This window comes from Gnatocerus cornutus, chromosome 6 (genome assembly GCF_029298725.1).
Source record: "Gnatocerus cornutus isolate USDA-ARS CGAHR chromosome 6, icGnaCorn1.1, whole genome shotgun sequence".
Lineage (NCBI taxonomy): Eukaryota > Metazoa > Arthropoda > Insecta > Coleoptera > Tenebrionidae > Gnatocerus > Gnatocerus cornutus.
This window is the reverse complement of record NC_142238.1, coordinates 3,794,287-3,866,375: the sequence shown is the minus strand read 5'-3', so window position 1 is coordinate 3,866,375 and position 72,089 is coordinate 3,794,287.

Sequence of the window (72,089 nt, the reverse complement as noted above, 5' to 3'; positions counted from 1 at the left end):
TTGCATCGAAATATGCGGTTTTCTGTAAGAATTTTGATGATTTCGTGCAGAATTCTGCTGTTTTCTTGCAATTCAGCCGTTGAATCTTGGTAAAAAGTCATGATTTTGTAGATTTCGTGCTCTTCTTTGCGAATTCAAGCCAGAAAACAACGAAAATCGGCGAGAAATAATCGTTTTGCATCGAAATATGCGGTTTTCTGTAAGAATTTTGATGATTTCGTGCAGAATTCTGCTGTTTTCTTGCAATTCAGCCGTTGTATCTTGGTAAAAAGTCATGATTTTGTAGATTTCGTGCTGTTCTTTGCGAATTCAAGCCAGAAAACCACGAAAATCGGCGAGAAATCGTCGTTTTGCATCGAAATATGCGGTTTTCTCTAAGAATTTTGATGATTTCGTGCAGAATTCTGCTGTTTTCTTGCAATTCAGCCGTTGAATCTTGGTAAAAAGTGATGATTTTGTAGATTTCGTGCTCTTCTTTGCGAATTCAAGCCAGAAAACAACGAAAATCGGCGAGAAATCGTCGTTTTGCATCGAAATTTGCGGTTTTCTCTAAGAATTTTGACGATTTCGTGCAGAATTCTGCTGTTTTCTTGCAATTCAGCCGTTGAATCTTGGTAAAAAGTCATGATTTTGTAGATTTCGTGCTCTTCTTGGCGAATTCAAGATAGAAAACAACGAAAATCGGCGAGAAATCGTTGTTTTGCATCGAAATATGCAGTTTTCTCTAAGAATTTTGATGATTTCGTGCAGAATTCTGCTGTTTTCTTGCAATTCAGCCGTTGAATCTTGGTAAAAAGTCATGATTTTGTAGATTTCGTGCTCTTCTTTGGGAATTCAAGCCAGAAAACAACGAAAATCGGCGAGAAATCGTCGTTTTGCATCGAAATATGCGGTTTTCTGTAAGAATTTTGATGATTTCGTGCAGAATTCTGCTGTTTTCTTGCAATTCAGCCGTAGAATTTTGGTAAAAAGTAATGATTTTGTAGATTTCGTGCTCTTCTTTGCGAATTCAAGCCAGAAAACAACGAAAATCGGCGAGAAATCGTTGTTATGCATCGAAATATGCGGTTTTCTGTAAGAATTTTGATGATTTCGTGCAGAATTCTGCTGTTTTCTTGCAATTCAGCCGTAGAATCTTGGTAAAAAGTGATGATTTTGTAGATTTCGTGCTCTTCTTTGCAAATTCAAGCCAGAAAACAACGAAAATCGGCGAGAAATCGTCGTTTTGCATCGAAATATGCGGTTTTCTGTAAGAATTTTGAAGATTTCGTGCAGAATTCTGCTGTTTTCTTACAATTCAGCCGTAGAATCTTGGTAAAAAGTGATGATTTTGTAGATTTCGTGCTCTTCTTTGCGAATTCAAGCCAGAAAACAACGAAAATCGGCGAGAAATCGTCGTTTTGCATCGAAAAATGCGGTTTTCTGTAAGAATTTTGATGATTTCGTGCAGAATTCTGCTGTTTTCTTGCAATTCAGCCGTAGAATCTTGGTAAAAAGTGATGATTTTGTAGATTTCGTGCTCTTCTTTGCAAATTCAAGCCAGAAAACAACGAAAATCGGCGAGAAATCGTCGTTTTGCATCGAAATATGCGGTTTTCTGTAAGAATTTTGAAGATTTCGTGCAGAATTCTGCTGTTTTCTTGCAATTCAGCCGTAGAATCTTGGTAAAAAGTGATGAATTTGTAGATTTCGTGCTCTTCTTTGCAAATTCAAGCCAGAAAACAACGAAAATCGGCGAGAAATCGTCGTTTTGCATCGAAATATGCGGTTTTCTGTAAGAATTTTGATGATTTCGTGCAGAATTCTGCTGTTTTCTTGCAATTCAGCCGTTGAATCTTGGTAAAAAGTCATGATTTTGTAGATTTCGTGCTCTTCTTTGCGAATTCAAGCCAGAAAACAACGAAAATCGGCGAGAAATCGTCGTTTTGCATCGAAATATGCGGTTTTCTGTAAGAATTTTGATGACTTCGTGCAGAATTCTGCTGTTTTCTTGCAATTCAGCCGTTGAATCTAGGTAAAAAGTCATAATTTCATAGATTTCGTGCTCTTCTTGGCGAATTCAAGATAGAAAACAACGAAAATCGGCGAGAAATCGTTGTTTTGCATCGAAATATGCGGTTTTCTGTAAGAATTTTGATGATTTCGTGCAGAATCCTGCTGTTTTCTTGCAATTCAGCCGTTGAATCTAGGTAAAAAGTCATGATTTTGTAGATTTCGTGCTCTTCTTGGCGAATTCAAGATAGAAAACAACGAAAATCGGCGAGAAATCGTTGTTTTGCATCGAAATATGCAGTTTTCTCTAAGAATTTTGATGATTTCGTGCAGAATTCTGCTGTTTTCTTGCAATTCAGCCGTTGAATCTTGGTAAAAAGTCATGATTTTGTAGATTTCGTGCTCTTCTTTGCGAATTCAAGCCAGAAAACAACGTAAATCGTCGAGAAATCGTCGTTTTGCATCGAAATATGCGGTTTTCTGTGAGAATTTTGATGATTTCCTGCAGAATTCTGCTGTTTTCTTGCAATTCAGCCGTAGAATTTTGGTAAAAAGTAATGATTTTGTAGATTTCGTGCTCTTCTTTGCGAATTCAAGCCAGAAAACAACGAAAATCGGCGAGAAATCGTTGTTATGCATCGAAATATGCGGTTTTCTGTAAGAATTTTGATGATTTCGTGCAGAATTCTGCTGTTTTCTTGCAATTCAGCCGTAGAATCTTGGTAAAAAGTGATGATTTTGTAGATTTCGTGCTCTTCTTTGCAAATTCAAGCCAGAAAACAACGAAAATCGGCGAGAAATCGTCGTTTTGCATCGAAATATGCGGTTTTCTGTAAGAATTTTGAAGATTTCGTGCAGAATTCTGCTGTTTTCTTACAATTCAGCCGTAGAATCTTGGTAAAAAGTGATGATTTTGTAGATTTCGTGCTCTTCTTTGCGAATTCAAGCCAGAAAACAACGAAAATCGGCGAGAAATCGTCGTTTTGCATCGAAAAATGCGGTTTTCTGTAAGAATTTTGATGATTTCGTGCAGAATTCTGCTGTTTTCTTGCAATTCAGCCGTAGAATCTTGGTAAAAAGTGATGATTTTGTAGATTTCGTGCTCTTCTTTGCAAATTCAAGCCAGAAAACAACGAAAATCGGCGAGAAATCGTCGTTTTGCATCGAAATATGCGGTTTTCTGTAAGAATTTTGAAGATTTCGTGCAGAATTCTGCTGTTTTCTTGCAATTCAGCCGTAGAATCTTGGTAAAAAGTGATGAATTTGTAGATTTCGTGCTCTTCTTTGCAAATTCAAGCCAGAAAACAACGAAAATCGGCGAGAAATCGTCGTTTTGCATCGAAATATGCGGTTTTCTGTAAGAATTTTGATGATTTCGTGCAGAATTCTGCTGTTTTCTTGCAATTCAGCCGTTGAATCTTGGTAAAAAGTCATGATTTTGTAGATTTCGTGCTCTTCTTTGCGAATTCAAGCCAGAAAACAACGAAAATCGGCGAGAAATCGTCGTTTTGCATCGAAATATGCGGTTTTCTGTAAGAATTTTGATGACTTCGTGCAGAATTCTGCTGTTTTCTTGCAATTCAGCCGTTGAATCTAGGTAAAAAGTCATAATTTCATAGATTTCGTGCTCTTCTTGGCGAATTCAAGATAGAAAACAACGAAAATCGGCGAGAAATCGTTGTTTTGCATCGAAATATGCGGTTTTCTGTAAGAATTTTGATGATTTCGTGCAGAATCCTGCTGTTTTCTTGCAATTCAGCCGTTGAATCTAGGTAAAAAGTCATGATTTTGTAGATTTCGTGCTCTTCTTGGCGAATTCAAGATAGAAAACAACGAAAATCGGCGAGAAATCGTTGTTTTGCATCGAAATATGCAGTTTTCTCTAAGAATTTTGATGATTTCGTGCAGAATTCTGCTGTTTTCTTGCAATTCAGCCGTTGAATCTTGGTAAAAAGTCATGATTTTGTAGATTTCGTGCTCTTCTTTGCGAATTCAAGCCAGAAAACAACGTAAATCGTCGAGAAATCGTCGTTTTGCATCGAAATATGCGGTTTTCTGTGAGAATTTTGATGATTTCCTGCAGAATTCTGCTGTTTTCTTGCAATTCAGCCGTAGAATTTTGGTAAAAAGTAATGATTTTGTAGATTTCGTGCTCTTCTTTGCGAATTCAAGCCAGAAAACAACGAAAATCGGCGAGAAATCGTTGTTATGCATCGAAATATGCGGTTTTCTGTAAGAATTTTGATGATTTCGTGCAGAATTCTGCTGTTTTCTTGCAATTCAGCCGTAGAATCTTGGTAAAAAGTGATGATTTTGTAGATTTCGTGCTCTTCTTTGCAAATTCAAGCCAGAAAACAACGAAAATCGGCGAGAAATCGTCGTTTTGCATCGAAATATGCGGTTTTCTGTAAGAATTTTGAAGATTTCGTGCAGAATTCTGCTGTTTTCTTACAATTCAGCCGTAGAATCTTGGTAAAAAGTGATGATTTTGTAGATTTCGTGCTCTTCTTTGCGAATTCAAGCCAGAAAACAACGAAAATCGGCGAGAAATCGTCGTTTTGCATCGAAAAATGCGGTTTTCTGTAAGAATTTTGATGATTTCGTGCAGAATTCTGCTGTTTTCTTGCAATTCAGCCGTAGAATCTTGGTAAAAAGTGATGATTTTGTAGATTTCGTGCTCTTCTTTGCAAATTCAAGCCAGAAAACAACGAAAATCGGCGAGAAATCGTCGTTTTGCATCGAAATATGCGGTTTTCTGTAAGAATTTTGAAGATTTCGTGCAGAATTCTGCTGTTTTCTTGCAATTCAGCCGTAGAATCTTGGTAAAAAGTGATGAATTTGTAGATTTCGTGCTCTTCTTTGCAAATTCAAGCCAGAAAACAACGAAAATCGGCGAGAAATCGTCGTTTTGCATCGAAATATGCGGTTTTCTGTAAGAATTTTGATGATTTCGTGCAGAATTCTGCTGTTTTCTTGCAATTCAGCCGTTGAATCTTGGTAAAAAGTCATGATTTTGTAGATTTCGTGCTCTTCTTTGCGAATTCAAGCCAGAAAACAACGAAAATCGGCGAGAAATCGTCGTTTTGCATCGAAATATGCGGTTTTCTGTAAGAATTTTGATGACTTCGTGCAGAATTCTGCTGTTTTCTTGCAATTCAGCCGTTGAATCTAGGTAAAAAGTCATAATTTCATAGATTTCGTGCTCTTCTTGGCGAATTCAAGATAGAAAACAACGAAAATCGGCGAGAAATCGTTGTTTTGCATCGAAATATGCGGTTTTCTGTAAGAATTTTGATGATTTCGTGCAGAATCCTGCTGTTTTCTTGCAATTCAGCCGTTGAATCTAGGTAAAAAGTCATGATTTTGTAGATTTCGTGCTCTTCTTGGCGAATTCAAGATAGAAAACAACGAAAATCGGCGAGAAATCGTTGTTTTGCATCGAAATATGCAGTTTTCTCTAAGAATTTTGATGATTTCGTGCAGAATTCTGCTGTTTTCTTGCAATTCAGCCGTTGAATCTTGGTAAAAAGTCATGATTTTGTAGATTTCGTGCTCTTCTTTGCGAATTCAAGCCAGAAAACAACGTAAATCGTCGAGAAATCGTCGTTTTGCATCGAAATATGCGGTTTTCTGTGAGAATTTTGATGATTTCCTGCAGAATTCTGCTGTTTTCTTGCAATTCAGCCGTACAATCTTGGTAAAAGTGATGATTTTGTAGATTTCGTGCTCTTCTTTGCGAATTCAAGCCAGAAAACAACGAAAATCGGCGAGAAATCGTTGTTTTGCATCGAAATATGCGGTTTTCTGTAAGAATTTTGATGATTTCGTGCTGAATTTTGCTGTTTTCTTGCAATTCAGCCGTTGAATCTTGGTAAAAAGTCATGATTTTGTAGATTTCGTGCTCTTCTTTGCGAATTCAAGCCAGAAAACAACGAAAATCGGCGAGAAATCGTCGATTTGCATCGAAAAATGCGTTTTTCTGTAAGAATTTTGATGATTTCGTGCAGAATTCTGCGGTTTTCTTGCAATTCAGCCGTTGAATCTTGGTAAAAAGTCATGATTTTGTAGATTTCGTGCTCTTCTTTGCGAATTCAAGCCAGAAAACAACGAAAATCGGCGAGAAATCGTCGTTTTGCATCGAAATATGCGGTTTTCTGTAAGAATTTTGATGATTTCGTGCAGAATTCTGCTGTTTTCTTGCAATTCGGCCGTTGAATCTTGGTAAAAAGTCATGATTTTGTAGATTTCGTGCTCTTCTTTGCGAATTCAAGCCAGAAAACAACGAAAATCGGCGAGAAATAATCGTTTTGCATCGAAATATGCGGTTTTCTGTAAGAATTTTGATGATTTCGTGCAGAATTCTGCTGTTTTCTTGCAATTCAGCCGTTGAATCTTGGTAAAAAGTCATGATTTTGTAGATTTCGTGCTGTTCTTTGCGAATTCAAGCCAGAAAACCACGAAAATCGGCGAGAAATCGTCGTTTTGCATCGAAATATGCGGTTTTCTCTAAGAATTTTGATGATTTCGTGCAGAATTCTGCTGTTTTCTTGCAATTCAGCCGTTGAATCTTGGTAAAAAGTGATGATTTTGTAGATTTCGTGCTCTTCTTTGCGAATTCAAGCCAGAAAACAACGAAAATCGGCGAGAAATCGTCGTTTTGCATCGAAATATGCGGTTTTCTCTAAGAATTTTGACGATTTCGTGCAGAATTCTGCTGTTTTCTTGCAATTCAGCCGTTGAATCTTGGTAAAAAGTCATGATTTTGTAGATTTCGTGCTCTTCTTGGCGAATTCAAGATAGAAAACAACGAAAATCGGCGAGAAATCGTTGTTTTGCATCGAAATATGCAGTTTTCTCTAAGAATTTTGATGATTTCGTGCAGAATTCTGCTGTTTTCTTGCAATTCAGCCGTTGAATCTTGGTAAAAAGTCATGATTTTGTAGATTTCGTGCTCTTCTTTGCGAATTCAAGCCAGAAAACAACGAAAATCGGCGAGAAATCGTCGTTTTGCATCGAAATATGCGGTTTTCTGTAAGAATTTTGATGATTTCGTGCAGAATTCTGCTGTTTTCTTGCAATTCAGCCGTAGAATTTTGGTAAAAAGTAATGATTTTGTAGATTTCGTGCTCTTCTTTGCGAATTCAAGCCAGAAAACAACGAAAATCGGCGAGAAATCGTTGTTATGCATCGAAATATGCGGTTTTCTGTAAGAATTTTGATGATTTCGTGCAGAATTCTGCTGTTTTCTTGCAATTCAGCCGTAGAATCTTGGTAAAAAGTGATGATTTTGTAGATTTCGTGCTCTTCTTTGCAAATTCAAGCCAGAAAACAACGAAAATCGGCGAGAAATCGTCGTTTTGCATCGAAATATGCGGTTTTCTGTAAGAATTTTGAAGATTTCGTGCAGAATTCTGCTGTTTTCTTACAATTCAGCCGTAGAATCTTGGTAAAAAGTGATGATTTTGTAGATTTCGTGCTCTTCTTTGCGAATTCAAGCCAGAAAACAACGAAAATCGGCGAGAAATCGTCGTTTTGCATCGAAAAATGCGGTTTTCTGTAAGAATTTTGATGATTTCGTGCAGAATTCTGCTGTTTTCTTGCAATTCAGCCGTAGAATCTTGGTAAAAAGTGATGATTTTGTAGATTTCGTGCTCTTCTTTGCAAATTCAAGCCAGAAAACAACGAAAATCGGCGAGAAATCGTCGTTTTGCATCGAAATATGCGGTTTTCTGTAAGAATTTTGAAGATTTCGTGCAGAATTCTGCTGTTTTCTTGCAATTCAGCCGTAGAATCTTGGTAAAAAGTGATGATTTTGTAGATTTCGTGCTCTTCTTTGCAAATTCAAGCCAGAAAACAACGAAAATCGGCGAGAAATCGTCGTTTTGCATCGAAATATGTGGTTTTCTGTAAGAATTTTGATGATTTCGTGCAGAATTCTGCTGTTTTCTTGCAATTCAGCCGTTGAATCTTGGTAAAAAGTCATGATTTTGTAGATTTCGTGCTCTTCTTTGCGAATTCAAGCCAGAAAACAACGAAAATCGGCGAGAAATCGTCGTTTTGCATCGAAATATGCGGTTTTCTGTAAAAGAATTTTGATGATTTCGTGCAGAATTCTGCTGTTTTCTTGCAATTCAGCCGTAGAATTTTGGTAAAAAGTAATGATTTTGTAGATTTCGTGCTCTTCTTTGCGAATTCAAGCCAGAAAACAACGAAAATCGGCGAGAAATCGTTGTTATGCATCGAAATATGCGGTTTTCTGTAAGAATTTTGATGATTTCGTGCAGAATTCTGCTGTTTTCTTGCAATTCAGCAGTAGAATCTTGGTAAAAAGTGATGATTTTGTAGATTTCGTGCTCTTCTTTGCAAATTCAAGCCAGAAAACAACGAAAATCGGCGAGAAATCGTCGTTTTGCATCGAAATATGCGGTTTTCTGTAAGAATTTTGAAGATTTCGTGCAGAATTCTGCTGTTTTCTTGCAATTCAGCCGTAGAATCTTGGTAAAAAGTGATGATTTTGTAGATTTCGTGCTCTTCTTTGCGAATTCAAGCCAGAAAACAACGAAAATCGGCGAGAAATCGTTGTTTTGCATCGAAACATGCGGTTTTCTGTAAGAATTTTGATGATCTCGTGCAGAATTCTGCTGTTTTCTTGCAATTCAGCCGTTGAATCTTGGTAAAAAGTTATGATTTTGTAGATTTCGTGCTCTTCTTTGCGAATTCAAGCCAGAAAACAACGAAAATCGGCGAGAAATCGTCGTTTCGCATCGAAAAATGCGGTTTTCTGTAAGAATTTTGATGCTTTCGTGCAGAATTCTGCTGTTTTCTTGCAATTCAGCCGTTGAATCTTGGTAAAAAGTCATGATTTTGTAGATTTCGTGCTCTTCTTTGCGAATTCAAGCCAGAAAACCACGAAAATCGGCGAGAAATCGTCGTTTTGCATCGAAATATGCGGTTTTCTCTAAGAATTTTGATGATTTCGTGCAGAATTCTGCTGTTTTCTTGCAATTCAGCCGTTGAATCTTGGTAAAAAGTGATGATTTTGTAGATTTCGTGCTCTTCTTTGCGAATTCAAGCCAGAAAACAACGAAAATCGGCGAGAAATCGTCGTTTTGCATCGAAATATGCGGTTTTCTCTAAGAATTTTGACGATTTCGTGCAGAATTCTGCTGTTTTCTTGCAATTCAGCCGTTGAATCTTGGTAAAAAGTCATGATTTTGTAGATTTCGTGCTCTTCTTGGCGAATTCAAGATAGAAAACAACGAAAATCGGCGAGAAATCGTTGTTTTGCATCGAAATATGCAGTTTCCTCTAAGAATTTTGATGATTTCGTGCAGAATTCTGCTCTTTTCTTGCAATTCAGCCGTTGAATCTTGGTAAAAAGTCATGATTTTGTAGATTTCGTGCTCTTCTTTGCGAATTCAAGCCAGAAAACAACGAAAATCGGCGAGAAATCGTCGTTTTGCATCGAAATATGCGGTTTTCTGTAAGAATTTTGATGATTTCGTGCAGAATTCTGCTGTTTTCTTGCAATTCAGCCGTAGAATTTTGGTGAAAAGTAATGATTTTGTAGATTTCGTGCTCTTCTTTGCGAATTCAAGCCAGAAAACAACGAAAATCGGCGAGAAATCGTTGTTATGCATCGAAATATGCGGTTTTCTGTAAGAATTTTGATGATTTCGTGCAGAATTCTGCTGTTTTCTTGCAATTCAGCCGTAGAATCTTGGTAAAAAGTGATGATTTTGTAGATTTCGTGCTCTTCTTTGCAAATTCAAGCCAGAAAACAACGAAAATCGGCGAGAAATCGTCGTTTTGCATCGAAATATGCGGTTTTCTGTAAGAATTTTGAAGATTTCGTGCAGAATTCTGCTGTTTTCTTGCAATTCAGCCGTAGAATCTTGGTAAAAAGTGATGATTTTGTAGATTTCGTGCTCTTCTTTGCAAATTCAAGCCAGAAAACAACGAAAATCGGCGAGAAATCGTCGTTTTGCATCGAAATATGCGGTTTTCTGTAAGAATTTTGATGATTTCGTGCAGAATTCTGCTGTTTTCTTGCAATTCAGCCGTAGAATTTTGGTAAAAAGTAATGATTTTGTAGATTTCGTGCTCTTCTTTGCGAATTCAAGCCAGAAAACAACGAAAATCGGCGAGAAATCGTTGTTATGCATCGAAATATGCGGTTTTCTGTAAGAATTTTGATGATTTCGTGCAGAATTCTGCTGTTTTCTTGCAATTCAGCCGTAGAATCTTGGTAAAAAGTGATGATTTTGTAGATTTCGTGCTCTTCTTTGCAAATTCAAGCCAGAAAACAACGAAAATCGGCGAGAAATCGTCGTTTTGCATCGAAATATGCGGTTTTCTGTAAGAATTTTGAAGATTTCGTGCAGAATTCTGCTGTTTTCTTGCAATTCAGCCGTAGAATCTTGGTAAAAAGTGATGATTTTGTAGATTTCGTGCTCTTCTTTGCGAATTCAAGCCAGAAAACAACGAAAATCGGCGAGAAATCGTTGTTTTGCATCGAAATATGCGGTTTTCTGTAAGAATTTTGATGATCTCGTGCAGAATTCTGCTGTTTTCTTGCAATTCAGCCGTTGAATCTTGGTAAAAAGTTATGATTTTGTAGATTTCGTGCTCTTCTTTGCGAATTCAAGCCAGAAAACAACGAAAATCGGCGAGAAATCGTTGTTATGCATCGAAATATGCGGTTTTCTGTAAGAATTTTGATGATTTCGTGCAGAATTCTGCTGTTTTCTTGCAATTCAGCCGTAGAATCTTGGTAAAAAGTGATGATTTTGTAGATTTCGTGCTCTTCTTTGCAAATTCAAGCCAGAAAACAACGAAAATCGGCGAGAAATCGTCGTTTTGCATCGAAATATGCGGTTTTCTGTAAGAATTTTGAAGATTTCGTGCAGAATTCTGCTGTTTTCTTGCAATTCAGCCGTAGAATCATGGTAAAAAGTGATGATTTTGTAGATTTCGTGCTCTTCTTTGCGAATTCAAGCCAGAAAACAACGAAAATCGGCGAGAAATCGTCGTTTTGCATCGAAAAATGCGGTTTTCTGTAAGAATTTTGATGATTTCGTGCAGAATTCTGCTGTTTTCTTGCAATTCAGCCGTAGAATCTTGGTAAAAAGTGATGATTTTGTAGATTTCGTGCTCTTCTTTGCAAATTCAAGCCAGAAAACAACGAAAATCGGCGAGAAATCGTCGTTTTGCATCGAAATATGCGGTTTTCTGTAAGAATTTTGAAGATTTCGTGCAGAATTCTGCTGTTTTCTTGCAATTCAGCCGTAGAATCTTGGTAAAAAGTGATGATTTTGTAGATTTCGTGCTCTTCTTTGCAAATTCAAGCCAGAAAACAACGAAAATCGGCGAGAAATCGTCGTTTTGCATCGAAATATGCGGTTTTCTGTAAGAATTTTGATGATTTCGTGCAGAATTCTGCTGTTTTCTTGCAATTCAGCCGTTGAATCTTGGTAAAAAGTCATGATTTTGTAGATTTCGTGCTCTTCTTTGCGAATTCAAGCCAGAAAACAACGAAAATCGGCGAGAAATCGTCGTTTTGCATCGAAATATGCGGTTTTCTGTAAGAATTTTGATGATTTCGTGCAGAATTCTGCTGTTTTCTTGCAATTCAGCCGTAGAATTTTGGTAAAAAGTAATGATTTTGTAGATTTCTTGCTCTTCTTTGCGAATTCAAGCCAGAAAACAACGAAAATCGGCGAGAAATCGTTGTTATGCATCGAAATATGCGGTTTTCTGTAAGAATTTTGATGATTTCGTGCAGAATTCTGCTGTTTTCTTGCAATTCAGCCGTAGAATCTTGGTAAAAAGTGATGATTTTGTAGATTTCGTGCTCTTCTTTGCAAATTCAAGCCAGAAAACAACGAAAATCGGCGAGAAATCGTCGTTTTGCATCGAAATATGCGGTTTTCTGTAAGAATTTTGAAGATTTCGTGCAGAATTCTGCTGTTTTCTTGCAATTCAGCCGTAGAATCTTGGTAAAAAGTGATGATTTTGTAGATTTCGTGCTCTTCTTTGCGAATTCAAGCCAGAAAACAACGAAAATCGGCGAGAAATCGTTGTTTTGCATCGAAATATGCGGTTTTCTGTAAGAATTTTGATGATCTCGTGCAGAATTCTGCTGTTTTCTTGCAATTCAGCCGTTGAATCTTGGTAAAAAGTTATGATTTTGTAGATTTCGTGCTCTTCTTTGCGAATTCAAGCCAGAAAACAACGAAAATCGGCGAGAAATCGTCGTTTCGCATCGAAAAATGCGGTTTTCTGTAAGAATTTTGATGATTTCGTGCAGAATTCTGCTGTTTTCTTGCAATTCAGCCGTTGAATCTTGGTAAAAAGTCATGATTTTGTAGATTTCGTGCTCTTCTTTGCGAATTCAAGCCAGAAAACCACGAAAATCGGCGAGAAATCGTCGTTTTGCATCGAAATATGCGGTTTTCTCTAAGAATTTTGACGATTTCGTGCAGAATTCTGCTGTTTTCTTGCAATTCAGCCGTTGAATCTTGGTAAAAAGTCATGATTTTGTAGATTTCGTGCTCTTCTTGGCGAATTCAAGATAGAAAACAACGAAAATCGGCGAGAAATCGTTGTTTTGCATCGAAATATGCAGTTTCCTCTAAGAATTTTGATGATTTCGTGCAGAATTCTGCTGTTTTCTTGCAATTCAGCCGTTGAATCTTGGTAAAAAGTCATGATTTTGTAGATTTCGTGCTCTTCTTTGCGAATTCAAGCCAGAAAACAACGAAAATCGGCGAGAAATCGTCGTTTTGCATCGAAATATGCGGTTTTCTGTAAGAATTTTGATGATTTCGTGCAGAATTCTGCTGTTTTCTTGCAATTCAGCCGTAGAATTTTGGTAAAAAGTAATGATTTTGTAGATTTCGTGCTCTTCTTTGCGAATTCAAGCCAGAAAACAACGAAAATCGGCGAGAAATCGTTGTTATGCATCGAAATATGCGGTTTTCTGTAAGAATTTTGATGATTTCGTGCAGAATTCTGCTGTTTTCTTGCAATTCAGCCGTAGAATCTTGGTAAAAAGTGATGATTTTGTAGATTTCGTGCTCTTCTTTGCAAATTCAAGCCAGAAAACAACGAAAATCGGCGAGAAATCGTCGTTTTGCATCGAAATATGCGGTTTTCTGTAAGAATTTTGAAGATTTCGTGCAGAATTCTGCTGTTTTCTTGCAATTCAGCCGTAGAATCTTGGTAAAAAGTGATGATTTTGTAGATTTCGTGCTCTTCTTTGCGAATTCAAGCCAGAAAACAACGAAAATCGGCGAGAAATCGTTGTTTTGCATCGAAATATGCGGTTTTCTGTAAGAATTTTGATGATCTCGTGCAGAATTCTGCTGTTTTCTTGCAATTCAGCCGTTGAATCTTGGTAAAAAGTTATGATTTTGTAGATTTCGTGCTCTTCTTTGCGAATTCAAGCCAGAAAACAACGAAAATCGGCGAGAAATCGTCGTTTTGCATCGAAAAATGCGGTTTTCTGTAAGAATTTTGATGATTTCGTGCAGAATTCTGCTGTTTTCTTGCAATTCAGCCGTTGAATCTTGGTAAAAAGTCATGATTTTGTAGATTTCGTGCTCTTCTTTGCGAATTCAAGCCAGAAAACCACGAAAATCGGCGAGAAATCGTCGTTTTGCATCGAAATATGCGGTTTTCTCTAAGAATTTTGATGATTTCGTGCAGAATTCTGCTGTTTTCTTGCAATTCAGCCGTAGAATCTTGGTAAAAAGTGATGATTTTGTAGATTTCGTGCTCTTCTTTGCGAATTCAAGCCAGAAAACAACGAAAATCGGCGAGAAATCGTTGTTTTGCATCGAAATATGCGGTTTTCTGTAAGAATTTTGATGATCTCGTGCAGAATTCTGCTGTTTTCTTGCAATTCAGCCGTTGAATCTTGGTAAAAAGTTATGATTTTGTAGATTTCGTGCTCTTCTTTGCGAATTCAAGCCAGAAAACAACGAAAATCGGCGAGAAATCGTCGTTTTGCATCGAAAAATGCGGTTTTCTGTAAGAATTTTGATGATTTCGTGCAGAATTCTGCTGTTTTCTTGCAATTCAGCCGTTGAATCTTGGTAAAAAGTCATGATTTTGTAGATTTCGTGCTCTTCTTTGCGAATTCAAGCCAGAAAACCACGAAAATCGGCGAGAAATCGTCGTTTTGCATCGAAATATGCGGTTTTCTCTAAGAATTTTGACGATTTCGTGCAGAATTCTGCTGTTTTCTTGCAATTCAGCCGTTGAATCTTGGTAAAAAGTCATGATTTTGTAGATTTCGTGCTCTTCTTTGCGAATTCAAGCCAGAAAACAACGAAAATCGGCGAGAAATCGTTGTTTTGCATCGAAATATGCGGTTTTCTGTAAGAATTTTGATGATCTCGTGCAGAATTCTGCTGTTTTCTTGCAATTCAGCCGTAGAATTTTGGTAAAAAGTAATGATTTTGTAGATTTCTTGCTCTTCTTTGCGAATTCAAGCCAGAAAACAACGAAAATCGGCGAGAAATCGTTGTTATGCATCGAAATATGCGGTTTTCTGTAAGAATTTTGATGATTTCGTGCAGAATTCTGCTGTTTTCTTGCAATTCAGCCGTAGAATCTTGGTAAAAAGTGATGATTTTGTAGATTTCGTGCTCTTCTTTGCAAATTCAAGCCAGAAAACAACGAAAATCGGCGAGAAATCGTCGTTTTGCATCGAAATATGCGGTTTTCTGTAAGAATTTTGAAGATTTCGTGCAGAATTCTGCTGTTTTCTTGCAATTCAGCCGTAGAATCTTGGTAAAAAGTGATGATTTTGTAGATTTCGTGCTCTTCTTTGCGAATTCAAGCCAGAAAACAACGAAAATCGGCGAGAAATCGTTGTTTTGCATCGAAATATGCGGTTTTCTGTAAGAATTTTGATGATCTCGTGCAGAATTCTGCTGTTTTCTTGCAATTCAGCCGTTGAATCTTGGTAAAAAGTTATGATTTTGTAGATTTCGTGCTCTTCTTTGCGAATTCAAGCCAGAAAACAACGAAAATCGGCGAGAAATCGTCGTTTCGCATCGAAAAATGCGGTTTTCTGTAAGAATTTTGATGATTTCGTGCAGAATTCTGCTGTTTTCTTGCAATTCAGCCGTTGAATCTTGGTAAAAAGTCATGATTTTGTAGATTTCGTGCTCTTCTTTGCGAATTCAAGCCAGAAAACCACGAAAATCGGCGAGAAATCGTCGTTTTGCATCGAAATATGCGGTTTTCTCTAAGAATTTTGACGATTTCGTGCAGAATTCTGCTGTTTTCTTGCAATTCAGCCGTTGAATCTTGGTAAAAAGTCATGATTTTGTAGATTTCGTGCTCTTCTTGGCGAATTCAAGATAGAAAACAACGAAAATCGGCGAGAAATCGTTGTTTTGCATCGAAATATGCAGTTTCCTCTAAGAATTTTGATGATTTCGTGCAGAATTCTGCTGTTTTCTTGCAATTCAGCCGTTGAATCTTGGTAAAAAGTCATGATTTTGTAGATTTCGTGCTCTTCTTTGCGAATTCAAGCCAGAAAACAACGAAAATCGGCGAGAAATCGTCGTTTTGCATCGAAATATGCGGTTTTCTGTAAGAATTTTGATGATTTCGTGCAGAATTCTGCTGTTTTCTTGCAATTCAGCCGTAGAATTTTGGTAAAAAGTAATGATTTTGTAGATTTCGTGCTCTTCTTTGCGAATTCAAGCCAGAAAACAACGAAAATCGGCGAGAAATCGTTGTTATGCATCGAAATATGCGGTTTTCTGTAAGAATTTTGATGATTTCGTGCAGAATTCTGCTGTTTTCTTGCAATTCAGCCGTAGAATCTTGGTAAAAAGTGATGATTTTGTAGATTTCGTGCTCTTCTTTGCAAATTCAAGCCAGAAAACAACGAAAATCGGCGAGAAATCGTCGTTTTGCATCGAAATATGCGGTTTTCTGTAAGAATTTTGAAGATTTCGTGCAGAATTCTGCTGTTTTCTTGCAATTCAGCCGTAGAATCTTGGTAAAAAGTGATGATTTTGCAGATTTCGTGCTCTTCTTTGCAAATTCAAGCCAGAAAACAACGAAAATCGGCGAGAAATCGTCGTTTTGCATCGAAATATGCGTTTTTCTGTAAGAATTTTGATGATTTCGTGCAGAATTCTGCTGTTTTCTTGCAATTCAGCCGTTGAATCTTGGTAAAAAGTCATGATTTTGTAGATTTCGTGCTCTTCTTTGCGAATTCAAGCCAGAAAACAACGAAAATCGGCGAGAAATCGTCGTTTTGCATCGAAATATGCGGTTTTCTGTAAGAATTTTGATGATTTCGTGCAGAATTCTGCTGTTTTCTTGCAATTCAGCCGTAGAATTTTGGTAAAAAGTAATGATTTTGTAGATTTCGTGCTCTTCTTTGCGAATTCAAGCCAGAAAACAACGAAAATCGGCGAGAAATCGTTGTTATGCATCGAAATATGCGGTTTTCTGTAAGAATTTTGATGATTTCGTGCAGAATTCTGCTGTTTTCTTGCAATTCAGCCGTAGAATCTTGGTAAAAAGTGATGATTTTGTAGATTTCGTGCTCTTCTTTGCAAATTCAAGCCAGAAAACAACGAAAATCGGCGAGAAATCGTCGTTTTGCATCGAAATATGCGGTTTTCTGTAAGAATTTTGAAGATTTCGTGCAGAATTCTGCTGTTTTCTTGCAATTCAGCCGTAGAATCTTGGTAAAAAGTGATGATTTTGTAGATTTCGTGCTCTTCTTTGCGAATTCAAGCCAGAAAACAACGAAAATCGGCGAGAAATCGTTGTTTTGCATCGAAATATGCGGTTTTCTGTAAGAATTTTGATGATCTCGTGCAGAATTCTGCTGTTTTCTTGCAATTCAGCCGTTGAATCTTGGTAAAAAGTTATGATTTTGTAGATTTCGTGCTCTTCTTTGCGAATTCAAGCCAGAAAACAACGAAAATCGGCGAGAAATCGTCGTTTTGCATCGAAAAATGCGGTTTTCTGTAAGAATTTTGATGATTTCGTGCAGAATTCTGCTGTTTTCTTGCAATTCAGCCGTTGAATCTTGGTAAAAAGTCATGATTTTGTAGATTTCGTGCTCTTCTTTGCGAATTCAAGCCAGAAAACCACGAAAATCGGCGAGAAATCGTCGTTTTGCATCGAAATATGCGGTTTTCTCTAAGAATTTTGATGATTTCGTGCAGAATTCTGCTGTTTTCTTGCAATTCAGCCGTTGAATCTTGGTAAAAAGTGATGATTTTGTAGATTTCGTGCTCTTCTTTGCGAATTCAAGCCAGAAAACAACGAAAATCGGCGAGAAATCGTCGTTTTGCATCGAAATATGCGGTTTTCTCTAAGAATTTTGACGATTTCGTGCAGAATTCTGCTGTTTTCTTGCAATTCAGCCGTTGAATCTTGGTAAAAAGTCATGATTTTGTAGATTTCGTGCTCTTCTTGGCGAATTCAAGATAGAAAACAACGAAAATCGGCGAGAAATCGTTGTTTTGCATCGAAATATGCAGTTTCCTCTAAGAATTTTGATGATTTCGTGCAGAATTCTGCTGTTTTCTTGCAATTCAGCCGTTGAATCTTGGTAAAAAGTCATGATTTTGTAGATTTCGTGCTCTTCTTTGCGAATTCAAGCCAGAAAACAACGAAAATCGGCGAGAAATCGTCGTTTTGCATCGAAATATGCGGTTTTCTGTAAGAATTTTGATGATTTCGTGCAGAATTCTGCTGTTTTCTTGCAATTCAGGCGTAGAATTTTGGTAAAAAGTAATGATTTTGTAGATTTCGTGCTCTTCTTTGCGAATTCAAGCCAGAAAACAACGAAAATCGGCGAGAAATCGTTGTTATGCATCGAAATATGCGGTTTTCTGTAAGAATTTTGATGATTTCGTGCAGAATTCTGCTGTTTTCTTGCAATTCAGCCGTAGAATCTTGGTAAAAAGTGATGATTTTGTAGATTTCGTGCTCTTCTTTGCAAATTCAAGCCAGAAAACAACGAAAATCGGCGAGAAATCGTCGTTTTGCATCGAAATATGCGGTTTTCTGTAAGAATTTTGAAGATTTCGTGCAGAATTCTGCTGTTTTCTTGCAATTCAGCCGTAGAATCTTGGTAAAAAGTGATGATTTTGTAGATTTCGTGCTCTTCTTTGCGAATTCAAGCCAGAAAACAACGAAAATCGGCGAGAAATCGTTGTTTTGCATCGAAATATGCGGTTTTCTGTAAGAATTTTGATGATTTCGTGCAGAATTCTGCTGTTTTCTTGCAATTCAGCCGTTGAATCTTGGTAAAAAGTCATGATTTTGTAGATTTCGTGCTCTTCTTTGCGAATTCAAGCCAGAAAACAACGAAAATCGGCGAGAAATCGTCGTTTTGCATCGAAATATGCGGTTTTCTGTAAGAATTTTGCTGATTTCGTGCAGAATTCTGCTGTTTTCTTGCAATTCAGCCGTTGAATCTTGGTAAAAAGTCATGATTTTGTAGATTCCGTGCTCTTCTTTGCGAATTCAACATAGAAAACAACGAAAATCAGCGAGAAATCGTCGTTTTGCATCGAAATATGCGGTTCTCTCTAAGAATTTTGATGATTTCGTGCAGAATTCTGCTGTTTTCTTGCAATTCAGCCGTTGAATCTTGGTAAAAAGTGATGATTTTGTAGATTTCGTGCTCTTCTTTGCGAATTCAAGCCAGAAAACAACGAAAATCGGCGAGAAATCGTCGTTTTGCATCGAAATATGCGGTTTTCTCTAAGAATTTTGATGATTTCGTGCAGAATTCTGCTGTTTTCTTGCAATTCAGCCGTTGAATCTTGGTAAAAAGTGATGATTTTGTAGATTTCGTGCTCTTCTTTGCGAATTCAAGCCAGAAAACAACGAAAATCGGCGAGAAATCGTCGTTTTGCATCGAAGTATGCGGTTTTCTCTAAGAATTTTGACGATTTCGTGCAGAATTCTGCTGTTTACATGCAATTCAGCCGTTGAATCTTGGTAAAAAGTCATGATTTTGTAGATTTCGTGCTCTTCTTTGCGAACTCAAGATAGAAAACAACGAAAATCAGCGAGAAATCGTCGTTTTGCATCGAAATATGCGGTTTTCTCTAAGAATTTTGATGATTTCGTGCAGAATTCTGCTGTTTTCTTGCAATTCAGCCGTTGAATCTTGGTAAAAACTCATGATTTTGTAGATTTCGTGCTCTTCTTTGCAAATTCATGCCAGAAAACAACGAAAATTGGCGAAAAATCGTCGTTTTGCATCGAAATATGCGGTTTTCTGTAAGAATTTTGATGATTTCGTGCAGAATTCTGCTGTTTTCTTGCAATTCAGCTGTTGAATCTTGGTAAAAAGTCATGATTTTGTAGATTTCGTGCTCTTCTTTGCGAATTCAAGGGAGAAAACATCGAAAATCGGCGAGAAATCGTCGTTTTGCATCGAAATATGCGGTTTTCTGTAAGAATTTTGATGATTTCGTTCAGAATTCTGCTGTTTTCTTGCAATTCAGCCGTAAAATCTTGGTAAAAAGTGATGATTTTGTAGATTTTGTGCTCTTCTTTGCGAATTCAAGCCAGAAAACAACGAAAATCGGCGAGAAATCGTTGTTTTGCATCGAAATATGCGGTTTTCTGTAAGAATTTTGATGATTTCGTGCAGAATTCTGCTGTTTTCTTGCAATTCAGCCGTTGAATCTTGGTAAAAAGTCATGATTTTGTAGATTTCGTGCTCTTCTTTGCGAATTCAAGCCAGAAAACAACGAAAATCGGCGAGAAATCGTCGATTTGCATCGAAAAATGCGGTTTTCTGTAAGAATTTTGATGATTTCGTGCAGAATTCTGCGGTTTTCTTGCAATTCAGCCGTTGAATCTTAGTAAAAAGTCATGATTTTGTAGATTTCGTGCTCTTCTTTGCGAATTCAAGCGAGAAAACAACGAAAATCGGCGAGAAATAATCGTTTTGCATCGAAATATGCGGTTTTCTGTAAGAATTTTGATGATTTTGTGCAGAATTCTGCTGTTTTCTTGCAATTCAGCCGTTGAATCTTGGTAAAAAGTCATGATTTTGTAGATTTCGTGCTCTTCTTTGCGAATTCAAGCCAGAAAACAACGAAAATCGGCGAGAAATAATCGTTTTGCATCGAAATATGCGGTTTTCTGTAAGAATTTTGACGATTTCGTGCAGAATTCTGCTGTTTTCTTGCAATTCAGCCGTTGAATCTTGGTAAAATGTCGTGATTTTGTAGATTTCGTGCTCTTCTTTGCGAATTCAAGCCAGAAAACAACGAAAATCGGCGAGAAATCGTCGTTTTGCATCGAAACATGCGGTTTTCTCTAAGAATTTTGACGATTTCGTGCAGAATTCTGCTGTTTACTTGCAATTCAGCCGTTGAATCTTGGTAAAAAGTCATGATTTTGTAGATTTCGTGCTCTTCTTTGCGAATTCAAGATAGAAAACAACGAAAATCAGCGAGAAATCGTCGTTTTGCATCGAAATATGCGGTTTTCTCTAAGAATTTTGATGATTTTGTGCAGAATTCTGCTGTTTTCTTGCAATTCAGCCGTTGAATCTTGGTAAAAAGTCATGATTTTGTAGATTTCGTGTTCTTCTTTGCGAATTCAAGCCAGAAAACCACGAAAATCGGCGAGAAATCGTCGTTTTGCATCGAAATATGCGGTTTTCTCTAAGAATTTTGATGATTTCGTGCAGAATTCTGCTGTTTTCTTGCAATTCAGCCGTTGAATCTTGGCAAAAGTCATGATTTTGTAGATTTCGTGCTCTTCTTTGCGAATTCAAGCCAGAAAACAACGAAAATCGGCGAGAAATAATCGTTTTGCATCGAAATATGCGGTTTTCTGTAAGAATTTTGACGATTTCGTGCAGAATTCTGCTGTTTTCTTGCAATTCAGCCGTTGAATCTTGGTAAAAAGTCATGATTTTGTAGATTTCGTGCTCTTCTTTGCGAATTCAAGCCAGAAAACAACGAAAATCGGCGAGAAATAATCGTTTTGCATCGAAATATGCGGTTTTCCGTAAGAATTTTGATGATTTCGTGCAGAAATCTGCTGTTTTCTTGCAATTCAGCCGTAGAATCTTGGTAAAAAGTGATGATTTTGTAGATTTCGTGCTCTTCTTTGCAAATTCATGCCAGAAAACAACGAAAATCGGCGAAAAATTGTCGTTTTGCATCGAAATATGCGGTTTTCTGTAAGAATTTTGATGATTTCGTGCAGAATTCTGCTGTTTTCTTGCAATTCAGCCGTAGAATTTTGGTAAAATGTAATGATTTTGTAGATTTCGTGCTCTTCTTTGCGAATTCAAGCCAGAAAACAACGAAAATCGGCGAGAAATCGTTGTTATGCATCGAAATATGCGGTTTTCTGTAAGAATTTTGATGATTTCGTGCAGAATTCTGCTGTTTTCTTGCAATTCAGCCGTAGAATCTTGGTAAAAAGTGATGATTTTGTAGATTTCGTGCTCTTCTTTGCAAATTCAAGCCAGAAAACAACGAAAATCGGCGAGAAATCGTCGTTTTGCATCGAAATATGCGGTTTTCTGTAAGAATTTTGAAGATTTCGTGCAGAATTCTGCTGTTTTCTTGCAATTCAGCCGTAGAATCTTGGTAAAAAGTGATGATTTTGTAGATTTCGTGCTCTTCTTTGCGAATTCAAGCCAGAAAACAACGAAAATCGGCGAGAAATCGTTGTTTTGCATCGAAATATGCGGTTTTCTGTAAGAATTTTGATGATTTCGTGCAGAATTCTGCTGTTTTCTTGCAATTCAGCCGTTGAATCTTGGTAAAAAGTTATGATTTTGTAGATTTCGTGCTCTTCTTTGCGAATTCAAGCCAGAAAACAACGAAAATCGGCGAGAAATCGTCGTTTTGCATAGAAATATGCGGTTTTCTGTAAGAATTTTGATGATTTCGTGCAGAATTCTGCTGTTTTATTGCAATTCAGCCGTTGAATCTTGGTGAAAAGTCATGATTTTGTAGATTTCGTGCTCTTCTTTGCGAATTCAAGCCAGAAAACAACGAAAATCGGCGAGAAATCGTCGTTTTGCATCGAAATATGCGGTTTTCTGTAAGAGTTTTGATGATTTCGTGCAGAATTCTGCTGTTTTCTTGCAATTCAGCCGTTGAATCTTGGTAAAAAGTCATGATTTTGTAGATTCCGTGCTCTTCTTTGCGAATTCAACATAGAAAACAACGAAAATCAGCGAGAAATCGTCGTTTTGCATCGAAATATGCGGTTTTCTCTAAGAATTTTGATGATTTCGTGCAGAATTCTGCTGTTTTCTTGCAATTCAGCCGTTGAATCTTGGTAAAAAGTGATGATTTTGTAGATTTCGTGCTCTTCTTTGCGAATTCAAGCCAGAAAACAACGAAAATCGGCGAGAAATCGTCGTTTTGCATCGAAATATGCGGTTTTCTCTAAGAATTTTGATGATTTCGTGCAGAATTCTGCTGTTTTCTTGCAATTCAGCAGTTGAATCTTGGTAAAAAGTGATGATTTTGTAGATTTCGTGCTCTTCTTTGCGAATTCAAGCCAGAAAACAACGAAAATCGGCGAGAAATCGTCGTTTTGCATCGAAGTATGCGGTTTTCTCTAAGAATTTTGACGATTTCGTGCAGAATTCTGCTGTTTACATGCAATTCAGCCGTTGAATCTTGGTAAAAACTCATGATTTTGTAGATTTCGTGCTCTTCTTTGCAAATTCATGCCAGAAAACAACGAAAATCGGCGAAAAATCGTTGTTATGCATCGAAATATGCGGTTTTCTGTAAGAATTTTGATGATTTCGTGCAGAATTCTGCTGTTTTCTTGCAATTCAGCCGTAGAATCTTGGTAAAAAGTGATGATTTTGTAGATTTCGTGCTCTTCTTTGCAAATTCAAGCCAGAAAACAACGAAAATCGGCGAGAAATCGTCGTTTTGCATCGAAGTATGCGGTTTTCTGTAAGAATTTTGAAGATTTCGTGCAGAATTCTGCTGTTTTCTTGCAATTCAGCCGTAGAATCTTGGTAAAAAGTGATGATTTTGTAGATTTCGTGCTCTTCTTTGCGAATTCAAGCCAGAAAACAACGAAAATCGGCGAGAAATCGTTGTTTTGCATCGAAATATGCGGTTTTCTGTAAGAATTTTGATGATTTCGTGCAGAATTCTGCTGTTTTCTTGCAATTCAGCCGTTGAATCTTGGTAAAAAGTTATGATTTTGTAGATTTCGTGCTCTTCTTTGCGAACTCAAGCCAGAAAACAACGAAAATCGGCGAGAAATCGTCGTTTTGCATCGAAAAATGCGGTTTTCTGTACGAATTTTGATGATTTCGTGCAGAATTCTGCTGTTTTCTTGCAATTCAGCCGTTGAATCTTGGTAAAAAGTCATGATTTTGTAGATTTCGTGCTCTTCTTTGCGAATTCAAGCCAGAAAACAACGAAAATCGGCGAGAAATCGTCGTTTTGCATCGAAATATGCGGTTTTCTGTAAGAATTTTGATGATTTCGTGCAGAATTCTGCTGTTTTCTTGCAATTCAGCCGTTGAATCTTGGTAAAAAGTCATGATTTTGTAGATTCCGTGCTCTTCTTTGCGAATTCAACATAGAAAACAACGAAAATCAGCGAGAAATCGTCGTTTTGCATCGAAATATGCGGTTTTCTCTAAGAATTTTGATGATTTCGTGCAGAATTCTGCTGTTTTCTTGCAATTCAGCCGTTGAATCTTGGTAAAAAGTGATGATTTTGTAGATTTTGTGCTCTTCTTTGCGAATTCAAGCCAGAAAACAACGAAAATCGGCGAGAAATCGTCGTTTTGCATCGAAATATGCGGTTTTCTCTAAGAATTTTGATGATTTCGTGCAGAATTCTGCTGTTTTCTTGCAATTCAGCCGTTGAATCTTGGTAAAAAGTGATGATTTTGTAGATTTCGTGCTCTTCTTTGCGAATTCAAGCCAGAAAACAACGAAAATCGGCGAGAAATCGTCGTTTTGCATCGAAGTATGCGGTTTTCTCTAAGAATTTTGACGATTTCGTGCAGAATTCTGCTGTTTACATGCAATTCAGCCGTTGAATCTTGGTAAAAAGTCATGATTTTGTAGATTTCGTGCTCTTCTTTGCGAATTCAAGATAGAAAACAACGAAAATCAGCGAGAAATCGTCGTTTTGCATCGAAATATGCGGTTTTCTCTAAGAATTTTGATGATTTCGTGCAGAATTCTGCTGTTTTCTTGCAATTCAGCCGTTGAATCTTGGTAAAAACTCATGATTTTGTAGATTTCGTGCTCTTCTTTGCAAATTCATGCCAGAAAACAACGAAAATCGGCGAAAAATCGTCGTTTTGCATCGAAATATGCGGTTTTCTGTAAGAATTTTGATGATTTCGTGCAGAATTCTGCTGTTTTCTTGCAATTCAGCTGTTAAATCTTGGTAAAAAGTTATGATTTTGTAGATTTCGTGCTCTTCTTTGCGAATTCAAGCGAGAAAACATCGAAAATCGGCGAGAAATCGTCGTTTTGCATCGAAATATGCGGTTTTCTCTAAGAATTTTGATGATTTCGTGCAGAATTCTGCTGTTTTCTTGCAATTCAGCCGTTGAATCTAGGTAAAAAGTCATGATTTTGTAGATTTCGTGCTCTTCTTGGCGAATTCAAGATAGAAAACAACGAAAATCGGCGAGAAATCGTTGTTTTGCATCGAAATATGCAGTTTTCTCTTAGAATTTTGATGATTTCGTGGAGAATTCTGCTGTTTTCTTGCAATTCAGCCGTTGAATCTTGGTAAAAAGTCATGATTTTGTAGATTTCGTGCTCTTCTTTGCGAATTCAAGCCAGAAAACAACGAAAATCGGCGAGAAATCGTCGTTTTGCATCGAAATATGCGGTTTTCTGTAAGAATTTTGATGATTTCGTGCAGAATTCTGCTGTTTTCTTGCAATTCAGCCGTAGAATCTTGGTAAAAAGTGATGATTTTGTATATTTTGTGCTCTTCTTTGCGAATTCAAGCCAGAAAACAACGAAAATCGGCGAGAAATCGTTGTTTTGCATCGAAATATGCGGTTTTCTGTAAGAATTTTGATGATCTCGTGCAGAATTCTGCTGTTTTCTTGCAATTCAGCCGTTGAATCTTGGTAAAAAGTCATGATTTTGTAGATTTCGTGCTCTTCTTTGCGAATTCAAGCCAGAAAACAACGAAAATCGGCGAGAAATCGTCGATTTGCATCGAAAAATGCGGTTTTCTGTAAGAATTTTGATGATTTCGTGCAGAATTCTGCGGTTTTCTTGCAATTCAGCCGTTGAATCTTAGTAAAAAGTCATGATTGTGTAGATTTCGTGCTCTTCTTTGCGAATTCAAGCCAGAAAACAACGAAAATCGGCGAGAAATAATCGTTTTGCATCGAAATATGCGGTTTTCTGTAAGAATTTTGATGATTTTGTGCAGAATTCTGCTGTTTTCTTGCAATTTAGCCGTTGAATCTTGGTAAAAAGTCATGATTTTGTAGATTTCGTGCTCTTCTTTGCGAATTCAAGCCAGAAAACCACGAAAATCGGCGAGAAATCGTCGTTTTGCATCGAAATATGCGGTTTTCTCTAAGAATTTTGATGATTTCGTGCAGAATTCTGCTGTTTTCTTGCAATTCAGCCGTTGAATCTTGGTAAAAAGTCATGATTTTGTAGATTTCGTGCTCTTCTTTGCGAATTCAAGCCAGAAAATAACGAAAATCGGCGAGAAATAATCGTTTTGCATCGAAATATGCGGTTTTCTGTAAGAATTTTGACGATTTCGTGCAGAATTCTGCTGTTTTCTTGCAATTCAGCCGTTGAATCTTGGTAAAAAGTCATGATTTTGTAGATTTCGTGCTCTTCTTTGCGAATTCAAGCCAGAAAACAACGAAAATCGGCGAGAAATAATCGTTTTGCATCGAAATATGCGGTTTTCTGTAAGAATTTTGACGATTTCGTGGAGAATTCTGCTGTTTTCTTGCAATTCAGCCGTTGAATCTTGGTAAAATGTCATGATTTTGTAGATTTCGTGCTCTTCTTTGCGAATTCAAGCCAGAAAACAACGAAAATCGGCGAGAAATCGTCGTTTTGCATCGAAACATGCGGTTTTCTCTAAGAATTTTGACGATTTCGTGCAGAATTCTGCTGTTTACTTGCAATTCAGCCGTTGAATCTTGGTAAAAAGTCATGATTTTGTAGATTTCGTGCTCTTCTTTGCGAATTCAAGATAGAAAACAACGAAAATCAGCGAGAAATCGTCGTTTTGCATCGAAATATGCGGTTTTCTCTAAGAATTTTGATGATTTCGTGCAGAATTCTGCTGTTTTCTTGCAACTCAGCTGTTGAATCTTGGTAAAAAGTCATGATTTTGTAGATTTCGTGCTCTTCTTTGCGAATTCAAGCGAGAAAACATCGAAAATCGGCGAGAAATCGTCGTTTTGCATCGAAATATGCGGTTTTCTGTAAGAATTTTGATGATTTCGTTCAGAATTCTGCTGTTTTCTTGCAATTCAGCTGTTGAATCTAGGTAAAAAGTCATGATTTTATAGATTTCGTGCTCTTCTTGGCGAATTCAAGATAGAAAACAACGAAAATCGGCGAGAAATCGTTGTTTTGCATCGAAATATGCGGTTTTCTGTAAGAATTTTGATGATTTCGTGCAGAATTCTGCTGTTTTCTTGCAATTCAGCCGTTGAATCTAGGTAAAAAGTCATGATTTTGTAGATTTCGTGCTCTTCTTGGCGAATTCAAGATAGAAAACAACGAAAATCGGCGAGAAATCGTTGTTTTGCATCGAAATATGCAGTTTTCTCTAAGAATTTTGATGATTTCGTGGAGAATTCTGCTGTTTTCTTGCAATTCAGCCGTTGAATCTTGGTAAAAAGTCATGATTTTGTAGATTTCGTGCTCTTTTTTGCGAATTCAAGCCAGAAAACAACGAAAATCGGCGAGAAATCGTCGTTTTGCATCGAAATATGCGGTTTTCTGTAAGAATTTTGATGATTTCGTGCAGAATTCTGCTGTTTTCTTGCAAGTCAGCCGTAGAATCTTGGTAAAAAGTGATGATTTTGTAGATTTTGTGCTCTTCTTTGCGAATTCAAGCCAGAAAACAACGAAAATCGGCGAGAAATCGTTGTTTTGCATCGAAATATGCGGTTTTCTGTAACAATTTTGATGATCTCGTGCAGAATTCTGCTGTTTTCTTGCAATTCAGCCGTTGAATCTTGGTAAAAAGTCATGATTTTGTAGATTTCGAGCTCTTCTTTGCGAATTCAAGCCAGAAAACAACGAAAATCGGCGAGAAATAATCGTTTTGCATCGAAATATGCGGTTTTCTGTAAGAATTTTGACGATTTCGTGGAGAATTCTGCTGTTTTCTTGCAATTCAGCCGTTGAATCTTGGTAAAATGTCATGATTTTGTAGATTTCGTGCTCTTCTTTGCGAATTCAAGCCAGAAAACAACGAAAATCGGCGAGAAATCGTCGTTTTGCATCGAAACATGCGGTTTTCTCTAAGAATTTTGACGATTTCGTGCAGAATTCTGCTGTTTACTTGCAATTCAGCCGTTGAATCTTGGTAAAAAGTCATGATTTTGTAGATTTCGTGCTCTTCTTTGCGAATTCAAGATAGAAAACAACGAAAATCAGCGAGAAATCGTCGTTTTGCATCGAAATATGCGGTTTTCTCTAAGAATTTTGATGATTTTGAGCAGAATTCTGCTGTTTTCTTGCAATTCAGCCGTTGAATCTTGGTAAAAAGTCATGATTTTGTAGATTTCGTGCTCTTCTGTGCAAATTCATGCCAGAAAACAACGAAAATCGGCGAAAAATCGTCGTTTTGCATCGAAATATGCGGTTTTCTGTAAGAATTTTGATGATTTCGTGCAGAATTCTGCTGTTTTCTTGCAATTCAGCTGTTGAATCTTGGTAAAAAGTCATGATTTTGTAGATTTCGTGCTCTTCTTTGCGAATTCAAGCGAGAAAACATCGAAAATCGGCGAGAAATCGTCGTTTTGCATCGAAATATGCGGTTTTCTGTAAGAATTTTGATGATTTCGTTCAGAATTCTGCTGTTTTCTTGCAATTCAGCTGTTGAATCTAGGTAAAAAGTCATGATTTTATAGATTTCGTGCTCTTCTTGGCGAATTCAAGATAGAAAACAACGAAAATCGGCGAGAAATCGTTGTTTTGCATCGAAATATGCGGTTTTCTGTAAGAATTTTGATGATTTCGTGCAGAATTCTGCTGTTTTCTTGCAATTCAGCCGTTGAATCTAGGTAAAAAGTCATGATTTTGTAGATTTCGTGCTCTTCTTGGCGAATTCAAGATAGAAAACAACGAAAATCGGCGAGAAATCGTTGTTTTGCATCGAAATCTGCAGTTTTCTCTAAGAATTTTGATGATTTCGTGGAGAATTCTGCTGTTTTCTTGCAATTCAGCCGTTGAATCTTGGTAAAAAGTCATGATTTTGTAGATTTCGTGCTCTTCTTTGCGAATTCAAGCCAGAAAACAACGAAAATCGGCGAGAAATCGTCGTTTTGCATCGAAATATGCGGTTTTCTGTAAGAATTTTGATGATTTCGTGCAGAATTCTGCTGTTTTCTTGCAATTCAGCCGTAGAATCTTGGTAAAAAGTGATGATTTTGTAGATTTTGTGCTCTTCTTTGCGAATTCAAGCCAGAAAACAACGAAAATCGGCGAGAAATCGTTGTTTTGCATCGAAATATGCGGTTTTCTGTAAGAATTTTGATGATCTCGTGCAGAATTCTGCTGTTTTCTTGCAATTCAGCCGTTGAATCTTGGTAAAAAGCCATGATTTTGTAGATTTCGTGCTCTTCTTTGCGAATTCAAGCCAGAAAACAACGAAAATCGGCGAGAAATCGTCGATTTGCATCGAAAAATGCGGTTTTCTGTAAGAATTTTAATGATTTCGTGCAGAATTCTGCGGTTTTCTTGCAATTCAGCCGTTGAATCTTAGTAAAAAGTCATGATTTTGTAGATTTCGTGCTCTTCTTTGCGAATTCAAGCCAGAAAACAACGAAAATCGGCGAGAAATAATCGTTTTGCATCGAAATATGCGGTTTTCTCTAAGAATTTTGATGATTTCGTGCAGAATTCTGCTGTTTTCTTGCAATTCAGCCGTTGAATCTTGGTAAAAAGTCATGATTTTGTAGATTTCGTGCTCTTCTTTGCGAATTCAAGCCAGAAAACAACGAAAATCGGCGAGAAATAATCGTTTTGCATCGAAATATGCGGTTTTCTGTAAGAATTTTGACGATTTCGTGCAGAATTCTGCTGTTTTCTTGCAATTCAGCCGTTGAATCTTGGTAAAATGTCATGATTTTGTAGATTTCGTGCTCTTCTTTGCGAATTCAAGCCAGAAAACAAGGAAAATCGGCGAGAAATCGTCGTTTTGCATCGAAACATGCGGTTTACTCTAAGAATTTTGACGATTTCGTGCAGAATTCTGCTGTTTACTTGCAATTCAGCCGTTGAATCTTGGTAAAAAGTCATGATGTTGTAGATTTCGTGCTCTTCTTTGCGAATTCAAGATAGAAAACAACGAAAATCAGCGAGAAATCGTCGTTTTGCATCGAAATATGCGGTTTTCTCTAAGAATTTTGATGATTTTGTGCAGAATTCTGCTGTTTTCTTGCAATTCAGCCGTTGAATCTTGGTAAAAAGTCATGATTTTGTAGATTTCGTGCTCTTCTTTGCGAATTCAAGCCAGAAAACCACGAAAATCGGCGAGAAATCGTCGTTTTGCATCGAAATATGCGGTTTTCTCTAAGAATTTTGATGATTTCGTGCAGAATTCTGCTGTTTTCTTGCAATTCAGCCGTTGAATCTTGGCAAAAGTCATGATTTTGTAGATTTCGTGCTCTTCTTTGCGAATTCAAGCCAGAAAACAACGAAAATCGGCGAGAAATAATCGTTTTGCATCGAAATATGCGGTTTTCTGTAAGAATTTTGACGATTTCGTGCAGAATTCTGCTGTTTTCTTGCAATTCAGCCGTTGAATCTTGGTAAAAAGTCATGATTTTGTAGATTTCGTGCTCTTCTTTGCGAATTCAAGCCAGAAAACAACGAAAATCGGCGAGAAATAATCGTTTTGCATCGAAATATGCGGTTTTCTGTAAGAATTTTGACGATTTCGTGCAGAATTCTGCTGTTTTCTTGCAATTCAGCTGTTGAATCTTGGTAAAAAGTCATGATTTTGTAGATTTCGTGCTCTTCTTTGCGAATTCAAGCCAGAAAACAACGAAAATCGGCGAGAAATCGTCGTTTTGCATCGAAATATGCGGTTTTCTCTAAGAATTTTGATGATTTCGTGCAGAATTCTGCTGTTTACTTGCAATTCAGCCGTTGAATCTTAGTAAAAAGTCATGATTTTGTAGCTTTCGTGCTCTTCTTTGCGAATTCAAGATAGAAAACAACGAAAATCGGCGAGAAATCGTCGTTTTGCATCGAAATATGCGGTTTTCTCTAAGAATTTTGATGATTTCGTGCAGAATTCTGCTGTTTTCTTGCAATTCAGCCGTTGAATCTTGGTAAAAAGTCATGATTTTGTAGATTTCGTGCTCTTCTTTGCAAATTCAAGCCAGAAAACAACGAAAATCGGCGAGAAATCGTTGTTTTGCATCGAAATATGCGGTTTTCTGTAAGAATTTTGATGATTTCGAGCAGAATTCTGCTGTTTTCTTGCAATTCAGCCGTTGAATCTTGGTAAAAAGTCATGATTTTGTAGATTTCGTGCTCTTCTTTGCGAATTCAAGCCAGAAAACAACGAAAATCGGCGAGAAATCGTCGATTTGCATCGAAAAATGCGGTTTTCTGTAAGAATTTTGATGATTTCGTGCAGAATTCTGCGGTTTTCTTGCAATTCAGCCGTTGAATCTTAGTAAAAAGTCATGATTTTGTAGATTTCGTGCTCTTCTTTGCGAATTTAAGCCAGAAAACAACGAAAATCGGCAAGAAATCGTCGTTTTGCATCGAAATATGCGGTTTTCTCTAAGAATTTTGACGATTTCGTGCAGAATTCTGCTGTTTTCTTGCAATTCAGCCGTTGAATCTTGGTAAAAAGTCATGATTTTGTAGATTTCGTGCTCTTCTTTGCGAATTCAAGCCAGAAAACAACGAAAATCGGCGAGAAATCGTCGTTTTGCATCGAAATATGCGGTTTTCTCTAAGAATTTTGACGATTTCGTGCAGAATTCTGCTGTTTACTTGCAATTCAGCCGTTGAGTCTTGGTAAAAAGTCATGATTTTGTAGATTTCGTGCTCTTCTTTGCGAATTCAAGATAGAAAACAACGAAAATCAGCGAAAAATCGTCGTTTTGCATCGAAATATGCGGTTTTCTCTAAAAATTTTGATGATTTCGTGCAGAATTCTGCTGTTTTCTTGCAATTCAGCCGTTGAATCTTGGTAAAGAGTCATGATTTTGTAGATTTCGTGCTCTTCTTTGCAAATTCATGCCAGAAAACAACGAAAATCGGCGAGAAATCGTCGTTTTGCATCGAAATATGCGGTTTTCTGTAAGAATTTTGATGATTTCGTGCAGAATTCTGCTGTTTTCTTGCAATTCAGCCGTTGAATCTTGGTAAAAAGTCATGATTTTGTAGATCTCGTGCTCTTCTTTGCGAATTCAAGCGAGAAAACAACGAAAATCGGCGAGAAATCGTCGTTTTGCATCGAAATATGCGGTTTTCTGTAAGAATTTTGATGATTTCGTGCAGAATTCTGCTGTTTTTTTGCAATTCAGCCGTTGAATCTAGGTAAAAAGTCATGATTTTATAGATTTCGTGCTCTTCTTGGCGAATTCAAGATAGAAAACAACGAAAATCGGCGAGAAATCGTTGTTTTGCATCGAAATATGCGGTTTTCTGTAAGAATTTTGATGATTAAGTGCAGAATTCAGCTGTTTTCTTGCAATTCAGCCGTTGAATCTAGGTAAAAGGTCATGATTTTGTAGATTTCGTGCTCTTCTTGGCGAATTCAAGATAGAAAACAACGAAAATCGGCGAGAAATCGTTGTTTTGCATCGAAATATGCAGTTTTCTCTAAGAATTTTGATGATTTCGTGCAGAATTCTGCTGTTTTCTTGCAATTCAGCCGTTGAATCTTGGTAAAAAGTCATGATTTTGTAGATTTCGTGCTCTTCTTTGCGAATTCAAGCCAGAAAACAACGAAAATCGGCGAGAAATCGTCGTTTTGCATCGAAATATGCGGTTTTCTCTAAGAATATTGATGATTTCGTGCAGAATTCTGCTGTTTTCTTGCAATTCAGCCGTTGAATCTTGGTAAAAAGTGATGATTTTGTAGATTTCGTGCTCTTCTTTGCGAATTCAAGCCAGAAAACAACGAAAATCAGCGAGAAATAATCGTTTTGCATCGAAATATGCGGTTTTCTGTAAGAATTTTGATGATTTCGTGCAGAATTCTGCTGTTTTCTTGCAATTCAGCCGTTGAATCTTGGTAAAAAGTCATGATTTTTTAGATTTCGTGCTCTTCTTTGCGAATTCAACCCAGAAAACAAAGAAAATCGGCGAGAAATAATCGTTTTGCTTCGAAATATGCGGTTTTCTGTAAGAATTTTGATGATTTTGTGCAGAATTCTGCTGTTTTCTTGCAATTCAGCCGTTGAATCTTGGTAAAAAGTCATGATTTTGTAGTTTCGTGCTCTTCTTTGCGAATTCAAGCCAGAAAACCACGAAAATCGGCGAGAAATCGTCGTTTTGCATCGAAATATGCGGTTTTCTCAAAGAATTTTGATGATTTCGTGCAGAATTCTGCTGTTTTCTTGCAATTCAGCCGTTGAATCTTGGTAAAAAGTAATGATTTTGTAGATTTCGTGCTCTTCTTTGCGAATTCAAGCCAGAAAACAACGAAAATCGGCGAGAAATCGTCGTTTTGCATCGAAATATGCGGTTTTCTGTAAGAATTTTGATGATTTCGTGCAGAATTCTGCGGTTTTCTTGCAATTCAGCCGTTGAATCTTAGTAAAAAGTCATGACTTTGTAGATTTCGTGCTCTTCTTTGCGAATTCAAGCCAGAAAACAACGAAAATCGGCGAGAAATCGTCGTTTTGCATCGAAATATGCGGTTTTCTCTAAGAATTTTGACGATTTCTTGCAGAATTCTGCTGTTTACTTGCAATTCAGCCGTTGAATCTTGGTAAACAGTCATGATTTTGTAGATTTCGTGCTCTTCTGTGCGAATTCAAGCCAGAAAACAACGAAAATCGGCGAGAAATCGTCGTTTTGCATCGAAAAATGCGGTTTTCTGTAAGAATTTTGATGATTTCGTGCAGAAAGTCATGATTTTGTAGATTTCGTGCTCTTCTTTGCGAATTTAAGCCAGAAAACCACGAAAATCGGCGAGAAATCGTCGTTTTGCATCGAAATATGCGGTTTTCTCTAAGAATTTTGATGATTTCGTGCAGAATTCTGCTGTTTTTTTGCAATTCAGCCGTTGAATCTTGGTAAAATGTGATGATTTTGTAGATTTCGTGCTCTTGGGAATTCAAGCCAGAAAACAACGAAAATCGGCGAGAAATCGTCGTTTTGAATCGAAATATGCGGTTTTCTCTAAGAATTTTGACAATTTCGTGCAGAATTCTGCTGTTGTCTTGCAATTCAGCCGTTGAATCTTGGTAAAAAGTCATGATTTTGTAGATTTTGTGCTCTTCTTTGCGAATTCAAGATAGAAAACAACGAAAATCAGCGAGAAATCGTCGTTTTGCAACGAAATATGCGGTTTTCTCTAAGAATATTGATGATTTCGTGCAGAATTCTGCTGTTTTCTCGCAATTCAGCCGTTGAATCTTGGTAAAAAGTCATGATTTTGTAGATTTCGTGCTCTTCTTTGCGAATTCATGCCAGAAAACAACGAAAATTGGCGAGAAATCGTCGTTTTGCATCGAAATATGCGGTTTTCTGTAAGAATTTTGATGATTTCGTGCAGAATTCTGCTGCTTTCTTGCAATTCAGCCGTTGAATCTTGGTAAAAAGTCATGATTTTGTAGATCTCGTGCTCTTCTTTGCGAATTCAAGCCAGAAAACAACGAAAATCGGCGAGAAATCGTCGTTTTGCATCGAAATATGCGGTTTTCTGTAAGAATTTTGATGATTTCGTGCAGAATTCTGCTGTTTTCTTGCAATTCAGCCGTTGAATATTGGTAAAAAGTCATGATTTTGTAGATTTCGTGCTCTTCTTTGCGAATTCAAGCCAGAAAACAACGAAAATCGGCGAGAAATCGTCGTTTTCCATCGAAATATGCGGTTTTCTCTAAGAATTTTGACGATTTCGTGCAGAATTCTGCTGTTTACTTGCAATTCAGCCGTTGAATCTTGGTAAAAAGTCATGATTTTGTAGATTTCGTGCTCTTCTTTGCGAATTCAAGATAGAAAACAACGAAAATCAGCGAGAAATCGTCGTTTTGCATCGAAATATGCGGTTTTCTCTAAGAATTTTGACGATTTCGTGCAGAATTCTGCTGTTTTCTTGCAATTCAGCCGTTGAATCTTGGTAAAAAGTCATGATTTTGTAGATTTCGTGCTCTTCTTTGCAAATTCATGCCAGAAAACAACGAAAATCGGCGAGAAATCGTCGTTTTGCATCGAAATATGCGGTTTTCTGTAAGAATTTTGATGATTTCGTGCAGAATTCTGCTGTTTTCTTGCAATTCAGCCGTTAAATCTACGTAAAAAGTCATGATTTTATAGATTTCGTGCTCTTCTTGGCGAATTCAAGATAGAAAACAACGAAAATCGGCGAGAAATCGTTGTTTTGCATCGAAATATGCGGTTTTCTGTAAGAATTTTGTGATTTCGTGCAGAATTCTGCGGTTTTCTTGCAATTCAGCCGTTGAATCTTAGTAAAAAGTCATGATTTTGTAGATTTCGTGCTCTTCTTTGCGAATTCAAGCCAGAAAACAACGAAAATCGGCGAGAAATCGTCGTTTTGCATCGAAATATGCGGTTTTCTCTAAGAATTTTGATGATTTCGTGCAGAATTCTGCTGTTTTCTTGCAATTCAGCCGTTGAATCTTGGTAAAAAGTGATGATTTTGTAGATTTCGTGCTCTACTTTGCGAATTCAAGCCAGAAAACAACGAAAATCAGCGAGAAATAATCGTTTTGCATCGAAATATGCGGTTTTCTCTAAGAATTTTGACGATTTCTTGCAGAATTCTGCTGTTTACTTGCAATTCAGCCGTTGAATCTTGGTAAAAAGTCATGATTTTGTAGATTTCGTGCTCTTCTTTGCGAATTCAAGCCAGAAAACAACGAAAATCAGCGAGAAATAATCGTTTTGCATCGAAAAATGCGGTTTTCTGTAAGAATTTTGATAATTTCGTGCAGAAAGTCATGATTTTGTAGATTTCGTGCTCTTCTTTGCGAATTTAAGCCAGAAAACCACGAAAATCGGCGAGAAATCGTCGTTTTGCATCGAAATATGCGGTTTTCTCCAAGAATTTTGATGATTTCGTGCAGAATTCTGCTGTTTTTTTGCAATTCAGCCGTTGAATCTTGGTAAAATGTGATGATTTTGTAGATTTCGTGCTCTTGGGAATTCAAGCCAGAAAACAACGAAAATCGGCGAGAAATCGTCGTTTTGCATCGAAATATGCGGTTTTCTCTAAGAATTTTGACAATTTCGTGCAGAATTCTGCTGTTGTCTTGCAATTCAGCCGTTGAATCTTGGTAAAAAGTTATGATTTTGTAGATTTTGTGCTCTTCTTTGCGAATTCAAGATAGAAAACAACGAAAATCAGCGAGAAATCGTCGTTTTGCAACGAAATATGCGGTTTTCTCTAAGAATATTGATGATTTCGTGCAGAATTCTGCTGTTTTCTCGCAATTCAGCCGTTGAATCTTGGTAAAAAGTCATGATTTTGTAGATTTCGTGCTCTTCTTTGCGAATTCATGCCAGAAAACAACGAAAATTGGCGAGAAATCGTCGTTTTGCATCGAAATATGCGGTTTTCTGTAAGAATTTTGATGATTTCGTGCAGAATTCTGCTGTTTTCTTGCAACTCAGCCGTTGAATATTGGTAAAAAGTCATGATTTTGTAGATCTTGTGCTCTTCTTTGCGAATTCAAGCCAGAAAACAACGAAAATCGGCGAGAAATCGTCGTTTTCCATCGAAATATGCGGTTTTCTCTAAGAATTTTGACGATTTCGTGCAGAATTCTGCTGTTTACTTGCAATTCAGCCGTTGAATCTTGGTAAAAAGTCATGATTTTGTAGATTTCGTGCTCTTCTTTGCGAATTCAAGATAGAAAACAACGAAAATCAGCGAGAAATCGTCGTTTTGCATCGAAATATGCGGTTTTCTCTAAGAATTTTGACGATTTCGTGCAGAATTCTGCTGTTTTCTTGCAATTCAGCCGTTGAATCTTGGTAAAAAGTCATGATTTTGTAGATTTCGTGCTCTTCTTTGCAAATTCATGCCAGAAAACAACGAAGATCGGCGAGAAATCGTCGTTTTGCATCGAAATATGCGGTTTTCTGTAAGAATTTTGATGATTTCGTGCAGATTTCTGCTGTTTTCTTGCAATTCAGCCGTTGAATCTTGGTAAAAAGTCATGATTTTGTAGATCTCGTGCTCTTCTTTGCGAATTCAAGCGAGAAAACAACGAAAATCGGCGAAAAATCGTCGTTTTGCATCGAAATATGCGGTTTTCTGTAAGAATTTTGATGATTTCGTGCAGAATTCTGCTGTTTTCTTGCAATTCAGCCGTTGAATCTTGGTAAAAAGTCATGATTTTTTAGATTTCGTGCTCTTCTTTGCGAATTCAAGCCAGAAAACAACGAAAATCAGCGAGAAATAATCGTTTTGCATCGAAATATGCGGTTTTCTCTAAGAATTTTGACGATTTCTTGCAGAATTCTGCTGTTTACTTGCAATTCAGCCGTTGAATCTTGGTAAAAAGTCATGATTTTGTAGATTTCGTGCTCTTCTTTGCGAATTCAAGCCAGAAAACAACGAAAATCGGCGAGAAATCGTCGTTTTGCATCGAAATATGCGGTTTTCTGTAAGAATTTTGATGATTTCATGCAGAATTCTGCTGTTTTCGTGCAATTCAGCCGTTGAATCTTGGTAAAAAGTCATGATTTTTTAGATTTCGTGCTCTTCTTTGCAAATTCAACCCAGAAAACAACGAAAATCGGCGAGAAATAATCGTTTTGCTTCGAAATATGCGGTTTTCTGTAAGAATTTTGATGATTTTGTGCAGAATTCTGCTGTTTTCTTGCAATTCAGCCGTTGAATCTTGGTAAAAAGTCATGATTTTGTAGATTTCGTGCTCTTCTTTGCGAATTCAAGCCAGAAAACCACGAAAATCGGCGAGAAATCGTCGTTTTGCATCGAAATATGCGGTTTTCTCAAAGAATTTTGATGATTTCGTGCAGAATTCTGCTGTTTTCTTGCAATTCAGCCGTTGAATCTTGGTAAAAAGTAATGATTTTGTAGATTTCGTGCTCTTCTTTGCGAATTCAAGCCAGAAAACAACGAAAATCGGCGAGAAATCGTCGTTTTGCATCGAAATATGCGGTTTTCTGTAAGAATTTTGATGATTTCGTGCAGAATTCTGCGGTTTTCTTGCAATTCTTCTTTGCGAATTCAAGCCAGAAAACAACGAAAATCGGCGAGAAATCGTCGTTTTGCATCGAAATATGCGGTTTTCTGTAAGAATTTTGATGATTTCGTGCAGAATTCTGCGGTTTTCTTGCAATTCAGCCGTTGAATCTTAGTAAAAAGTCATGACTTTGTAGATTTCGTGCTCTTCTTTGCGAATTCAAGCCAGAAAACAACGAAAATCGGCGAGAAATCGTCGTTTTGCATCGAAAAATGCGGTTTTCTGTAAGAATTTTGATGATTTCGTGCAGAAAGTCATGATTTTGTAGATTTCGTGCTCTTCTTTGCGAATTTAAGCCAGAAAACAAAGAAAATCGGCGAGAAATCGTCGTTTTGCATCGAAATATGCGGTTTTCTCTAAGAATTTTGATGATTTCGTGCAGAATTCTGCTGTTTTCTTGCAATTCAGCCGTTGAATCTTGGTAAAAAGTGATGATTTTGTAGATTTCGTGCTCTACTTTGCGAATTCAAGCCAGAAAACAACGAAAATCAGCGAGAAATAATCGTTTTGCATCGAAATATGCGGTTTTCTCTAAGAATTTTGACGATTTCTTGCAGAATTCTGCTGTTTACTTGCAATTCAGCCGTTGAATCTTGGTAAAAAGTCATGATTTTGTAGATTTCGTGCTCTTCTTTGCGAATTCAAGCCAGAAAACAACGAAAATCAGCGAGAAATAATCGTTTTGCATCGAAAAATGCGGTTTTCTGTAAGAATTTTGATAATTTCGTGCAGAAAGTCATGATTTTGTAGATTTCGTGCTCTTCTTTGCGAATTTAAGCCAGAAAACCACGAAAATCGGCGAGAAATCGTCGTTTTGCATCGAAATATGCGGTTTTCTCCAAGAATTTTGATGATTTCGTGCAGAATTCTGCTGTTTTTTTGCAATTCAGCCGTTGAATCTTGGTAAAATGTGATGATTTTGTAGATTTCGTGCTCTTGGGAATTCAAGCCAGAAAACAACGAAAATCGGCGAGAAATCGTCGTTTTGCATCGAAATATGCGGTTTTCTCTAAGAATTTTGACAATTTCGTGCAGAATTCTGCTGTTGTCTTGCAATTCAGCCGTTGAATCTTGGTAAAAAGTCATGATTTTGTAGATTTTGTGCTCTTCTTTGCGAATTCAAGATAGAAAACAACGAAAATCAGCGAGAAATCGTCGTTTTGCAACGAAATATGCGGTTTTCTCTAAGAATATTGATGATTTCGTGCAGAATTCTGCTGTTTTCTCGCAATTCAGCCGTTGAATCTTGGTAAAAAGTCATGATTTTGTAGATTTCGTGCTCTTCTTTGCGAATTCATGCCAGAAAACAACGAAAATTGGCGAGAAATCGTCGTTTTGCATCGAAATATGCGGTTTTCTGTAAGAATTTTGATGATTTCGTGCAGAATTCTGCTGTTTTCTTGCAACTCAGCCGTTGAATATTGGTAAAAAGTCATGATTTTGTAGATTTTGTGCTCTTCATTGCGAATTCAAGCCAGAAAACAACGAAAATCGGCGAGAAATCGTCGTTTTCCATCGAAATATGCGGTTTTCTCTAAGAATTTTGACGATTTCGTGCAGAATTCTGCTGTTTACTTGCAATTCAGCCGTTGAATCTTGGTAAAAAGTTATGATTTTGTAGATTTCGTGCTCTTCTTTGCGAATTCAAGATAGAAAACAACGAAAATCAGCGAGAAATCGTCGTTTTGCATCGAAATATGCGGTTTTCTCTAAGAATTTTGACGATTTCGTGCAGAATTCTGCTGTTTTCTTGCAATTCAGCCGTTGAATCTTGGTAAAAAGTCATGATTTTGTAGATTTCGTGCTCTTCTTTGCAAATTCATGCCAGAAAACAACGAAAATCGGCGAGAAATCGTCGTTTTGCATCGAAATATGCGGTTTTCTGTAAGAATTTTGATGATTTCGTGCAGAATTCTGCTGTTTTCTTGCAATTCAGCCGTTGAATCTTGGTAAAAAGTCATGATTTTGTAGATCTCGTGCTCTTCTTTGCGAATTCAAGCGAGAAAACAACGAAAATCGGCGAAAAATCGTCGTTTTGCATCGAAATATGCGGTTTTCTGTAAGAATTTTGATGATTTCGTGCAGAATTCTGCTGTTTTCTTGCAATTCAGCCGTTAAATCTAGGTAAAAAGTCATGATTTTATAGATTTCGTGCTCTTCTTGCCGAATTCAAGATAGAAAACAACGAAAATCGGCGAGAAATTGTTGTTTTGCATCGAAATATGCGGTTTTCTGTAAGAATTTTGATGATTTCGTGCAGAATTCTGCGGTTTTCTTGCAATTCAGCCGTTGAATCTTAGTAAAAAGTCATGATTTTGTAGATTTCGTGCTCTTCTTTGCGAATTCAAGCCAGAAAACAACGAAAATCGGCGAGAAATCGTCGTTTTGCATCGAAATATGCGGTTTTCTGTAAGAATTTTGATGATTTCGTGCAGAATTCTGCTGTTTTCTTGCAATTCAGCCGTTGAATCTTGGTAAAAAGTCATGATTTTGTAGATTTCGTGCTCTTCTTTGCGAATTCAAGCCAGAAAACAACGAAAATCGGCGAGAAATTATCGTTTTGCATCGAAATATGCGGTTTTCTGTAAGAATTTTGATGATTTCGTGCAGAATTTTGCTGTTTTCTTGCAATTCAGCCGTTGAATCTAGGTAAAAAGTCATGATTTTATAGATTTCGTGCTCTTCTTGGCGAATTCAAGATAGAAAACAACGAAAATCGGCGAGAAATCGTTGTTTTGCATCGAAATATGCGGTTTTCTGTAAGAATTTTGATGATTTCGTGCAGAATTCTGCTGTTTTCTTGCAATTCAGCCGTTGAATCTAGGTAAAAAGTCATGATTTTGTAGATTTCGTGCTCTTCTTTGCGAATTCAAGCCAGAAAACAACGAAAATCGGCGAGAAATCGTCGTTTTGCATCGAAATATGCGGTTTTCTGTAAGAATTTTGATGATTTCGTGCAGAATTCTGCTGTTTTCTTGCAATTCAGCCGTTGAATCTTGGTAAAAAGTCATGATTTTTTAGATTTCGTGCTCTTCTTTGCGAATTCAAGCCAGAAAACAACGAAAATCAGCGAGAAATAATCGTTTTGCATCGAAATATGCGGTTTTCTCTAAGAATTTTGACGATTTCTTGCAGAATTCTGCTGTTTACTTGCAATTCAGCCGTTGAATCTTGGTAAAAAGTCATGATTTTGTAGATTTCGTGCTCTTCTTTGCGAATTCAAGCCAGAAAACAACGAAAATCGGCGAGAAATCGTCGTTTTGCATCGAAATATGCGGTTTTCTGTAAGAATTTTGATGATTTCGTGCAGAATTCTGCTGTTTTCTTGCAATTCAGCCGTTGAATCTTGGTAAAAAGTCATGATTTTTTAGATTTCGTGCTCTTCTTTGCGAATTCAACCCAGAAAACAAAGAAAATCGGCGAGAAATAATCGTTTTGCTTCGAAATATGCGGTTTTCTGTAAGAATTTTGATGATTTTGTGCAGAATTCTGCTGTTTTCTTGCAATTCAGCCGTTGAATCTTGGTAAAAAGTCATGATTTTGTAGATTTCGTGCTCTTCTTTGCGAATTCAAGCCAGAAAACCACGAAAATCGGCGAGAAATCGTCGTTTTGCATCGAAATATGCGGTTTTCTCAAAGAATTTTGATGATTTCGTGCAGAATTCTGCTGTTTTCTTGCAATTCAGCCGTTGAATCTTGGTAAAAAGTAATGATTTTGTAGATTTCGTGCTCTTCTTTGCGAATTCAAGCCAGAAAACAACGAAAATCGGCGAGAAATCGTCGTTTTGCATCGAAATATGCGGTTTTCTGTAAGAATTTTGATGATTTCGTGCAGAATTCTGCGGTTTTCTTGCAATTCTTCTTTGCGAATTCAAGCCAGAAAACAACGAAAATCGGCGAGAAATCGTCGTTTTGCATCGAAATATGCGGTTTTCTGTAAGAATTTTGATGATTTCGTGCAGAATTCTGCGGTTTTCTTGCAATTCAGCCGTTGAATCTTAGTAAAAAGTCATGACTTTGTAGATTTCGTGCTCTTCTTTGCGAATTCAAGCCAGAAAACAACGAAAATCGGCGAGAAATCGTCGTTTTGCATCGAAAAATGCGGTTTTCTGTAAGAATTTTGATGATTTCGTGCAGAAAGTCATGATTTTGTAGATTTCGTGCTCTTCTTTGCGAATTTAAGCCAGAAAACCACGAAAATCGGCGAGAAATCGTCGTTTTGCATCGAAATATGCGGTTTTCTCTAAGAATTTTGATGATTTCGTGCAGAATTCTGCTGTTTTTTTGCAATTCAGCCGTTGAATCTTGGTAAAATGTGATGATTTTGTAGATTTCGTGCTCTTGGGAATTCAAGCCAGAAAACAACGAAAATCGGCGAGAAATCGTCGTTTTGCATCGAAATATGCGGTTTTCTCTAAGAATTTTGACAATTTCGTGCAGAATTCTGCTGTTGTCTTGCAATTCAGCCGTTGAATCTTGGTAAAAAGTCATGATTTTGTAGATTTTGTGCTCTTCTTTGCGAATTCAAGATAGAAAACAACGAAAATCAGCGAGAAATCGTCGTTTTGCAACGAAATATGCGGTTTTCTCCAAGAATATTGATGATTTCGTGCAGAATTCTGCTGTTTTCTCGCAATTCAGCCGTTGAATCTTGGTAAAAAGTCATGATTTTGTAGATTTCGTGCTCTTCTTTGCGAATTCATGCCAGAAAACAACGAAAATTGGCGAGAAATCGTCGTTTTGCATCGAAATATGCGGTTTTCTGTAAGAAATTTGATGATTTCGTGCAGAATTCTGCTGGCAATTCAGCCGTTGAATCTTGGTAAAAAGTCATGATTTTGTAGATTTCGTGCTCTTCTTTGCAAATTCATGCCAGAAAACAACGAAAATCGGCGAGAAATCGTCGTTTTGCATCGAAATATGCGGTTTTCTGTAAGAATTTTGATGATTTCGTGCAGAATTCTGCTGTTTTCTTGCAATTCAGCCGTTGAATCTTGGTAAAAAGTCATGATTTTGTAGATCTCGTGCTCTTCTTTGCGAATTCAAGCGAGAAAACAACGAAAATCGGCGAAAAATCGTCGTTTTGCATCGAAATATGCGGTTTTCTGTAAGAATTTTGATGATTTCGTGCAGAATTCTGCGGTTTTCTTGCAATTCAGCCGTTGAATCTTAGTAAAAAGTCATGATTTTGTAGATTTCGTGCTCTTCTTTGCGAATTCAAGCCAGAAAACAACGAAAATCGGCGAGAAATCGTCGTTTTGCATCGAAATATGCGGTTTTCTGTAAGAATTTTGATGATTTCGTGCAGAATTCTGCTGTTTTCTTGCAATTCAGCCGTTGAATCTTGGTAAAAAGTCATGATTTTGTAGATTTCGTGCTCTTCTTTGCGAATTCAAGCCAGAAAACAACGAAAATCGGCGAGAAATAATCGTTTTGCATCGAAATATGCGGTTTTCTGTAAGAATTTTGATGATTTTGTGCAGAATTCTGCTGTTTTCTTGCAATTCAGCCGTTGAATCTTGGTAAAAAGTCATGATTTTGTAGATTTCGTGCTCTTCTTTGCGAATTCAAGCCAGAAAACCACGAAAATCGGCGAGAAATCGTCGTTTTGCATCGAAATATGCGGTTTTCTCTAAGAATTTTGATGATTTCGTGCAGAATTCTGCTGATTTCTTGCAATTCAGCCGTTGAATCTTGGTAAAAAGTGATGATTTTGTAGATTTCGTGCTCTTCTTTGCGAATTCAAGCCAGAAAACAACGAAAATCGGCGAGAAATCGTCGTTTTGCATCGAAATATGCGGTCTTCTCTAAGAATTTTGACGATTTCGTGCAGAATTCTGCTGTTTTCTTGCAATTCAGCGGTTGAATCTTGGTAAAAAGTCATGATTTTGTAGATTTTGTGCTCTTCTTGGCGAATTCAAGATAGAAAACTACGAAAATCGGCGAGAAATCGTTGTTTTGCATCGAAATATGCAGTTTTCTCTAAGAATTTTGATGATTTCGTGCAGAATTCTGCTGTTTTCTTGCAATTCAGCCGTTGAATCTTGGTAAAAAGTCATGATTTTGTAGATTTCGTGCTCTTCTTTGCGAATTCAAGCCAGAAAACAACGAAAATCGGCGAGAAATCGTCGTTTTGCATCGAAATATGCGGTTTTCTGTAAGAATTTTGATGATTTCGTGCATAAGTCTGCTGTTTTCTTGCAATTCAGCTGTAGAATCTTGGTAAAAAGTGATGATTTTGTAGATTTCGTGCTCTTCTTTGCGAATTCAAGCCAGAAAACAACGAAAATCGGCGAGAAATCGTTGTTTTGCATCGAAATATGCGGTTTTCTGTAAGAATTTTGATGATTTCGTGCAGAATTCTGCTGTTTTCTTGCAATTCAGCCGTAGAATCTTGGTAAAAAGTGATGATTTTGTAGATTTCGTGCTCTTCTTTGCGAATTCAAGCCAGAAAACAACGAAAATCGGCGAGAAATCGTTGTTTTGCATCGAAATATGCGGTTTTCTGTAAGAATTTTGATAATTTCGTGCAGAATTCTGCGGTTTTCTTGCAATTCAGCCGTTGAATCTTGGTAAAAAGTCATGATTTTGTAGATTTCGTGCTCTTCTTTGCGAATTCAAGCCAAAAAACAACGAAAATCGGCGAGAAATCGTCGTTTTGCATCGAAATATGCGGTCTTCTCTAAGAATTTTGACGATTTCGTGCAGAATTCTGCTGTTTTCTTGCAATTCAGCGGTTGAATCTTGGTAAAAAGTCATGATTTTGTAGATTTTGTGCTCTTCTTGGCGAATTCAAGATAGAAAACAACGAAAATCGGCGAGAAATCGTTGTTTTGCATCGAAATATGCAGTTTTCTCTAAGAATTTTGATGATTTCGTGCAGAATTCTGCTGTTTTCTTGCAATTCAGCTGTAGAATCTTGGTAAAAAGTGATGATTTTGTAGATTTCGTGCTCTTCTTTGCGAATTCAAGCCAGAAAACAACGAAAATCGGCGAGAAATCGTTGTTTTGCATCAAAATATGCGGTTTTCTGTTAGAATTTTGATGATTTCGTGCAGAATTCTGCTGTTTTCTTGCAACTCAGCCGTTGAATCTTGGTAAAAAGTCATGATTTTGTAGATTTCGTGCTCTTCTTTGCGAATTCAAGCCAGAAAACAACGAAAATCGGCGAGAAATCGTCGTTTTGCATCGAAATATGCGGTTTTCTGTAAGAATTTTGATGATTTCGTGCAGAAGTCTGCTGTTTTCTTCCAATTCAGCTGTAGAATCTTGGTAAAAAGTGATGATTTTGTAGATTTCGTGCTCTTCTTTGCGAATTCAAGCCAGAAAACAACGAAAATCGGCGAGAAATCGTTGTTTTGCATCGAAATATGCGGTTTTCTGTAAGAATTTTGATGATTTCGTGCAGAATTCTGCTGTTTTCTTGCAATTCAGCCGTAGAATCTTGGTAAAAAGTGATGATTTTGTAGATTTCGTGCTCTTCTTTGCGAATTCAAGCCAGAAAACAACGAAAATCGGCGAGAAATCGTTGTTTTGCATCGAAATATGCGGTTTTCTGTAAGAATTTTGATAATTTCGTGCAGAATTCTGCGGTTTTCTTGCAATTCAGCCGTTGAATCTTGGTAAAAAGTCATGATTTTGTAGATTTCGTGCTCTTCTTTGCGAATTCAAGCCAGAAAACAACGAAAATCGGCGAGAAATAATCGTTTTGCATCGAAATATGCGGTTTTCTGTAGGAATTTTGATGATTTCGTGCAGAATTCTGCTGTTTTCTTGCAATTCAGCCGTTGAATCTTGGTAAAATGTCATGATTTTGTAGATTTCGTGCTCTTCTTTGCGAATTCAAGACAGCAAAAACAACAAAAACCGGCGAAAAATCGTCGTTTTGCATCGAAATATGCGGTTTTCTCTAAGAATTTTGATGATTTCGTGCAGAATTCTGCTGTTTTCTTGCAATTCAGCCGTTGAATCTTGGTAAAAAGTAATGATTTTGTTGATTTCGTGCTCTTCTTTGCGAATTCAAGCCAGAAAACAACGAAAATCGGCGAGAAATCGTCGTTTTGCATCGAAATATGCGGTTTTCTCAAAGAATTTTGACGATTTCGTGCAGAATTCTGCTGTTTTCTTGCAATTCAGCCGTAGAATCTTGGTAAAAAGTGATGATTTTGTAGATTTCGTGCTCTTCTTTGCGAATTCAAGATAGAAAACAACGAAAATCAGCGAGAAATCGTCGTTTTGCATCGAAATATGCGGTTTTCTCTAAGAATTTTGACGATTTCGTGCAGAATTCTGCTGTTTTCTTGCAACTCAGCCGTTGAATCTTGGTAAAAATTCATGATTTTGTAAATTTCGTGCTCTTCTTTGCGAATTCAAGCCAGAAAACAACGAAAATCGGCGAGAAATCGTCGTTTTGCATCGAAAAATGCGGTTTTCTGTAAGAATTTTGATGATTTCGTGCAGAATTCTGCTGTTTTTTTGCAATTCAGCCGTTGAATCTTGGTAAAATGTGATGATTTTGTAGATTTCGTGCTCTTGGGAATTCAAGCCAGAAAACAACGAAAATCGGCGCGAAATCGTCGTTTTGCATCGAAATATGCGGTTTTCTCTAAGAATTTTGACAATTTCGTGCAGAATTCTGCTGTTGTCTTGCAATTCAGCCGTTGAATCTTGGTAAAAAGTCATGATTTTGTAGATTTTCTGCTCTTCTTTGCGAATTCAAGATAGAAAACAACGAAAATCAGCGAGAAATCGTCGTTTTGCATCGAAATATGCGGTTTTCTCTAAGAATATTGATGATTTCGTGCAGAATTCTGCTGTTTTCTTGCAATTCAGCTGTTGAATCTTGGTAAAAAGTCATGATTTTGTAGATTTCGTGCTCTTCTTTGCGAATTTATGCCAGAAAACAACGAAAATTGGCGAAAAATCGTCGTTTTGCATCGAAATATGCGGTTTTCTGTAAGAATTTTGATGATTTCGTGCAGAATTCTGCTGTTTTCTTGCAATTCAGCCGTTGAATCTTGGTAAAAAGTCATGATTTTGTAGATCTCGTGCTCTTCTTTGCGAATTCAAGCCAGAAAACAACGAAAATCGGCGAGAAATCGTCGTTTTGCATCGAAATATGCGGTTTTCTGTAAGAATTTTGATGATTTCGTGCAGAATTCTGCTGTTTTCTTGCAATTCAGCCGTTGAATCTTGGTAAAAAGTCATGATTTTGTAGATTTCGTGCTCTTCTTTGCGAATTCAAGCCAGAAAACAACGAAAATCGGCGAGAAATCGTCGTTTTCCATCGAAATATGCGGTTTTCTCTAAGAATTTTGACGATTTCGTGCAGAATTCTGCTGTTTACTTGCAATTCAGCCGTTGAATCTTGGTAAAAAGTCAGGATTTTGTAGATTTCGTGCTCTTCTTTGCGAATTCAAGATAGAAAACAACGAAAATCAGCGAGAAATCGTCGTTTTGCATCGAAATATGCGGTTTTCTCTAAGAATTTTGACGATTTCGTGCAGAATTCTGCTGTTTTCTTGCAATTCAGCCGTTGAATCTTGGTAAAAAGTCATGATTTTGTAGATTTCGTGCTCTTGTTTGCAAATTCATGCCAGAAAACAACGAAAATCGGCGAGAAATCGTCGTTTTGCATCGAAATATGCGGTTTTCTGTAAGAATTTTGATGATTTCGTGCAGAATTCTGCTGTTTTCTTGCAATTCAGCCGTTGAATCTTGGTAAAAAGTCATGATTTTGTAGATTTCGTGCTCTTCTTGGCGAATTCAAGATAGAAAACAACGAAAATCGGCGAGAAATCGTTGTTTTGCATCGAAATATGCGGTTTTCTGTAAGAATTTTGATGGTTTCGTGCAGAATTCTGCTGTTTTCTTGCAATTCAGCCGTTGAATCTAGGTAAAAAGTCATGATTTTGTAGATTTCGTGCTCTTCTTTGCGAATTCAAGCCAGAAAACCACGAAAATCGGCGAGAAATCGTCGTTTTGCATCAAAATATGCGGTTTTCTCTAAGAATTTTGATGATTTCGTGCAGAATTCTGCTGATTTCTTGCAATTCAGCAGTTAAATCTAGGTAAAAAGTCATGATTTTATAGATTTCGTGCTCTTCTTGACGAATTCAAGATAGAAAACAACGAAAATCGGCGAGAAATCGTTGTTTTGCATCGAAATATGCGGTTTTCTGTAAGAATTTTGATGATTTCGTGCAGAATTCTGCGGTTTTCTTGCAATTCAGCCGTTGAATCTTAGTAAAAAGTCATGATTTTGTAGATTTCGTGCTCTTCTTTGCGAATTCAAGCCAGAAAACAACGAAAATCGGCGAGAAATCGTCGTTTTGCATCGAAATATGCGGTTTTCTGTAAGAATTTTGATGATTTCGTGCAGAATTCTGCTGTTTTCTTGCAATTCAGCCGTTGAATCTTGGTAAAAAGTCATGATTTTGTAGATTTCGTGCTCTTCTTTGCGAATTCAAGCCAGAAAACAACGAAAATCGGCGAGAAATAATCGTTTTGCATCGAAATATGCGGTTTTCTGTAAGAATTTTGATGATTTTGTGCAGAATTCTGCTGTTTTCTTGCAATTCAGCCGTTGAATCTTGGTAAAAAGTCATGATTTTGTAGATTTCGTGCTCTTCTTTGCGAATTCAAGCCAGAAAACCACGAAAATCGGCGAGAAATCGTCGTTTTGCATCGAAATATGCGGTTTTCTCTAAGAATTTTGATGATTTCGTGCAGAATTCTGCTGATTTCTTGCAATTCAGCCGTTGAATCTTGGTAAAAAGTGATGATTTTGTAGATTTCGTGCTCTTCTTTGCGAATTCAAGCCAGAAAACAACGAAAATCGGCGAGAAATCGTCGTTTTGCATCGAAATATGCGGTCTTCTCTAAGAATTTTGACGATTTCGTGCAGAATTCTGCTGTTTTCTTGCAATTCAGCGGTTGAATCTTGGTAAAAAGTCATGATTTTGTAGATTTTGTGCTCTTCTTGGCGAATTCAAGATAGAAAACAACGAAAATCGGCGAGAAATCGTTGTTTTGCATCGAAATATGCAGTTTTCTCTAAGAATTTTGATGATTTCGTGCAGAATTCTGCTGTTTTCTTGCAATTCAGCCGTTGAATCTTGGTAAAAAGTCATGATTTTGTAGATTTCGTGCTCTTCTTTGCGAATTCAAGCCAGAAAACAACGAAAATCGGCGAGAAATCGTCGTTTTGCATCGAAATATGCGGTTTTCTGTAAGAATTTTGATGATTTCGTGCAGAAGTCTGCTGTTTTCTTGCAATTCAGCTGTAGAATCTTGGTAAAAAGTGATGATTTTGTAGATTTCGTGCTCTTCTTTGCGAATTCAAGCCAGAAAACAACGAGAATCGGCGAGAAATCGTTGTTTTGCATCGAAATATGCGGTTTTCTGTAAGAATTTTGATGATTTCGTGCAGAATTCTGCTGTTTTCTTGCAATTCAGCCGTAGAATCTTGGTAAAAAGTGATGATTTTGTAGATTTCGTGCTCTTCTTTGCGAATTCAAGCCCGAAAACAACGAAAATCGGCGAGAAATCGTTGTTTTGCATCAAAATATGCGGTTTTCTGTTAGAATTTTGATGATTTCGTGCAGAATTCTGCTGTTTTCTTGCAATTCAGCCGTTGAATCTTGGTAAAAATTCATGATTTTGTAGATTTCGTGCTCTTCATTGCGAATTCAAGCCAGAAAACAACGAAAATCGGCGAGAAATCGTCGTTTTGCATCGAAAAATGCGGTTTTCTGTAAGAATTTTGATGATTTCGTGCAGAAAGTCATGATTTTGTAGATTTCGTGCTCTTCTTTGCGAATTTAAGCCAGAAAACCACGAAAATCGGCGAGAAATCGTCGTTTTGCATCGAAATATGCGGTTTTCTCTAAGAATTTTGATGATTTCGTGCAGAATTCTGCTGTTTTTTTGCAATTCAGCCGTTGAATCTTGGTAAAATGTGATGATTTTGTAGATTTCGTGCTCTTGGGAATTCAAGCCAGAAAACAACGAAAATCGGCGAGAAATCGTCGTTTTGCATCGAAATATGCGGTTTTCTCTAAGACTTTTGACAATTTCGTGCAGAATTCTGCTGTTGTCTTGCAATTCAGCCGTTGAATCTTGGTAAAAAGTCATGATTTTGTAGATTTTGTGCTCTTCTTTGCGAATTCAAGATAGAAAACAACGAAAATCAGCGAGAAATCGTCGTTTTGCATCGAAATATGCGGTTTTCTCTAAGAATATTGATGATTTTGTGCAGAATTCTGCTGTTTTCTTGCAATTCAGCTGTTGAATCTTGGTAAAAAGTCATGATTTTGTAGATTTCGTGCTCTTCTTTGCGAATTCATGCCAGAAAACAACGAAAATTGGCGAGAAATCGTCGTTTTGCATCGAAATATGCGGTTTTCTGTAAGAATTTTGATGATTTCGTGCAGAATTCTGCTGTTTTCTTGCAATTCAGCCGTTGAATCTTGGTAAAAAGTCATGATTTTGTAGATCTCGTGCTCTTCTTTGCGAATTCAAGCCAGAAAACAACGAAAATCGGCGAGAAATCGTCGTTTTCCATCGAAATATGCGGTTTTCTCTAAGAATTTTGACGATTTCGTGCAGAATTCTGCTGTTTACTTGCAATTCAGCCGTTGAATCTTGGTAAAAAGTCATGATTTTGTAGATTTCGTGCTCTTCTTTGCGAATTCAAGATAGAAAACAACGAAAATCAGCGAGAAATCGTCGTTTTGCATCGAAATATGCGGTTTTCTCTAAGAATTTTGACGATTTCGTGCAGAATTCTGCTGTTTTCTTGCAATTCAGCCGTTGAATCTTGGTAAAAAGTCATGATTTTGTAGATTTCGTGCTCTTGTTTGCATATTCATGCCAGAAAACAACGAAAATCGGCGAGAAATCGTCGTTTTGCATCGAAATATGCGGTTTTCTGTAAGAATTTTGATGATTTCGTGCAGAATTCTGCTGTTTTCTTGCAATTCAGCCGTTGAATTTTGGTAAAAAGTCATGATTTTGTAGATTTCGTGCTCTTCTTGGCGAATTCAAGATAGAAAACAACGAAAATCGGCGAGAAATCGTTGTTTTGCATCGAAATATGCGGTTTTCTGTAAGAATTTTGATGGTTTCGTGCAGAATTCTGCTGTTTTCTTGCAATTCAGCCGTTGAATCTAGGTAAAAAGTCATGATTTTGTAGATTTCGTGCTCTCCTTGGCGAATTCAAGATAGAAATCAACGAAAATCGGCGAGAAATCGTTGTTTTGCATCGAAATATGCAGTTTTCTCTAAGAATTTTGATGATTTCGTGCAGAATTCTGCTGTTTTCTTGCAATTCAGCCGTTGAATCTTGGTAAAAAGTCATGATTTTGTAGATTTCGTGCCCTTCTTTGCGAATTCAAGCCAGAAAACAACGAAAATCGGCGAGAAATCGTCGTTTTGCATCGAAATATGCGGTTTTCTGTAAGAATTTTGATGATTTCGTGCTGAATTCTGCTGTTTTCTTGCAATTCAGCCGTAGAATCTTGGTAAAAAGTGATGATTTTGTAGATTTCGTGCTCTTCATTGCGAATTCAAGCCAGAAAACAACGAAAATCGGCTAGAAATCGTTGTTTTGCATCGAAATATGCGGTTTTCTGTGAGAATTTTGATGATTTCGTGCAGAATTCTGCTGTTTTCTTGCAATTCAGCCGTTGAATGTTGGTAAAAAGTCATGATTTTGTAGATTTCGTGCTCTTCTTTGCGAATTCAAGCCAGAAAACAACGAAAATCGGCGAGAAATCGTCGATTTGCATCGAAAAATGCGGTTTTCTGTAAGAATTTTGATGATTTCGTGCAGAATTCTGCGGTTTTCTTGCAATTCAGCCGTTGAATTTTAGTAAAAAGTCATGATTTTGTAGATTTCGTGCTCTTCTTTGCGAATTCAAGCCAGAAAACAACGAAAATCGGCGAGAAATCGTCGTTTTGCATCGAAATATGCGGTTTTCTGTAAGAATTTTGATGATTTCGTGCAGAATTCTGCTGTTTTCTTGCAATTCAGCCGTTGAATCTTGGTAAAAAGTCATGATTTTGTAGATTTCGTGCTCTTCTTTGCGAATTCAAGCCCGAAAACAACGAAAATCGGCGAGAAATAATCGTTTTGCATCGAAATATGCGGTTTTCTGTAAGAATTTTGATGATTTTGTGTAGAATTCTGCTGTTTTCTTGCAATTCAGCCGTAGAATCTTGGTAAAAAGTCATGATTTTGTAGATTTCGTGCTCTTCTTTGCGAATTCAAGCCAGAAAACTACGAAAGTCGGCGAGGAATCGTCGTTTTGCATCGAAATATGCGGTTTTCTCTAAGAATTTTGATGATTTCGAGCAGAATTCTGCTGTTTTCTTGCAATTCAGCCGTTGAATCTTGGTAAAAAGTGATGATTTTGTAGATTTCGTGCTCTTCTTTGCGAATTCAAGCCAGAAAACAACGAAAATCGGCGAGAAATCGTCGTTTTGCATCGAAATATGCGGTTTTCTCTAAGAATTTTGACGATTTCGTGCAGAATTCTGCTGTTTTCTTGCAATTCAGCCGTTGAATCTTGGTAAAAAGTCATGATTTTGTAGATTTCGTGCTCTTCTTGGCGAATTCAAGATAGAAAACAACGAAAATCGGCGAGAAATCGTTGTTTTGCATCGAAATATGCAGTTTTTTCTAAGAATTTTGATGATTTCGTGCAGAATTCTGCTGTTTTCTTGCAATTCAGTCGTTGAATCTTAGTAAAATGTCATGATTTTGTAGATTTCGTGCTCTTCTTTGCGAATTCAAGCCAGAAAACAACGAAAATCGGCGAGAAATCGTCGTTTTGCATCGAAATATGCGGTTTTCTGTAAGAATTTTGATGATTTCGTGCAGAAGTCTGCTGTTTTCTTGCAATTCAGCTGTAGAATCTTGGTAAAAAGTGATGATTTTGTAGATTTCGTGCTCTTCTTTGCGAATTCAAGCCAGAAAACAACGAAAATCGGCGAGAAATCGTTATTTTGCATCGAACTATGCGGTTTTCTGTAAGAATTTTGATGATTTCGTGCAGAATTCTGCTGTTTTCTTGCAATTCAGCCGTAGAATCTTGGTAAAAAGTGATGATTTTGTAGATTTCGTGCTCTTTTTTGCGAATTCAAGCCAGAAAACAACGAAAATCGGCGAGAAATCGTCGTTTTGCGTCGAAATATGCGGTTTTCTGTAAGAATTGTGATGATTTCGTGCTGAATTCTGCTGTTTTCTTGCAATTCAGCCGTAGAATCTTGGTAAAAAGTGATGATTTTGTAGATTTCGTGCTCTTCCTTGCGAATTCAAGCCAGAAAACAACGAAAATCAGCGAGAAATCTTTGTTTTGCATCGAAATATGCGGTTTTCTGTAAGAATTTTGATGATTTCGTGCAGAATTCTGCTGTTTTCTTGCAATTCAGCCGTTGAATCTTGGTAAAAAGTCATGATTTTGTAGATTTCGTGCTCTTCTTTGCGAATTCAAGCCAGAAAACAAAGAAAATCGGCGTGAAATCGTCGTTTTGCATCGAAATATGCGGTTATCTCTAAGAATTTTGATGATTTCGTGCAGAATTCTGAAAACAACGAAATTCCAGAAAACAACGAAAATTGGCGAGAAATTGTCGTTTTGCATCGAAATATGCGGTTTTCTCTAAGAATTTTGATGATTTCGTGCAGAATTCTGCTGTTTTCTTGCAATTCAGCCGTTGAATCTTGGTAAAAAGTCATGATTTTGTAGATTTCGTGCTCTTCTTTGCGAATTCAAGCCAGAAAACAAAGAAAATCGGCGAGAAATCGTCGTTTTGCATCGAAGTATGCGGTTTTCTGTAAGAATTTTGATGATTTCGTGCAGAATTCTGCTGTTTTCTTGCAATTCAGCCGTTGAATCTTGGTAAAAAGTCAAGATTTTGTAGATTCCGTGCTCTTCTTTGCGAATTCAAGATAGAAAACAACGAAAATCAGCGAGAAATCGTCGTTTTGCATCGAAATATGCGGTTTTCTCTAAGAATTTTGATGATTTCGTGCAGAATTCTGCTGTTTTCTTGCAATTCAGCCGTTGAATCTTGGTAAAAAGTGACGATTTTGTAGATTTCGTGCTCTTCTTTGCGAATTCAAGCCAGAAAACAACGAAAATCGGCGAGAAATCGTCGTTTTGCTTCGAAATATGCGGTTATCTCTAAGAATTTTGATGATTTCGTGCAGAATTCTGCTGTTTTCTTGCAATTCAGCCGTTGAATCTTGGTAAAAAGTGATGATTTTGTAGATTTCGTGCTCTTCTTTGCGAATTCAAGCCAGAAAACAACGAAAATTGGCGAGAAATTGTCGTTTTGCATCGAAATATGCGGTTTTCTCTAAGAATTTTGACGATTTCGTGCAGAATTCTGCTGTTTACTTGCAATTCAGCCGTTGAATCTTGGTAAAAAGTCATGATTTTGTAGATTTCGTGCTCTTCTTTGCGAATTCAAGATAGAAAACAACGAAAATCAGCGAGAAATCGTCGTTTTGCATCGAAATATGCGGTTTTCTCTAAGAATTTTGATGATTTCGTGCAGAATTCTGCTGTTTTCTTGCAATTCAGCCGTTGAATCTTGGTAAAAAGTCATGATTTTGTAGATTTCGTGCTCTTCTTTGCAAATTCATGCCAGAAAACAACGAAAATCGGCGAGAAATCGTCGTTTTGCATCGAAATATGCGGTTTTCTGTAAGAATTTTGATGATTTCGTGCAGAATTCTGCTGTTTTCTTGCGATTCAGCCGTTGAATCTTGGTAAAAAGTCATGATTTTGTAGATTTCGTGCTCTTCTTTGCGAATTCAAGCCAGAAAACAAAGAAAATCGGCGAGAAATCGTCGTTTTGCATCGAAGTATGCGGTTTTCTGTAAGAATTTTGATGATTTCGTGCAGAATTCTGCTGTTTTCTTGCAATTCAGCCGTTGAATCTTGGTAAAAAGTCAAGATTTTGTAGATTCCGTGCCCTTCTTTGCGAATTCAAGATAGAAAACAACGAAAATCAGCGAGAAATCGTCGTTTTGCATCGAAATATGCGGTTTTCTCTAAGAATTTTGATGATTTCGTGCAGAATTCTGCTGTTTTCTTGCAATTCAGCCGTTGAATCTTGGTAAAAAGTGACGATTTTGTAGATTTCGTGCTCTTCTTTGCGAATTCAAGCCAGAAAACAACGAAAATCGGCGAGAAATCGTCGTTTTGCATCGAAATATGCGGTTATCTCTAAGAATTTTGATGATTTCGTGCAGAATTCTGCTGTTTTCTTGCAATTCAGCCGTTGAATCTTGGTAAAAAGTGATGATTTTGTAGATTTCGTGCTCTTCTTTGCGAATTCAAGCCAGAAAACAACGAAAATCGGCGAGAAATTGTCGTTTTGCATCGAAATATGCGGTTTTCTCTAAGAATTTTGACGATTTCGTGCAGAATTCTGCTGTTTACTTGCAATTCAGCCGTTGAATCTTGGTAAAAAGTCATGTTTTTGTAGATTTCGTGCTCTTCTTTGCGAATTCAAGATAGAAAACAACGAAAATCAGCGAGAAATCGTCGTTTTGCATCGAAATATGCGGTTTTCTCTAAGAATTTTGATGATTTCGTGCAGAATTCTGCTGTTTTCTTGCAATTCAGCCGTTGAATCTTGGTAAAAAGTCATGATTTTGTAGATTTCGTGCTCTTCTTTGCAAATTCATGCCAGAAAACAACGAAAATCGGCGAGAAATCGTCGTTTTGCATCAAAATATGCGGTTTTCTGTAAGAATTTTGATGATTTCGTGCAGAATTCTGCTGTTTTCTTGCAATTCAGCCGTTGAATCTTGGTAAAAAGTTAAGATTTTGTAGATTTTGTGCTCTTCTTTGCGAATTCAAGCCAGAAAACAACGAAAATCGGCGAGAAATCGTCGTTTTGCATCGAAAAATGCGGTTTTCTGTAAGAATTTTGATGATTTCGTGCAGAATTCTGCTGTTTTCTTGCAATTCAGCCGTTGAATCTTGGTAAAAAGTCATGATTTTGTAGATTTCGTGCTCTTCTTTGCAAATTCAAGCCAGAAAACAACGAAAATCGGCGAGAAATCGTCGTTTTGCATCGAAATATGCGGTTTTCTGTAAGAATTTTGATGATTTCGTGCAGAATTCTGCTGTTTTCTTGCAATTCAGCCGTTGAATATTGGTAAAAAGTCAAGATTTTGTAGATTCCGTGCTCTTCTTTGCGAATTCAAGATAGAAAACAACGAAAATCAGCGAGAAATCGTCGTTTTGCATCGAAATATGCGGTTTTCTCTAAGAATTTTGATGATTTCGTGCAGAATTCTGCTGTTTTCTTGCAATTCAGCCGTTGAATCTTGGTAAAAAGTGACGATTTTGTAGATTTCGTGCTCTTCTTTGCGAATTCAAGCCAGAAAACAACGAAATTCGGCGAGAAATCGTCGTTTTGCATCGAAATATGCGGTTATCTCTAAGAATTTTGATGAGTTTGTGCAGAATTCTGCTGTTTTCTTGCAATTCAGCCGTTGAATCTTGGTAAAAAGTGATGATTTTGTAGATTTCGTGCTCTTCTTTGCGAATTCAAGCCAGAAAACAACGAAAATCGGCGAGAAATTGTCGTTTTGCATCGAAATATGCGGTTTTCTCTAAGAATTTTGACGATTTCGTGCAGAATTCTGCTGTTTACTTGCAATTCAGCCGTTGAATCTTGGTAAAAAAGTCATGATTTTGTAGATTTCGTGCTCTTCTTTGCGAATTCAAGATAGAAAACAACGAAAATCAGCGAGAAATCGTCGTTTTGCATCGAAATATGCGGTTTTCTCTAAGAATTTTGATGATTTCGTGCAGAATTCTGCTGTTTTCTTACAATTCAGCCGTTGAATCTTGGTAAAAAGTCATGATTTTGTAGATTTCGTGCTCTTCTTTGCAAATTCATGCCAGAAAACAACGAAAATCGGCGAGAAATCGTCGTTTTGCATCGAAATATGCGGTTTTCTGTAAGAATTTTGATGATTTCGTGCAGAATTCTGCTGTTTTCTTGCAATTCAGCCGTTGAATCTTGGTAAAAAGTTATGATTTTGTAGATTTCGTGCTCTTCTTTGCGAATTCAAGCCAGAAAACAACGAAAATCAGCGAGAAATCGTCGTTTTGCATCGAAATATGCGGTTTTCTCTAAGAATTTTGATGATTTCGTGCAGAATTCTGCTGTTTTCTTGCAATTCAGCCGTTGAATCTTGGTAAAAAGTCATGATTTTGTAGATTTCGTGCTCTTCTTTGCAAATTCATGCCAGAAAACAACGAAAATCGGCGAGAAATCGTCGTTTTGCATCGAAAAATGCGGTTTTCTGTAAGAATTTTGATGATTTCGTGCAGAATTCTGCTGTTTTCTTGCAATTCAGCCGTTGAATCTTGGTAAAAAGTCATGATTTTGTAGATTTCGTGCTCTTCTTTGCAAATTCAAGCCAGAAAACAACGAAAATCGGCGAGAAATCGTCGTTTTGCATCGAAATATGCGGTTTTCTGTAAGAATTTTGATGATTTCGTGCAGAATTCTGCTGTTTTCTTGCAATTCAGCCGTTGAATATTGGTAAAAAGTCAAGATTTTGTAGATTCCGTGCTCTTCTTTGCGAATTCAAGATAGAAAACAACGAAAATCAGCGAGAAATCGTCGTTTTGCATCGAAATATGCGGTTTTCTCTAAGAATTTTGATGATTTCGTGCAGAATTCTGCTGTTTTCTTGCAATTCAGCCGTTGAATCTTGGTAAAAAGTGACGATTTTGTAGATTTCGTGCTCTTCTTTGCGAATTCAAGCCAGAAAACAACGAAATTCGGCGAGAAATCGTCGTTTTGCATCGAAATATGCGGTTATCTCTAAGAATTTTGATGAGTTTGTGCAGAATTCTGCTGTTTTCTTGCAATTCAGCCGTTGAATCTTGGTAAAAAGTGATGATTTTGTAGATTTCGTGCTCTTCTTTGCGAATTCAAGCCAGAAAACAACGAAAATCGGCGAGAAATTGTCGTTTTGCATCGAAATATGCGGTTTTCTCTAAGAATTTTGACGATTTCGTGCAGAATTCTGCTGTTTACTTGCAATTCAGCCGTTGAATCTTGGTAAAAAGTCATGATTTTGTAGATTTCGTGCTCTTCTTTGCGAATTCAAGATAGAAAACAACGAAAATCAGCGAGAAATCGTCGTTTTGCATCGAAATATGCGGTTTTCTCTAAGAATTTTGATGATTTCGTGCAGAATTCTGCTGTTTTCTTGCAATTCAGCCGTTGAATCTTGGTAAAAAGTCATGATTTTGTAGATTTCGTGCTCTTCTTTGCAAATTCATGCCAGAAAACAACGAAAATCGGCGAGAAATCGTCGTTTTGCATCGAAATATGCGGTTTTCTGTAAGAATTTTGATGATTTCGTGCAGAATTCTGCTGTTTTCTTGCAATTCAGCCGTTGAATCTTGGTAAAAAGTTATGATTTTGTAGATTTCGTGCTCTTCTTTGCGAATTCAAGCCAGAAAACAACGAAAATCGTCGAGAAATCGTCGTTTTGCATCGAAAAATGCGGTTTTCTGTAAGAATTTTGATGATTTCGTGCAGAATTCTGCTGTTTTCTTGCAATTCAGCCGTTGAATCTTGGTAAAAAGTCATGATTTTGTAGATTTCGTGCTCTTCTTTGCGAATTCAAGATAGAAAACAACGAAAATCAGCGAGAAATCGTCGTTTTGCATCGAAATATGCGGTTTTCTCTAAGAATTTTGATGATTTCGTGCAGAATTCTGCTGTTTTCTTGCAATTCAGCCGTTGAATCTTGGTAAAAAGTCATGATTTTGTAGATTTCGTGCTCTTCTTTGCGAATTCAAGATAGAAAACAACGAAAATCAGCGAGAAATCGTCGTTTTGCATCGAAATATGCGGTTTTCTCTAAGAATTTTGATGATTTCGTGCAGAATTCTGCTGTTTTCTTGCAATTCAGCCGTTGAATCTTGGTAAAAAGTCATGATTTTGTAGATTTCGTGCTCTTCTTTGCAAATTCATGCCAGAAAACAACGAAAATCGGCGAGAAATCGTCGTTTTGCATCGAAATATGCGGTTTTCTGTAAGAATTTTGATGATTTCGTGCAGAATTCTGCTGTTTTCTTGCAATTCAGCCGTTGAATCTTGGTAAAAAGTTATGATTTTGTAGATTTCGTGCTCTTCTTTGCGAATTCAAGCCAGAAAACAACGAAAATCGTCGAGAAATCGTCGTTTTGCATCGAAAAATGCGGTTTTCTGTAAGAATTTTGATGATTTCGTGCAGAATTCTGCTGTTTTCTTGCAATTCAGCCGTTGAATCTTGGTAAAAAGTCATGATTTTGTAGATTTCGTGCTCTTCTTTGCGAATTCAAGATAGAAAACAACGAAAATCAGCGAGAAATCGTCGTTTTGCATCGAAATATGCGGTTTTCTCTAAGAATTTTGATGATTTCGTGCAGAATTCTGCTGTTTTCTTGCAATTCAGCCGTTGAATCTTGGTAAAAAGTCATGATTTTGTAGATTTCGTGCTCTTCTTTGCAAATTCATGCCAGAAAACAACGAAAATCGGCGAGAAATCGTCGTTTTGCATCGAAATATGCGGTTTTCTGTAAGAATTTTGATGATTTCGTGCAGAATTCTGCTGTTTTCTTGCAATTCAGCCGTTGAATCTTGGTAAAAAGTTATGATTTTGTAGATTTCGTGCTCTTCTTTGCGAATTCAAGCCAGAAAACAACGAAAATCGGCGAGAAATCGTCGTTTTGCATCGAAAAATGCGGTTTTCTGTAAGAATTTTGATGATTTCGTGCAGAATTCTGCTGTTTTCTTGCAATTCAGCCGTTGAATCTTGGTAAAAAGTCATGATTTTGTAGATTTCGTGCTCTTCTTTGCGAATTCAAGCCAGAAAACAACGAAAATCGGCGAGAAATCGTCGTTTTGCATCGAAATATGCGGTTTTCTGTAAGAATTTTGATGATTTCGTGCAGAATTCTGCTGTTTTCTTGCAATTCAGCCGTTGAATATTGGTAAAAAGTCAAGATTTTGTAGATTCCGTGCTCTTCTTTGCGAATTCAAGATAGAAAACAACGAAAATCAGCGAGAAATCGTCGTTTTGCATCGAAATATGCGGTTTTCTCTAAGAATTTTGATAATTTCGTGCAGAGTTCTGCTGTTTTCTTGCAATTCAGCCGTTGAATCTTGGTAAAAAGTGACGATTTTGTAGATTTCGTGCTCTTCTTTGCGTATTCAAGCCAGAAAACAACGAAAATCGGCGAGAAATCGTCGTTTTGCATCGAAATATGCGGTTATCTCTAAGAATTTTGATGATTTCGTGCAGAATTCTGCTGTTTTCTTGCAATTCAGCCGTTGAATCTTGGTAAAAAGTGATGATTTTGTAGATTTCGTGCTCTTCTTTGCGAATTCAAGCGAGAAAACAACGAAAATCGGCGGGAAATCGTCGTTTTGCATCGAAATATGCGGTTTTCTGTAAGAATTTTGATGATTTCGTGCAGAATTCTGCTGTTTTCTTGCGATTCAGCCGTTGAATCTTGGTAAAAAGTCATGATTTTGTTGATTTCGTGCTCTTCTTTGCGAATTCAAGCGAGAAAACAACGAAAATCGGCGAGAAATCGTCGTTTTGCATCGAAATATGCGGTTTTCTGTAAGAATTTTGATGATTTCGTGCAGAATTCTGCTGTTTTCTTGCAATTCAGCCGTTGAATCTAGGTAAAAAGTCACGATTTTATAGATTTCGTGCTCTTCTTGGCGAATTCAAGATAGAAAACAACGAAAATCGGCGAGAAATCGTTGTTTTGCATCGAAATATGCGGTTTTCTGTATAAATTTTGATGATTTCGTGCAGAATTCTGCTGTTTTCTTGCAATTCAGCCGTTGAATCTAGGTAAAAAGTCATGATTTTGTAGATTTCGTGCTCTTCTTGGCGAATTCAAGATAGAAAACAACGAAAATAGGCGAGAAATCGTTGTTTTGCATCGAAATATGCAGTTATCTCTAAGAATTTTGATGATTTCGTGCAGAATTCTGCTGTTTTCTTGCAATTCAGCCGTTGAATCTTGGTAAAAGTCATGATTTTGTAGATTTCGTGCTCTTCTTTGCGAATTCAAGCCAGAAAACAACGAAAATCGGCGAGAAATCGTCGTTTTGCATCGAAATATGCGGTTTTCTGTAAGAATTTTGATGATTTCGTGCAGAATTCTGCTGTTTTCTTGCAATTCAGCCGTAGAATCTTGGTAAAAAGTGATGATTTTGTAGATTTTGTGCTCTTCTTTGCGAATTCAAGCCAGAAAACAACGAAAATCGGCGAGAAATCGTTGTTTTGCATCGAAATATGCGGTTTTCTGTAAGAATTTTGATGATTTCGTGCAGAATTCTGCTGTTTTCTTGCAATTCAGCCGTTGAATCTTGGTAAAAAGTCATGATTTTGTAGATTTCGTGCTCTTCTTGGCGAATTCAAGCCAGAAAACAACGAAAATCGGCGAGAAATCGTCGATTTGCATCGAAAAATGCGGTTTTCTGTAACAATTTTGATGATTTCGTGCATAATTCTGCGGTTTTCTTGCAATTCAGCCGTTGAATCTTAGTAAAAAGTCATGATTTTGTAGATTTCGTGCTCTTCTTTGCGAATTCAAGCCAGAAAACAACGAAAATCGGGGGGAAATCGTCGTTTTGCATCGAAATATGCGGTTTTCTGTAAGAATGTTGATGATTTTGTGCAGAATTCTGCTGTTTTCTTGCAATTCAGCCCTTGAATCTTGGTAAAAAGTCATGATTTTGTAGATTTCGTGCACTTCTTTGCGAATTCAAGCCAGAAAACCACAAAAATCGGCGAGAAATCGTCGTTTTGCATCGAAATATGCGGTTTTCTCAAAGAATTTTGATGATTTCGTGCAGAATTCTGCTGTTTTCTTGCAATTCAGCCGTTGAATCTTGGTAAAAAGTCATGATTTTGTGGATTTCGTGCTCTTCTTTGCGAATTCAAGCCAGAAAACAACGAAAATCGGCGAGAAATAATCGTTTTGCATCGAAATATGCGGTTTTCTGTAAGAATTGTGACGATTTCGTGCAGAATTCTGCTGTTTTCTTGCAATTCAGCCGTTGAATCTTGGTAAAAAGTCATGATTTTGTAGATTTCGTGCTCTTCTTTGCGAATTCAAGCCAGAAAACAACGAAAATCGGCGAAAAATCGTCGTTTTACATCGAAATATGCGGTTTTCTCTAAAAATTATGACGATTTCGTGCAGAATTCTGCTGTTTACTTGCAATTCAGCCGTTGAATCTTGGTAAAAAGTCATGATTTTGTAGATTTCGTGCTCTTCTTTGCGAATTCAAGATAGAAAACAACGAAAATCAGCGAGAAATCGTCGTTTTGCATCGAAATATGCGGTTTTCTCTAAGAATTTTGATGATTTCGTGCAGAATTCTGCTGTTTTCTTGCAATTCAGCCGTTGAATCTTGGTAAAAAGTCATGATTTTGTAGATTTCGTGCTCTTCTTTGCAAATTCAAGCCAGAAAACAACGAAAATCGGCGAGAAATCGTTGTTTTGCATCGAAATATTCGGTTTTCTGTAAAAATTTTGATGATTTCGTGCAGAATTCTGTTGTTTTCTTGCAATTCAGCCGTTGAATCTTGGTAAAGAGTCATGATTTTGTAGATTTCGTGCTCTTCTTTGCGAATTCAAGCCAGAAAACAACGAAAATCGGCGAGAAATCGTCGATTTGCATCGAAAAATGCGGTTTTCTGTAAGAATTTTGATGATTTCGTGCAGAATTCTGCGGTTTTCTTGCAATTCAGCCGTTGAATCTTAGCAAAAAGTCATGATTTTGTAGATTTCGTGCTCTTCTTTGCGAATTCAAGCCAGAAAACAACGAAAATCGGCGAGAAATCGTTGTTTTGCATCGAAATATGCGGTTTTCTGTAAGAATTTTGATGATTTCGTGCAGAATTCTGCTGTTTTCTTGCAATTCAGCCGTTGAATCTTGGTAAAAAGTCATGATTTTTTAGATTTCCTGCTCTTCTTTGCGAATTCAAGCCAGAAAACAACGAAAATCGGCGAGAAATAATCGTTTTGCATCGAAATATGCGGTTTTCTGTGAGAATTTTGATGATTTTGTGCAGAATTCTGCTGTTTTCTTGCAATTCAGCCGTTGAATCTTGGTAAAAAGTCATGATTTTGTAGATTTCGTGCTCTTCTTTGCAAATTCAAGCCAGAAAACCACGAAAATCGGCGAGAAATCGTCGTTTTGCATCGAAATATGCGGTTTTCTGTAAGAATTTTGATGATTTCGTGCAGAATTCTGCGGTTTTCTTGCAATTCAGCCGTTGAATCTTAGTAAAAAGTCATGATTTTGTAGATTTCGTGCCCTTCTTTGCGAATTCAAGCCAGAAAACAACGAAAATCGGCGAGAAATCGTCGTTTTGCATCGAAATATGCGGTTTTCTCTAAGAATTTTGATGATTTCGTGCAGAATTCTGCTGTTTTCTTGCAATTCAGCCGTTGAATCTTGGTAAAAAGTGATGATTTTGTAGATTTCGTGCTCTTCTTTGCGAATTCAAGCCAGAAAACAACGAAAATCGGCGAGAAATAGTCGTTTTGCATCGAAATATGCGGTTTTCTGTAAGAATTTTGATGATTTCGTGCAGAATTCTGCGGTTTTCTTGCAATTCAGCCGTTGAATCTTAGTAAAAAGTCATGATTTTGTAGATTTCGTGCCCTTCTTTGCGAATTCAAGCCAGAAAACAACGAAAATCGGCGAGAAATCGTCGTTTTGCCTCGAAATATGCGGTTTTCTGTAAGAATTTTGATGATTTCGTGCAGAATTCTGCTGTTTTCTTGCAATTCAGCCGTTGAATCTTGGCAAAAAGTGATGATTTTGTAGATTTCGTGCTCTTCTTTGCGAACTCAAGCCAGAAAACAACGAAAATCGGCGAGAAATCGTCGTTTTGCATCGAAATATGCGGTTTTCTCTAAGAATTTTGACGATTTCGTGCAGAGTTCTGCTGTTTTCTTGCAATTCAGCCGTTGAATCTTGGTAAAAAGTCATGATTTTGTAGATTTCGTGCTCTTCTTTGCGAATTCAAGATAGAAAACAACGAAAATCAGCGAGAAATCGTCGTTTTGCATCGAAATATGCGGTTTTCTCTAAGAATTTTGATGATTTCGTGCAGAATTCTGCTGTTTTCTTGCAATTCAGCCGTTGAATTTGGGTAAAAAGTCATGATTTTGTAGATTTCGTGCTCTTCTTTGCAAATTCATGCCAGAAAACAACGAAAATCGGCGAGAAATCGTCGTTTTGCATCGAAATATGCGGTTTTCTGTAAGAATTTTGATGATTTCGTGCAGAATTCTGCTGTTTTCTTGCAATTCAGCCGTTGAATCTTGGTAAAAAGTCATGATTTTGTAGATTTCGTGCTCTTCTTTGCGAATTCAAGCCAGAAAACAACGAAAATCGGCGAGAAATCGTCGTTTTGCATCGAAATATGCGGTTTTCTGTAAGAATTTTGATGATTTCGTGCAGAATTCTGCTGTTTTCTTGCAATTCAGCCGTTGAATCTAGGTAAAAAGTCATGATTTTATAGATTTCGTAGTAGGGTAGTGCCGGTTTCACTCCACGACCTTGTGGAGTGAAACCGGCATAGGTTTTGTGTTGATAAGTCATTGCACTTTTCTAGGTTATTAACCTATTGTTCATCTTTAAATATATTCATGTTTTTTTATCACGTTTATGCGCATTAGGTGTAAGGTTAAAAGAGAAACTTTCTCATTTATTAAAATTTTTATTGTTTTGGTTTAAAATAACTTGCAGGTACATGTTTTACACCATGTTCCTCCTTTGCAATGATTTGAAACGAACATGCCATACATTTGGCATTTTCCATATCAGTCTCTCCATTGCACTTGGGACATTTAAATTTTACAGGCACTGGCATGTTCTTCGCTTTTCTGACTTTAGTCATAAGAATTTTCTATTAAAATGAATAAACAAAACTCTATGCAAATTATTGTGGTGGGGGACAAGAATTTTTTGTAGTGGGGGACGATTTTAAATCGCCTTAAGAACGCCTCAGAAAAACGCCTCAAAACGCCTCAGAAAAACGCCTTAAAAACGCCTCAGAAAAACGCCTTAAAAACGCCTCAGAAAAACGACTTAAAAACGCCTCAGAAAAACGCCTCACAAAAACGCCTTAAAAACGCCTCAGAAAAACGCCTCAGAAAAACGCCTCAGGAAAACGCCTCAGAAAATCGCCTTTTATAACGCCTTGAAAACATTAACAGGTTTTTTTCTAGTTTCAACGTTACATTGTGATTGATATTTAATACTGGGTTGACATAAAAAAAAATAACAATGTTAAGTTTTCATTTTATTATTATTTTTGTTTTATTATACAATTACAATTAGTTTAAAATGTTCCATTATTTTATTTTTCTTCAAATTCTATGTTGGTTGACCGTCCTGCTGGTCCCTTGCTTACTAGGAATATTTCTTTTCCGTTTTCTAAGTCTTCATTTAATAATTTCACAGTGTCGTTCTTCTTGAATACTTCTGTAAACCTCTGGGGCAAGAGTGTTTTAAAATCTTGACATTTGACGCACACTTTGTCACCGTAACATGTTTCTATGATTTCAAAAGAAACAACTTGAAATGGTTTATTCACATCCAAAGACTTTACACTTCTAAAATCTTCAAGGCGCAAGTCTTCATTCAAATTCTTTAAAAGTGAAGCCATTTCAATTGATGTTTGTTGGAGTGATTTGAAGTTAAATTAACTATTGTTTGTTAACAGACCGAGTTATATATGATTTAGGCACGTTCCTAAGCATGCGCTTTAGATATGAACACTCAGCATTTCCAGAAATGTGCAATTGTTGCGTGAAGTTCCGCAATACAATAAATATGCTGATTTTACTAAATTCACCAAGATAAGTCATTATGATGGCGATGATACGCCTGCGCCATAAATATCCTTTTATTATTTATACAGCCAGAGTTACTCTACCAATATTTATTTGTTTAAAGACTCATAATGTATTATCGGTTTAAAAAAAATGGTGGTGTGTTGTTTAGCGAAAAGAAATATATGAATCAATTAGGTAATTTAAATTTCGATGAAAGTGAAATGAAATTTTTCAACAGACAAGATTATTGCCTGCCATGTTACAAGAAAGAAAAAAATACTTGAAAATGTTTAGATCCAAACAAAGCTTTAGAGATTGAAGAGACAATAATCAATATGGATGTTGTGTGTGATCAAAGCGAATTGCAATGGCTTATTTCAAAATATGGAAAGGAGTGCGTTTCCTGCCATGAAGATTTCTTTGAAGTCTCTGAGGTAGATCCGCACAACACATCGCCAGTGAAAACAAAGTTTTATTGATACGAATATAAATAAAAATTATTATCATTAAATTGTGTTTTATTTACAAGTAAAAATACTACAATATAACATGTTATATTTATTTTATGGAAAACATAGATTACAATTAAAGGAAACAACTACGAATAATTTATTACATAAATTTTACACTACGCTAGTATTATCTATCCAACTGTTAAACTTTTTATCGAATCCCAACCACTTCACATATAATTTATTTCCTTTCTTTTTTAATACTTTTTCTATCAGATACACATCTTGATGCTTAACTTTCTGCAGTTCCATTTCATAAAATCCTCCTAAGATTTTTTCACCTTTGTCATCTTGAAGTAGATAGGTTGTTGGATTAGTTAGCTTGATTTGCCGCACAACAAATATTTCATTGGACCAATTTGGAGTATATCCTTTATCAAAAATTCCTCGATATTTGCTTATTCTTACATGATCACCTTTATGAAACTTATTTTTATTGGTAGCATATTTAATGTTGGTGTATATAGCTTTTAAAATAGATTTTTCATTTTTTATATTTACTTCAGCAGGCTTCATTTTGATAGTCCTGTGGTAAGAATTGTTATATTGGTTAACAGTCCTTTCCAAAATATCTAACCATTTATAGTTTCCTTGTAGACTGAATTGCTTCCACATTAAATTCTTTAAGGTTCTATTTACTCTTTCAACAATTGATGCTTTTTTAGTACTAAAAACGCTATAATGATTTATGTGATACTTTTTCATTAAAGTTTTAAAATTATTATTGTAAAATTCTGTTCCATTATCTGTTTGGATATGTTTTGGTTGAGTTTTAAATGTACCCAAAATATGACTCATAGCATTTGTAACTTCCGGAGCAGATTTTGTTTTAAGTTTACTTGCCCACACATATTATGAAAAACAATCAATTACTATAAGAATGTATTTGTAACCTCTATTTTCCTTTGCATATTTAATCATTTCAACAAGGTCAGCTTGAAGTGTTTCATTTAGTCCTTTAATCACAATACGTCTTCTTTTAAAATTAACTCTTGCCGGTTTATGTAATTCATATACAACATCTTGTTTTGTGGAAGAAATTTTCTGCTTTGAAATTTTCATTTTGTCTGAACTTGTTTATGATACAAACTTTCTGATGTAACTGAAGTTGTCTCAAATTCAACCGGACACTTTACGACCATTTCGGCATAAAAATTCTTGTTAACCAAACTTGAAAATGACAGTCTATCACCATTTTTTAACTGAAGACTTAAAAGTTCAGTTTTTAAATATGGAATATCATTTACACAAGTTGCTATTTCATCATCAGAAAATTTTACACTCTTAATAACACCCAAATTCAACGGAAAAACATATTCAGTGTTTCCAGACATTAAGACAAATTTATTTTTTATCATTTTAGTTGCATGATATGTTAATATGACATTATAGTACAAATAATGTGAGACATCATCGTCTTTCTCTGTATTGTAAATTACATTTAGAGGATGTTTAGATATATGACGTCCAAATTTATCTAATGTCATTTTAAACTATTATGTTAGCTTCCCGTAATTCTTCAATGATCGAGATAATTTCGTTATTATGACTTGTATTGCCCGCTGTCTGAGATGCAACTAACAATCGTAGTCTATCGACTAACTCATTTGGATCAATCCAATAAACATAATCCACAGAGTTTAAATTAACCTCTTTCAACATTCCTTTACCAATCAATTTCTTGTTTTTTCGTGTTTTTAGTGGAGAGTTTGTTAATCCGGGAGCAACAATATTCCTATATTTATCTGATCTTGAACCAGCAATTTTATCATCAGGATTGAAATTTTTTCTAGCAGCACAACTAATGCTTATGATTTTGTTATAATTTTCTAAATCATCATTTGTATAATTTAAAGGCTTATTTTTAAACAACAATTCATATAAGCCGATTGTTCCCTTGTAAGTATTATTTCTAACTTCTATATCAGGACCAATAAAATTTACTGGTTCACGTCCTATATAATATTTTTCACCATAACTATCATGACGAATTCCGGTTCTATGATCAAACTCCTTTTTACCATCATGATGCATTTCATCAATGTACCTTCTTGGAAGTTCATGAAAATCGTTCATCCATTCTTTATACACTGGAGTATCAATAAAGCTTGCAATATTTTGCTTACTCTCTAATACAGAATTTTCTAAAATTTCATCAAATGAAAAATTTTGTTCTTTGTTAGGGTTATGTTCAGCAATTGTTGAGGTGTGTAAAAACGATGTATCTTTAGATGCGGCTTGATGAAAATCCTCATCTTTGTTTTGTTCAATTTTTGATCTTATTGGTGAGAGTGTCTCATTTTCACCTTTGAGGAGATGAATACGCTTTTTGATTTTATCTACTTTTAAAGAAATTCTCTTAGGTGTAGTTGGAGATAGGTGTAGTTGAGTTAATAATTTCTTTTTAGGAGTACTCGAAACAGTAGGATTAGTTGTAAACTCATTAGACTGTTTTGGTTCTAATTTATCTGCAATGTTTTTTAAATGACTTGTAATTGGTAAAAAAGAGTTTTCATGATTTTCTTGGCTTTCTTTAAGCAACTGTAATTTTTGTTGAAGAATTTTTCGTTTTTCGATGAGTTTTTTTGTGAGTTCTAAACTATTCTCTAAATCCATAATATACACGAGTATAGAAAGCTATAGTAAGCACAAAGGTTTTTTAAAGACTAAGTTAATCACTTGTTTTCATACACATATATTCGTTTCTTATTTGTCTTTCTTCTTGTTTTAACGGTTCTATAAAAGAATCTAATTTTAGTCTATACCGTCCAGCATTTACATCACTATCTTTGTCTATCGTCAAAAAGCCATGCTTTTCTTTCCAACAAAGAGAACACATTTCTTTGAATTGTTTAAAGTCAATATCACTGTTTACATTATCATTATAGATATGACGTAAATTTAAGTTATCCTGCTCAAATATAATTAATAAATTTGCATTATCTCGAATTAAATGTTTTGGAATTCTCGTGTACGTTTGACACAAATAAAAACAATCCACTTGTTTATGGCGCCCCATACTAAAATATTCTCTAATAATATTTTGTTTATCACAAGCTACATCATCAAAAACAAAAATTGAATTTGATTTTGCTTGATGCGGTGGCGGTATATTATCGTTTACATCTTTAAATGAGAAAAAATTCATTCCTTTAATGGATTTTAATAACTTTTCTAAACGACAGTATTTTGGTTGAAATAATGATTTTGAAAAAACATAAACGTTTTCAAATTTTAACCCATTTGGATGCTCAATTAAACTTATCATAACATTGGTTTTCCCACAATTAGAAGGTCCGACTATAAGACATTTTATTGTAGAAGGTAACAATTCACCATGCTTTTTATATCTGTTTTCCAGATTATCATCATGGTTGATGACTGGTAATCTAACTTGTTGCTTAACCACATTCATATTCGTTGTTACTGTTCGTCAAGCTGTTATTAAACTGAATACCAATATTCGTATCAGTAGTAAACGATCAGGAGTCAAACGGTGTGAATGTGATGCTTCAAAAGGTATAAAATGCTATCAGACCGGTCACAAAAAAACAGTTTAAGTAGAACCTCTGAAAAGGTGTATTACGGTGGAGGGCTTGTAAATTCAGCGATAAACAAATTACCCTTTGAATTACACATTCCTGGCTATCAATTTTGCGGTCCTGGAACCAAACTAGCTAAACGTTTAGCCAGAGGAGACAAGGGTATTAACAAATTAGATGAAGCTTGTAAATCTCATGACATACAATAATCAAGCATAATCTCAAGCATACAATAATCACAAAGATTTAGAAGAGCGACACAAAGCTGATAAAATTCTTTACGAACAAGCTGTCAATAGATTTCGTTCAACAGACGCTAATTTTGGAGAAAAAGCTGCCGCTGCTGGTGTTGCAACGGTGATAAAAGCAAAAACCAAACTTGGTATGGGTTGCAATTTAAAATTAAAGAAACCAACACGAAAATCTCAAAGAAGAAAACATAAAAGAAAAAATGGAAAAGCTTTGAATTTCAAGGACTTAGTAAATCATGCAAAACAAATTTTAAAAAATAAAAATTATAAAAACACTACAACTGCACTTAAAAGTGCGATTGCTGAAGTCAAAAAATTTAAGGGAACGAAGAAAATAAAACCAGACAGAATTATTCCAGTTCCAAAAACTGGTGGATTTTTACCATTGTTACCAATTTTCGCCGCCTTAGGAGCATTGGGATCACTAGGCGGAGGTGCCGCTGCAATAGCAAAAACTGTGAATTCTGCAAATGCTGCCAAAGAGCAGTTAAAAGAGAATCAACGTCATAATCAAGCAATGGAAACTATTGCGGTGGGAAAATCTGGCAAAGGATTATATTTAAAACCATACAAATCAGGTTTTGGTTTTTTTTTAAAACCTGCAATAAACAAAAAAGGTTTCCGTTAAAACTACCTAAACGAGCACTTACAAATGTAGATTTGATTAAATATGTAAAACTTTTAAAAATTCCACATTTTCGAGGAATATTTATGAGAAACTTATTACCTACCAAAACCGTAAATGTCAAAGAATGTGGAATAATTAACTTAGATGATTGTACTGGTCCTGGAACACATTGGACAGCATATAAAAAAAAATTGCAATAAAATTATTTACTTTGATAGTTATGGAAATCTGCAACCTCCAAAAGAATTGATTAATTATTTGCAAAGTGCGGGCTCTTGTAGCATAACATATAATCATAAAAATTTTCAAAATTATAATACATATAATTGTGGTCATTTGTGCTTAAAATTTCTATATAACTACACACCAACTTAATGTTTAATTAGTAGTGACTCGGTTGTAACCAGAATAACTTTAATATGTCATTTACTGTAACATTAAGTGGAAGAAATTCCATACTTAATAGCAAATTTTATCCTCCATTATGTTTGGAAAACAATAATTTTGTGATGGGTTTAACAAATCTTCAGACCTATAATTCATTTCCAAATATTGATAAAACTAATAACAAATTTTACTTTAATTGGAAAATAAACAACTATGTTGTATAAGCTTAGATGAGGGTTCTTATGAAATTGATGATATTAGTTCATGTTTAGACAAGAAACTAACTGATTATGTAACAAAGTTTTATGGCACTTCGATCAACCCTAAAAAGAAGCGAAAATTATTACCAAAAGTATTAATTAAAGGAAATAATAACACGTTAAAAACTGAAATAAAGTGTACGTTTGATATTGATTTCACCCATAAAGATTGTATTGCAACTCTTTTGGGTTTTAAACCACAAGAGCTAAAGAAAAATATTAATCATTTTTCTGAATTTCCTGCAAAAATTCTCAAGTTGAACGCTCTATGTGTAGAGTGTAACGTTGTATCAAATTCTTTCAGAAACGGAAAAGAAGTGCACATAATTCACGAATTTTTTCCAAATGTTCCACCTGGCTATCGAATCGTGGAAATTCCTAGAAATGTTATTTATTTACCAATCAACACGCAGCAAATTGATGAAATAGTACTTAAAATAACAGATCAAGATGGTAATTTAGTTAATTTCAGAGAAGAAGTCATAACAGTAAGACTACATTTGAAAAAAGTGTAAGAAAATGGGTTTATTGTTTAACACAACATCTAAACAGGAATTTTCTTTAAAACCTAAACTACCTCAATATATAAATAAGTCAAGGAAAACATTATTCAGTACTAATCTGATGTGCAACGGATTAACATCCAGAAACAAAAAATTTTTAGAGTCGTTAGGCTTGACCGTAAAGACTTCAAATCAAAAATGAATTACGAAAACCTAAATGTTAACGATAAAGCTGTATTTGATTCAGCAATAACTTACGCCGAAAGACGTACACATAAACCTTACACTAATGATTCATTTGGAAATAATGATACAATCAGGATTCCTATAGAACAGCAGAATTTGTACACGCTACCATCTCATAGTTCATTGTATATAGAAGGAAAAGTGGAAGTGTTTAAAGAAAATAATGAACCTGTTTCACCTTTAGGTGTAAAATTCGCAAATAATGGTGTT